At 50.7% G+C, this 68352-nt stretch overlaps 4 protein-coding genes and 1 long non-coding RNA gene across 22 annotated transcripts; 1 reads left to right on the top strand and 4 right to left on the bottom strand.

Moving 5' to 3' along the window:
• Positions 1–4881: 4881 nt before the first annotated feature.
• Positions 4882–5747, bottom strand: Mif (macrophage migration inhibitory factor). Its single transcript, NM_031051.2, has 3 exons — positions 5556–5747; positions 5191–5363; positions 4882–5068 (listed from the first exon to the last, which is right to left on the bottom strand). Exons 1-3 carry the CDS (start codon positions 5661–5663, stop codon positions 5002–5004), a joined length of 348 nt encoding a protein of 115 aa, NP_112313.1. The 5' UTR covers positions 5664–5747; the 3' UTR covers positions 4882–5001.
• Positions 5748–14853: 9106 nt separating this feature from the next.
• LOC147998580 (uncharacterized) lies at positions 14854–21032 on the bottom strand. The gene is made up of 2 exons (XR_015645698.1): positions 20881–21032; positions 14854–15890 (listed from the first exon to the last, which is right to left on the bottom strand). It is a non-coding gene; the product is annotated as an uncharacterized LOC147998580 (long non-coding RNA).
• An 8224-nt stretch (positions 21033–29256) lies between these two features.
• Positions 29257–34537, top strand: Derl3 (derlin 3). Of its 14 annotated transcripts, none has more exons than XM_087598355.1 (8): positions 29269–29376; positions 29490–29552; positions 29635–29708; positions 29828–29921; positions 30277–30472; positions 30884–30974; positions 31103–31192; positions 32313–34537. In XM_087598355.1, the coding sequence occupies exons 1-7, from the start codon at positions 29284–29286 to the stop codon at positions 31173–31175; spliced, it is 684 nt and encodes a 227-aa protein (XP_087454481.1). In that variant the 5' UTR covers positions 29269–29283; the 3' UTR covers positions 31176–31192; positions 32313–34537. The 14 variants fall into 14 exon arrangements, with proteins under 14 accessions (NP_001103047.2, XP_087454481.1, XP_087454477.1 ...); XM_087598351.1 differs by having other exon boundaries at positions 29487–29552; XM_087598356.1 differs by lacking the exon at positions 32313–34537 and adding an exon at positions 31358–31814.
• Smarcb1 (SWI/SNF related BAF chromatin remodeling complex subunit B1) lies at positions 32668–54759 on the bottom strand. Of its 2 annotated transcripts, none has more exon segments than NM_001434638.1 (9): positions 32668–32984; positions 33338–33469; positions 39727–39917; positions 41371–41537; positions 44539–44666; positions 45761–45898; positions 48803–48932; positions 50496–50634; positions 54484–54759. In NM_001434638.1, coding segments are annotated over 9 exon segments (1158 nt in total). In that variant the 5' UTR covers positions 54577–54759; the 3' UTR covers positions 32668–32944.
• A 1892-nt stretch (positions 54760–56651) lies between these two features.
• Mmp11 (matrix metallopeptidase 11) lies at positions 56652–65440 on the bottom strand. 4 transcript variants are annotated; one of them, XM_087596947.1, is made up of 8 exons: positions 65299–65440; positions 61750–61979; positions 60653–60816; positions 60432–60562; positions 60060–60301; positions 59736–59952; positions 58738–58995; positions 56652–57530 (listed from the first exon to the last, which is right to left on the bottom strand). In XM_087596947.1, exons 3-8 carry the CDS (start codon positions 60667–60669, stop codon positions 57397–57399), a joined length of 999 nt encoding a protein of 332 aa, XP_087453073.1. In that variant the 5' UTR covers positions 60670–60816; positions 61750–61979; positions 65299–65440; the 3' UTR covers positions 56652–57396. The 4 variants fall into 4 exon arrangements, with proteins under 4 accessions (XP_087453073.1, NP_037112.2, XP_087453072.1 ...); NM_012980.2 differs by having other exon boundaries at positions 60653–60796; positions 65299–65433; XM_087596946.1 differs by lacking the exon at positions 65299–65440 and adding an exon at positions 63377–63893 and having other exon boundaries at positions 60653–60796.
• Positions 65441–68352: the final 2912 nt, after the last annotated feature.

Genomic DNA, 68352 nt, shown 5'->3' with positions numbered 1-68352 from the left:
TTTCCCTTCAGAGCTGGAACATAGCATGTATATGTATGTATGTACTACAGACGTACATATACAATAATAACTAAAGGACTATGGAATCTGCGGGGTTAATATGGGAGGAGTTGAAATGCATGACGAAAATAGTCCTCGTAGAGCTCTCAAAAGGATAATAAAAATTTTTAAGGGGGAGGGTAAATATATATAAGAAAAGATACAGGAACCCAAGGATGGAGTCTCCCAGTTTTTCTGCCTGGAGCCTTATTGGAATCTGTCTGTAAGTGAGCTTAGGAATATTACAATGATGGTGAGTTCTGACTCCATGCTCACCCGGTGGAGGGCGCTGGGGACCAGGGCAACTCCTGTCTTCTTGTACATGAACACTGGACACCCTGCCCCGGTGGGGTGAGGACTAAGGGGTGCTGTGAGGCCCAGTGGTGGATCTGTTTGCATCATGTCCCTATCCTGGTCCTGGAACCTCTCACCCAGTCCATTCTACAGGTCTGGGACCTAGTTTTGCGCTGCTTCTTGAGAATGGAAGGGTGGGTGTGAGGGATAGCATTTAGCTGCCCACGGTAGTGAGGACTCAAGTAGCGTGGTGGCCTAGAACTGTAACTCTGGCACAAGAGACACAAGGAGAGACACCAAGGATCGGGGATTTTCTACAGATGGCTCCCATGTTGAGAGCCTGAGCTAGTGCCAGGAGAGGACCCTACTCTTGGAAAGTGAGGCAGTTCCAGTAACGTGCCTTCCAGCTGCTCCTGCTTCCAAAGCCATTTTAGGCCATGACTCATCTTCACCACAGAAGATGCAGCCTAATTCAAGAAAACCAAGGAAACGCCCAAAATAACTTCTTCCTCTTACTAATTTGGCCAGAACTGTAAATAAATCCATTTTTTCTTCACCAATTGGGTTCCTAGACTTCTTTTAGAATGCAGAGAAGAAACTAAGGTGGTAGGTTGTGAACCCAAGTGTTCAGTTCAAATCAAAACAAAGGAAAAACCTCTGGAACATTCCTAAACCCCCTCAACAAGGGAAACGCTGCTTTGGAAGAGCCACTCACTCCATTTTTAGCGACTGCTCTGAAGCAGTGACACAAATTGATCACACCACCTGCCAGCTTCAGAAAGTGGTGGACCCCTTCAGCATGGGGCCAGCAGGGGGACACTGACTCCTGGCAGATTCATTTCTGACCTGTGTTCCAGGCCTCTGTCCACTGCATCAGCCTAACGCCTGATTGTGTGAGGCTCTCTGAGATGTCCTGCCACACCCCTCGTGTCCGCCTGCACATCGAGGCTGGCGCAGTGCACAAATGGAGGGGTTTTACAATTTATCAAGACCTGAGTACAGGCAGCAGGTGGTCCCCTGTGGTGTAAAATGTACGGATCCATCTTCATAATTGGGTGAATATGGAGGAAAGACATATATAGTGAACCCCTTCATTTCACAGATGGGGGAAACTGAGGCCCAAGATGGTGCAGAACCAGGGAAATCTTAATCTCACTGAGATCTGGCTCCCAGGGGGAACTGGCTGGTGAGGTTGGGGGTGGGATAGGGGTGGTTGGCCCCAAGGCAAGGATTCCGGAGAAGGGATGGTGGGGATCTCTGAGATGCAGTTGTGCCTGATAGGAGGGCAGGGTTGGAGGGAGTTCCTGGGGGGCGGGGTGGTCTGCATGGCTGGAGAAACCCTGAATCGTACCAGGGCAGCAGCCCAGAAGTCCAAAGTAGGGAGGAGCTCTGGAAATCCACTTGGGCACAACCCATTTAAGAGGCTTGGGCCAAGACAGAGGCATTTGTGAGTGTCTTCTGCACCAGAAGGGCACACATGAAGTGGACCTGAGCATGAGGAACCTGAAAAGGTACAAGGCTTGCCAGAGCTGGCCAACTATGCCAAACAGTGACCATGGGCACGGGTGGGACCGTTCTCATTATTAGGTTGATCACCTCATGGGATGGCATGGCTCTATGGGACAATGGTGGGAGAACAGGTGGCATTCTGTGGCCAGCTTCAATGACCCAACCTAGAGACCCAACTGGACATGGCGCTTAGCTGACACTTGGAAAGCTGACTGGGCCATGGGCCTTGGTTTTGAGAAGGAACCGGCCTCATTCAGTGGGTAGTGAAGGATCAAGCTTTGGAGAGAGTAGGGCTGGCCAGGAGTGACTGGGGTCAGTTGGGGCTGGGGGTGTTGGGGGACAATGACACAGCAGCTTCCTCCTGCAACATGTAAGGCTGGCCAAGAAATATGGTGATGGTAGAGGGTTGAAGTCACAGGCCCCTGTTCCATTTTTTTCTTGCGTACCAAGGTGCGACCACTTTGTAGATGCTCCCACTGGTTACAGAGCCGTAAACATTGAGGCTTTTTTTTTTTTTTGGAGGGGGGTGGCTCTTCTGATTCATGTGATCCCCTCCAAGCCCCCCACACTCACACAGCAGGTGTTCAGTTTGCCTCCTCTGCTACAGAGACCTCAATTTTAGGCTCATGTGTGGCCTTCGGGGCCAGAAGCTTGCCTCAGAGACCTTAACTTTAGGCTTACTTAACGGCCTGTTGGCCAGAGCCCTCGCTGGGGAAATGGAGCAAGTCCATGACTCTGCCCTGGGAGACAGTAGTGACACTGCCAGGTCTACCTCAGGGTCAGTGTCCTCATCTGTGAAATGAGGGAGTTTGACTAGAGCCAATGAACGCCTGAGCCCTCCCTGTCCCTGTGTAGAGCAGGGAGGGGTGGGGCGTCCTGCCTGAGCATAGGGGTGAGTCAGTGGGGCCAGGTACAGCAAGAGTTCAGCAGAAGTAAGAGGTTCTGAGTTGGGACTCAGGGACTTGGGTAAGGCTCAACCTCAAGTGCGACCCTGTAGTGATGGCGCTAAGGGGATGTGGTGAAGGCCCAGGCTGAGGAGGGAAGGTTCCCTGTAAGAGGTACCCAGATTCAAGAGAGCAGGCCCAGACTGCTCCTTTGACTGCAGCAAAAGCATGCCTTCCAGTATGCAGGCAGTCACGAGGTGCCTTCACGAATGCAGAATGAGATGGAGGGAAGCAGGAGGTGCCCTCGTGGGTACCAGTAAGCTAGGAAGAGTCTTGCTTTGGGAACCTCCACGGACATCCATCTGGCCTGAAGCAGTAAGGAGAGGCTCCATGCTGAGAAGGGGCTTTTATTTCGTAATCTTGAGCTAACACCACCCTTCCTGTTGCTACCTGTCTAGAGCTGGGGCTGTGTGCTGGTGTCTGGGAGGGAGCTTCCCTTCTCAAGGTCAGCAGGACTCCAAAACAAACCCAAGAAGCACAACAGATTAGCAAACTGCAGGGTGGGGTGCATAGCCCAGGGAGCTTCTGCCAAGGCTTGCAGAGGATCCAGTAGGCAAGGGCGTGATCTACTGTGGTAGGTGCCTCTAGGGCCTGGGTGGTTGGAGATGCCCCTGACTGACTTGGTTTCAAGTCTGGGCTAATGGGCCATGAATGGTGGGGTACGAGGGACAGGGATCCTGGAGACAATCATGTCCAGGAAGGACTTTGTACCCACATGAGCCAATCAGGTCTCTCTGCACACACAGAGAGGCCTGTCATGAGTCAAGGGGCTCCTGTCCTCAGGCAGCCCCCCTACTTCCAAAAGCAAATGTGAATTTCTTGGGAGTCTTAGAAATTTTTTTATTTCATCTACAATGTTCTTACCTTGACAAGAGGCTAAAGAGCGAGGGGTCCTAACAGATTTGGGACCAGCAGAAGTCCTCTGAAGCAAGATGCTACCTTTCCTAACGCTGAGGGATGAGGCGCACACAGCCAGTCCCTCTCTGTGGAAGCTTTTCTCATGCACTTTTATCTGTGGAAGGGCAGCGTGGTACAGGATACATTTTTGTTTTGTTTCCAAGACAAGGCTTCTCTCTGTAGTCCTGGCTGCTCTGGAACTCAACTCTGTAGACCAGGCAGGCCTGGAACTCAAAGAGATCCACCTGCCTTTGCCTCCTGAGTGTTGGGATTAAGGGCATGGGCGACCACAGCCTGGCCAGGCCGCCTTCTTTGGCTGTGTCAAGCCAGCCCTGACACAGACTATAACCTCAGCTGGAGCACGGTGATTTTCCAGCTAGTGGGTTGGCCTCCCTAGCTGGCAGGCCTCCCCTCCCCACACCAAGGAGTGAGAAATTCTTTAGGGAGCACAAGTAGGTCCCACGGTCCATCCAGCGAGTGCCTGGGCTTAGTAGGAATGACCCCCAGGACAAGAGATCTAAATCACAGAGTCCTTTGCCAAAGAACTTGCCCTGAGGGCCAGCACCTTTTATGTCCGACAGTAGACGGCAGGTACTCCCACCTTCACGATTTCTGAGAACTGCTGTGGTGGTGGGGGCAGGGACGCCACACCGCTCGGTTGAGCACAACACTGGCAGAGTTGGGTAAGTGGGCTGAGTGGCCTAGGGAGAACTTTGTATCCTGGCTACCTCTCCCACCAAGTTAATTGTCCAGATCAAGGAAGTGGAACCCGTGGCTTAGCACAATGATTCTTGGGGAGGAAAATGGGGCTGAGAAAGATACAGGCCCAGCTGCCGCACTATTAATTTAATCCCTATACTTTTGCCCACTCAACTCCCCTTCCATTTGCCACAGAGGTAAGGAAGGGCACAATTCAGGATTCCCGCCCAGGCGGAAGAACCTAGCTCAGGATGCAACAACTGCCCGGGAAGTTCTGATACAACTCCTGACCAGTTTACTAAGTCGGCTTCTTTTGGACGTAAGGCCAGCACAGTTTAGAGAAAGCCCAAGCAAAGACTATGTAAACCACCAAACTGGCCAATTTCAAGTCTGCCATCACGCCCCATCGCACGTTCCCAGCCTGGATTTCCATTCAAGGTCCCCGCCCTGCACCCAACCCCTCGCAAGCAAGCCAAGGAAGCAGAAGCGGAGGCAACCATGGTCTCAAACCATTTATTTCTCCCGACCGGAAGGTGGCCATCATTACGGGTGGATAAACACAGAACGGGGCGTGCAGCAAGACTCGAAGAACAGCGGTGCAGGTAAGTGAGGCCCGGGCTCAAGCGAAGGTGGAACCGTTCCAGCCCACGTTGGCTGCGTTCATGTCGTAATAGTTGATGTAGACCCTGAGAGAATGAAAGGGTCTACTGAGCTAAAGCACGTGGTCTCGGAGGGCGTGCTGCGTGCCGGTGCCCACCGAACGCCCCCAAGCCAGCCGACCTCCCAGTGCCCCTCAACCCCCACGCACCGGTCCGGGCTGATGTGCAGGCGATCGGACAGCAGGCCGCACAGCAGCTTGCTGTAGTTGCGGTTCTGGGCGCCACCGATCTTGCCGATGCTGTGCAGGCTGCAGAGGGCGCAGGGGTCGCTCGTGCCACTAAAAGTCATGAGCTGGTCCGGGACCACGTGCACTGCGATGTACTGTGTGGGGGGAGGGGCGGAGAGCGGGAGGGACAGACACGCGGTTAGCCCGCCCGTGGTTACAGGGCCGCAGGTCTTGCAGAAAGCTCCAGCCGCCACCCGCCGGCCCGCCTTGGCTTCCAGCCCCATTCCTCCTCACACGTCCGGCCGGCCCACCCCACCCTACTCTCTTCCTGTGCCCTCCCTGCAAACCTGTGCCGGCTTGCCGGTGGCCTGCGCCAGCTGCTGGGTGAGCTCGGAGAGAAACCCCTCTGGCACGGAGGCGCGGGGAACATTGGTGTTCACGATGAACATAGGCATGGTGGCGGAGAGACTGCGAGCGACGGCCGGAGGACGGTGTAAAGCGCGGTGTGACCCAAGTCTGGGACCTGAGCTACGTGACCCAGCTCAGGACCGCCCCAAGCCGGCTGCTGCTCCTCCCCTCGCTACGCCTCCGCTGACGTCAGGCCACGTCCCAAAGGGGGCGGTGACTACGCTCCAGCGCGCTGTTTCTGCCGAGGTCTTGCTGTGCCTCTAGAAAATATTACATTGGCTCTCTGTTTCCTAAGATAGAAACGGAGGATGCCTCATTTAATAAGCTAGGTAGTGAGGACTTGACTCTAGCGATTAGGTTCGTCGAGACATTGCAAGTAGATGCTGTACAGATTAACCGTATTAGTAGGAGCAAGTTCAGGTCTGAGAGATTTGTACCAAGTAGAGGAAACTTAAGCCATTGATGGGACCGGTAGGTTGGCCTTATCTCTCCTGCCAGTGGGTAGGATCGACGGACTTTAGCGAATACGATTTAACCTCAAACAATGAGCCAAAAACGTGATGGCTTGTACTTGGAGAACAATCCTTCCTTGCCTTGGGAACTTTCTCTAAGCTCAAGAAATTAGCCAAGCCCCCATCACTTACTGGCTTTTGCTCTCCTGTTGTACCAACAGTCAGCCCTCGGTCCCCTGACACAGTACCACCCTCGTCCCAGCCACTTTCAACTGAGACTTTTTGTGTGTCCTGAGCCTCCTGGGACATGTGTCCACAAGGCCTACAATCCCCCACATGTAGGCTTTGTGCATGTGAAATGAGGAAAGAGGCAGGATGGGGTCACCATCCAGTCACTTCCCTGCATCTCTGTTGTTCCTCGCAGGTGAGGATGCTTGGAGAACTCTGGGGGAGGAATGGGCGTAGGTTGTGAGCCAGAGGTACTAGTTCTGCTCTGTCCTTAAGAGAGATTCCTAAACTGGCCATTTTGCCAGCCCTCAGGGAAGCCCTGCTCACATTAGATCCTGCAGAGTCACCCTCACCTAGAGCCCTTGGTAGACTTTAATTCCTCATTAACAAGTCAGACATCCAGCAGGTGCCCGCAGGAAACGTCACTGGATTTTGGGAACTCCCTTTGTTTTCCCTGGCCCATTTTTATTTCTGTTAAACGTTTTCCAGCCAGTCAAAAGGATGTAGTGGGGAATACCAGTTCTGTCTGCGACTTCAAGGTTTCTATGAGGTTTCTGACGGAAATGAACATAAAGAGACCTCCCTCCCTTTGGCTAACAGACTATTGAAACAATGGTTCCCAAGGAAATGGAATTCCCGCTGGAGCCTCATGCTGGGGAAAGAGAAAGACTGGAAGGCAGAGATTTTGCGAAGCTCTGGACACTTGTCAGACAGAGCACCTTGCCAAAGAGTCTGGAGCTCAGACAGCGCTGCTGGGAGGACCACATCTTGAGCAGGGTCTCTAGATTATGCGTACCTCTTGCTCTCTATTTAAATCTAAACTTCCTATCACAGGACCCTGAAGATGAACTTGGGGTGAGGGTCACTGGACTTCCTTTATGTGTCCCTCTTCCCAGTGTGACCACATTGAAATAAATCTCCTCTCTCTGCTTTGTGTTGTCATCTCTTCAGTTAGACTGGTGGTCAGAACGGCCAGGACCCAGGCTCTGAGTCTCACAGTTACAGGCACGTTGATGGTAAAATCACCAAGTCTGATGCCAACTAGAGCCAAAGGTCTCATTCCAGGGTTACTAGCTGGGCTCTGGCTCAGGGGTCCTTGATTTTGGGCAAGGGCTCCCCAGTATTGTTGGGGGGACACTTGGGTAACTTTGACTTGTTTACGGTTACCCTCTGGTCTTGGTAAGGATGTTAGAAGCTCCCTAGGCATGCCGTGCCTTTCATTTGCGCCCAGGTAGCTTCAGCCTCTTGTTCCCCATTGGCCTTTTAGATATCAGTTACAAAAAGCAATTCGCTATACTTAACAAGTTACCTTGTTAGGTTGCGCACTACAGACTAATGGCAAACAAAAGGCCCCAGTGGCCTTTCTCTCACAGCCTCCCACATCAGAATTGACAAGTGCTGGGTGGTGATTCTGTAATCCCCTAACTCCCAGGACTCCCCAGGTACCTGAAGTCCAGAGGAATAGCTGGTACCATAATTCCCATTTCCCCAAGGAAGTTTACAGGCCCAGGGTACCAACTCCAAGATATCAAAGGGCAGGTTACCAGGGACAGCTCAGCACTCACCCATATAACCAAGGCATCTTAACTAAATGTACCTTTCCTTTCCCCATCGTCTCAGGGCCGTATTGCCCTTGCCCCTTCGGATTAGGCAAAACATCAATGCACACAAAACTAATTTTTAAGAAGAGTGACTTGATGCCATGCATGGTGGCACGTACCCTTAATCTTGGGAGGCTGAGGCACATGGGTCTCAGTGCACCTGTACATTCAAGGGCAGCCTGCTCTGCCTAGTCCGTTCTGGGACGGCCAGGGCTATGTAAAACAAGTGACTTGAAATGGATAGTCATGAAACTAGGGAGGAAAGAGTTCAAACCCTTGTGCACAGGGAACTTCATGATCTCGGCCCAAGAAGGGCAATCGATACTTTACCATGATGAACATGAAGAAAACCCAACCACATCCAGGTGGATACACCTAAAGCTATCGCTGGCATTCTGCTCTGGACCCCTTGTGTCTTCTTGGTCCTTGTCATCTGTTGAAAGAATTCAGAGGAAGCAGACTGTAGTGTCAGGGTTTATTCCAGAGCAAACCTGAAGGCATTCACTCTTAAGGGGTGAGAGCAGGCAGCCACCCCTTCGACCTGCCTTCTGGGCAGACTGGCCATTCCCTAAAGCTCACAGAAGAAACCGCTTTTCCTGAGAGACTGTATGCTGCCCAGGCGACACAGGGCCTACTTGAATTGTCTTTTACTGGAGGGGGCAGCGGTGTACCTCTGTTCTTTATCAGAAAGCCACCTGCTGGCTATCTCACACTTACGACTCAGGAGCCAGGTTTGGAAGGGTGGCTCTTTGGGCACTCCAGGATGTTACATGCCCTTCTAGGACCAGAGAAATGACACTGACCGTGGTGTGTAATTTCAGTCCTTGGTTTCACAGGCTGGTGGCAGTTGGTGGTCGGGGAACATGTGTCCAGGCCTAATGTCCTCCAAGTCTGTTAAATTCGAATTAGCTAGTTAGTTAAGTGGAACCACCAACTCAAAATGTGGGCTGGATGAATGGGTCAGAGTCTTATTAGGGTGTCTATTGCTGCGATGAGACACTGACCAAAAGCAACTTGGGGAAGAAAGGGTTTATTTCACTCACTGTTCCAATTAACACTTCAAAGGTATCGAGGACAGAAACTGACAGGAGTTGATGCAGAAACCATACTTTCTGTTAACCAGCAAATCTCATGACGATCTCGGTACCTGAGGAACATCCCTGAGCGTTCTGGCTCTGATAGGTTCTACACGTGCCTTCTGTCTGCCTGTCCTGGGAATTAGTCTGTGAGAGAGTTAATTTTTCCTGTTTAAACGGAAAGTACGGTGAAGGCAGTGGTAGAAAGACAATCTCTTTCTGGCCACTGCTGTGTGTCTCCTGCCTTGATCCTGTAACATCATTGATGCCTTAACCCTAGAACCTGTGCACACTCAAAGTGTTCCATGGCAAGAGGCTCTTTGCCTACATAGGGGTGTGGATCCTCAAAAGGGGCGTGGCCATGGAGTGGCTAGGTGGGCCCAGTTTAGTTACATGGCCCCTTAAAACCAGAGGATTTCTGGGCTAGAGAGATGGCTCAGCGGTTAAGAGCACTGACTGCTCTTCTAAAGGTCCTGAGTTCTATTTCTGAAAATCACATGGTGGCTCGCAACCATCTGTAATGGGATCTGATGCCCTCTTCTGGTGGGTCTGAAGACAGTGTACTCATATACCTAAAATCTTATAATTAAAAACAGGATTTCTTTTAGCTAGTCAGACTGTCAGATCCGAAAGAGGATACCCAGAATTGTTATTGGCTTTGCAGATGAAGGGGGCCATACCATCTTCAAGATGGAAAAGTGAGTTCCTGTTTAGATGACCATGATCCAACCATTATGAGGCCTTACTCTGAAGACTCACCCATGTACTAGACCCCCCCAACCCACGGCAACTGTGCACTAATATATGGACGTGGTTTAAGTTGCTAACTCTAGGGCGAATTTCATAAATAACTGGTCTGCCTGCTGTCCTTAGAGCTCTAGTATGCTGAGAATGGGCAGGCCCAGGAGGACGTGGCAGATGGAGGAACTGACTTGCCCTTCGTGCTCATTGACAGCAACGTCCGGGACCTGTTCGCTTACACCATTGTCTGTGCCATAGTACCTGGATGCCAGGTATTGTACCGTGCAAGTGGCGTCTTGCCAACGGAGGTGCCATCCCTCCACCCCGATCTCTTACCTACCTCTCTGCCTGGAATTGAACATGACCTCGGAATGTATATAACGGGTATCAAGGAGCCATGAGCTGGTGAATCAGGGCAAGGACGGGGAAGCAAACATTCAAAGGAACCTAGAGAGGTGTGGCACCTTCGGTTGGCCTTCAAGACCCTTCAAGAGGAAGCCAGACCCTCCATTAACTCTAGTAGGTAGAGGGCCTGGCCAACTCCTCCCTGAGGAGGCAGAGGGAGCATGCACCTGCTATTTCCCTTGGTCTTTTTCCATAAAGGAACCGTTCTCCAGAGACCAGGTGGATTCTCTGAAGTGCTTCCACCACAGCCCCTCCCCCCTACTCCACCCCCAGCCCCAGCATGCACTTTCTGCTTGTCCCTTGGCAACCCTCCACAGTGAGGACCAAGTGGCCCCAGAGCTCCCAGCTGCTTCCGTCACTGTGCCCACTGAATGTAGGAAACATCACAGCCAGCATAACCTACCAAAGGCTAGCCCATTCCTATCTAGTCATATTTGAAGACTGAGGAGAAGTATCACCCCCAACCAGCCCCACCTGAAGGGTCAGTAATTTTCAAAAATGTCTGCCAGGAGACCACCCAAGAAAGCTTTCCAGCATGGGGGAAACCCACACCACGAAGGGCTCAGTGTGGGTGAGGGCACTGCTTGTCGGCTTTTGACCTCTATACCTTCTCATTTGCATTGGCACCTATCCCCAGCTTGGCCCAGCGCAGTAGGGCCTTTCACAGACTTTGTGCGAAGAACTGTTGTCTTGTCCACTGCCTTCATTGGGTAGTCCCATTGTTTTGAATCGCAGCATTTACATATTTGGATGGTATTAATTTATCAAACTTTAAATGTATGCGTTGCAAATATTTTCTTCTGGTCATGGCTTGCCTTTCCCCTCCCCCACCCCCCAGATAGGGTCTCATGGGTGGCTTCAAGTTCACTGTAGTAAAGACTGACCTTAAATATCTGATCCTCCTGCCTCCACCTCCCAACTAAACATCTTATGGTGTGCCAGGGATTGAACCGAGGTTTGTTTTCTTTTGTTGTTGTTCACATGAGTACTTTTATTATTTGTACCACAAAAGCGCTTGGTGGTTTCCCTCAGTCAATGTCCATTGCCTGACAGGATTCCTGTGGAGCAGGGAGGTCTTGATGTTGCTGAGCTTGGAGCTCGCCGGGTCAGTGGGAAACCCTGGCACTTTCCCGAGCCTGCCCCTCTGGCTCTGGATCTTTGCTACTGAGCTCAGTGTTGATCAGATGTTCTCAGTGCATCGGAGCCTTTCCTCAGATTCTCAGGTGATTTTTCAGAGTCTTTCTGGAGGAGACCTTTCTTTTGGACCCCCTGTGCCGGTGGGAGGCATGGCAGAACCTCTTGTCTTTTTAACCATTCCATGATTTGGACATTGTTTCCCACAACTAGGAATTGAGGCTTTGTTACTTCCTCGGTGGTCTTCGGAGGTACTGGGCTCAACTGCTCCTCCCCATCCTCCATAACTGAAGCCTAGCAGAGGTCTCTGAACCTAGGTTTTGTGTATGTTAGGTAAATACTCTACCAACTGAGTCACATCTGCAGCCCCTTCTTCATTTTCTTTAAATTATTTGTGGGGCTGGAGAGACGGCTCAGCGGTTAAGAGCACTGACTGCTCTTCCAGAGGTCCTGAGTTCAATTCCCAGGAACCACATGGTGGCTCACAACCATATGTAATGGGATCTGTTGCCCTCTTCTGGTGTGTCTGAAGACAGCTACAGTGTACTCGTGCATGAAATTTATAAATAAGTCTTTAAAAGAATTATTTGTCTGTGCCTATGTCTCTTTGTATGGTGTGATGTGTGTGTGCATGCGGGCGAGCATGCGTGTGTGTGTGTGTGTGTGTGTGTGTGTGTGTGTGTGTGTGTGTGTGTGTGTGCATGCGTGGGAGCATGCGCGCAGGTACTGTGAAGGCCAGAACAGAGTCAGATCCCTGGAGCTGGAGGCGTTTGTGAGAAACTAACTTGGATGTTGGTATCTTAACTCTGGTTCCTCACAACAGAGCAGCAAGCACTCCTAGCTGCCAAGTGGCCTCTCCAGCTCCCACACCACCCCTTTTATTCTCCCCACAGTCTTCCTAAGAACAGGGATTTTTTTATTTTGATGAAGTCCAATTTATAAACTCAAGTTTTATTATTCATGTATTCTTGTGTCTAGGAGTATCTTTGTTATCCCAATGTTGTTCCAGAGATGATTTTCTTCTAAATTTTTGGTGGTTTTAGCCTCTAAATGTGTGTGTGTGTGTGTGTGTGTGTGTGTGTGTGTGTGTGTGTGTGCTCTGTGTCTGTCAGCATATTGTGCACATGTGTGGGGCTCATAGGACAACTGTGACAATGATCCCCTGCTTCTACCTGGACATGGGCGCTGAAGACTTGCACAGCAAACGGCCTTACCATGTTTCTGGCTTAGCGTTCATGTTTCTGTTGATCAATTTTAAGTTAACTTTTAAAATACACATGCCTGAGTATATGCCGGTGCCCATAGAGGATGGAGGAGGATGTCAGACCCCTGAAGTCCTCTACAAGAGCAGCCATTAAACAGAGCCATCTGTCCAGCCCTGGCTAACTTTTTTTTTTCCCCCGGAGCTGGGGACCGAACCCAGGGCCTTGCTCTTGCTAGGCAAACGCTCTACCACTGAGCTAAATCCCCAACCCCCCTGGCTAACTTTTATGTGTGGTGCAAGGCAAAAGTTAAGTTTTCTGGTTTTTTTTTTTTTTTTTAATGGATGCCAGATACACCACTAAAGACATTACCTCTTCCACCATTAAATTATTTTGGCATCTAATCAAGAAAAGAATCATTTGGCAATTGTATGTACATAATTGGCTGACACTTAGCAGAAATCACAAGTAAATTACGGCGGTGAGTTGTCTGGAGAGAAAAGCCTCTGCACTGAGGGGACATAGAGATTGTCTTAGGGAGAGGGGGACTCCATAGGACTTCCTGAGGATAAGAATAGCAGTCGCAGGCAGTAATTTAAGGGTGATAATCTTTATCTGTTCCTGCCCTAGCCCCCAAATAGTTGACACAAAGACCTATTAAGTTTATTAACAAGCTATAAGCACTGTGACTGGGCTTAAATTCATCCATTCTGGGGTTGGGGATTTAGCTCAGTGGTAGAGCGCTTGCCTAGCAAGCGCAAGGCCCTGGGTTCGGTCCCCAGCTCCAAAAAAAAGAATAAAAAAAAAAATTCATCCATTCTAACCCTGTAAGCTGTCTACTTCCCAGCCATGGGCTCTGTGTTAGTGGCAGTCAGACCCATGTGTGTCGTCATTGGGAATCCTTGATCTGCTCATCCTGACTCCTGCTGGACCCTCTCCTCAAGGCTGCCACTCCTCCTCCCCCACCCGTTGGGACCCTCCCCTGAGATCGGAAGTCCAGTGCATGGTCATAGGCGAGCAACTTGCTATTAACCAATCAGATAATTGGGGAGCATTCCTTACACAACGTTGATATGAGATGACTCAATAAAGACAATGCAGGTGGCATTAGGATGCGACCAGATCTCTGGGCACATAAATCAGCATCTGAATACACAATGCCCAAAGCCATCCCACTCCACACACACATACACACACACACACACACACACACACACACACACACACACACACACAGTATTCTAGGCTAGAGCCTTTTGTTAGCAGAGTTGAGGAATAGAAAGCCATTGTGTCTAATTGTGGAGTCTTTCAGAAGGCAAGCAACAGCCTCCCAAGAGATCCCTGTGTGGCCATCCTGCTTCTCTCTGCCCGGTTCTCTTATCCCACCTTTAGAAAAGCTTTTTACTTTGAGCACAAGAGTGCTTGTGTGCCAGAAGAGTTAGATCCTGGATCCTACAGAGCCTCCATCCGCAGCCCAGATGTTTACCCATACTGGCATCAGGAAACACCACAAAGCACCGCAGGCTGGGATACGTCGCCAAACCCTGTCTCAAACGAAGCAGCCGACAAATGCCAAGTGATGTAATATGGTGGCACAAGGCGACAGGAGGGGGTGCCTTAGCCGGCCAGCGCTGAGGCATTCCCCCTCCCACTTTCCCAGGTACCAGCAATATGGGGGGTCTAGTATAAAATGAAGTTTATCTGGGGACACAGAAGGGATGAGAAGGGAGTGGAGGCAGAGAAACAGGACAGAGAGCCGTCGTAGCCATTTCCCAGAACCCTTAGAGTAAGGATGAATGACGTATCACCAGTGGACCCTAGAGCCGCCTCCTCTATCGTCACTCGGGACATCGTTGTCCTTTCAGCAAAACTCAAAGGCCAAAGGCCTGCTCCCCACAGACCACGCCAGAGCTGAGGATAAAGGCAAAGACGCAGGACATGGCTAGGCAAGGCATCCTGGAAGAGAAACTCTACAGCAGACTGAGTGTGAGTGAGGCAGCGTCCAACCACTCCTTCCTCACTGTTAGTCTAGGCTCCGCCCCACACCTGAAAAGGGCTGCTTGCCCCTCCTCTCTCTCTTCTCTTGCTCCTGCTCTCCCTTTCTCCCCCACCCCCCCCCAGAGCTCATGACTGATCTCTACCCTTCTCTCCCTCCCTCCCTCCATCCCTCCCTCTCTTCCCCCCCTCTCTCTCCCCCTTCGTCTGACACCAGCCTTTCAACGCCTCTCCCCATACCCTGTATAAACTCTATTCTATACCATCCGGTAGCTGGTATCTGGGGGCTTGGGGGATGGGGACGGGATGCCTCAGCATGGGCCCATGGGAAGCACTTCCTTCCCCCACACCATACCACACCACCACCAAACGTACCTCCGTCCTCTCTTTTTATAAAACAATGCATCTAGGTACCCGTAGGCCCAGGGCCAGCCGGTCATCCAAGAGTAGCCACCATCAGCAGCACCTGACAGTCCACTCTGTCAATGCCCACATTACTAAAAAGGGAAGAAGCTCTGAGTTACAACCCCACACCCAGCCCCTGGTCCCTTTTTGCGGAGAGGTAACGGGGAGCCGGGAAACCTTCTGGAACAGGGTGGGAGTATAGTCTATTGTTTCAGGTGAATTTGACTTGACAGATTCCCTGGGCAGCCTTGGACAATCAACTACCCAAGTGACTTCTTATCCCAAAACAGTGGCACGGACACCTGGCAAACATAAGATGCTCAATAAGTGCATCGTGCAAACGTCAGGTGCTCAATAAGTGCATCGTGCAAACATCAGGTGCTCAATAAGTGCACCATGCAGACATCAGGTGCTCAATAAGTGCACCATGCAAACGTCAGGTGCTCAATAAGTGCACCGTAGCTACGTCCTATCAGAGGAAGTGGAATGCAGACAACTGTACAGGCTGATTTTGCTGTTGCTCTTTTTGAGACCGGGTCTTATGTAGTCCTGGATGTCCTGGAACTCTCAATGTAGACCAGACTGGCCTCAAAACTCACAGAGATCTGCCTCCCCAGTGTCAGGGTTAAAGACAGATGCCACTCTCTGACATTTTACTGGCAATCAGGTCGCTTAAAAGAAACACCTAGGGCTTGGGATGAAGCTGTCGTACTTCAGCGAGTTCTCTTAGTGGGAAATTGTTCCTGGCTTTGTTGCTAGGCCCTACCAGGTTGTAGGGGAACCAGATGAGTCTGCACCTCTCAAGACCTGTGTGGCATATGACCCTTCCCTGTTAAGGCTTGGCATGTCCGCTTGTCCTCTGTCTTGTTAGGGTTTTACTGCAGTGAACAGACACCATGACCAAGGCAACTCTTATAAGGACAACATTTCATTGGGGCCGGTTTACAGGTTCAGAGGTTCAGTCCATTATCACCAAGGCAGGAGCATGGCAGCATCCAGGCAGGCATGGTGCAGGAGGAGCTGAGAGTTCTACATCTGTTCCAAAGACAAACGAGAAGACTCAGAATCCTCAGACAGCTAGGAGGAAGGTCTCAAAGTCCTTGCCCACAGTGACACACTTCCTCCAACAGGACCACACCTACTCCAACAAGGCCACACCTTTTTTTTTTTTTTTTTTTTTGGTTCTTTTTTTCGGAGCTGGGGACCGAACCCAGGGCCTTGCGCTTCCTAGGCAAGCGCTCTACCACTGAGCTAAATACCCAACCCCGCCATACCTTTTTTTAAAAAAAGTATTTAATGGACATGAGATAAGACTACACTGTACTACTGTGTCTTCAGACACCAGAAGAGGGCATCGGATCCCACTACAGACGGTTGTGAGCCACCATGTGGTTGCTGGGATTTGAACTCAGGACCTCTGGAAGAGCAGCCAGTGCTCTTAACCGCTGAGCCATCTCTCTAGCCCAAGGCCTCACCTAATAGTGACACTCCCTGGGCTGAACATATCACATACTCTTATTACTGACTAGAAATGGATGTAGCAAGCTGGCCCCCAAGCTGACCCTGAGTTTTGCACAAGAAGATCCTTCTCATCAGCACAACTCGACTCGATCTGAAGGACTTACAGCTTTCTTAGATAGTGAAAGAATTTTGAGCATGGAATTTGTTTCTTTTTCAAAGGGCTTGGTCCGACCGGGTCTTAGACAATGTAGCATCTGAAGTCAGGTTTCAGGCTGTGTAAGGAAAGCCTGAAAGGACTGATCTCTCAGAGCCTGACTCAGCGCCTCTGTGTTTGTGCTCACCAGAGCCTCTGGCCAGGGCAGAAGAGGTTACATAATTGCACAGTCAGGCCAACTCCCTCTCTGTGCATGGCGTTCCCTAGGAACCTGACTCAGTGCCTCTCTGTTTGTGCTCACCAGAGCCTCTGGCCATCACAGAAGAGGTTACATAATCACACACACACAGAGAAGCCAGCTCTCTCTCCAAGAATGGCATTCAGCCGCCTTTCTCAGAGTTTTCTCCGTCTGTTCATCAACAAAGCAGGAAGGGTAGCAAGAACAGAAGGTGCAGGCGGACTGTGTAGGGGGGGGCGGGGTTGGGGGTGGGGGGGCTGCCTAAAGAATCTGTTCTCTCACACAACCGTGTCAGGCAACTTTGTTAGGCAGCAAAGTACCCAGAAGAATGGAGTTGGAAGCAGGCTAAGCTAACTACTGGGTAGAATAAGAGCTATGAGGTAGCAATTTGCCGTAACTGAAACAGGTGCTTGGGCTACGTTAGAAATTTCCATTTCTTTCTTTCATCCAGGGAAGACTGCCAGGTCTCATTAAATGTTAAGACAAACAAACAAACAAACAAACAAAATGGGCTGGAGAGATGGCTCAGTGGTTAAGAACACTGACTGCTCTTCCAGAGGTCCTGAGTTCAATTCCCAGCAACCTCATGGTGGCTCACAACCATCTGTAATGAGATCTGATGCCCTCTGTGTGTCTGAAGACAGCGACAGTGAACTCATATGCATAAAATAAATAAAATCTTTAATAAAAAATAATAAAGAATAGATATTCAGACAACAGCTATTGCCTCGTTCCCTTGTGCAGGGAGAGCCCCAGTTTTGTGTGCCACTGTCCCCCTACTCCCACATGTCTTCCTTAAGGATGACTTATTTTGTCATTCTTTCTCTCAATTTTTTTAAAGATTTATGTTATTTATATAAGTACACTGTTATTGTCTTCAGATACACCAGAAGAGAGCATCAGATCCCATTACAGATGTTTGTGAGGCACCATGTGGTTGCTGGGAATTAAACTCAGGACCTCTGGAAGAGCAGCCAGTGCTCTTAACCTCCGAGCCATCTCTCCAGCCCCCCTCTTTTTTTCTTTAATAGAATGTTCCCTTTAGTGGCATCCAAAAGATGAGGGTAGGGGTTGGGGATTTAGCTCAGTGGTAGAGCCCTGGGTTCGGTCCTTGGCTCCGGAGAAGAAAAAAGAAAAAAAAAAATTTCCAAAAGATGAGGGTAAGCCTTGGCTCTCAAGAGAGTCTCGATTCTGACAGCCGGCGAAGATTCCTTAGAGGCAAGCCTAGAACCTGACTGGAGTCTGCTGTGGAGAGAGTCCCTCTTCAGTCTTCTGAGTCCACAGTGAAGCTGGCCTCCAAGTCAATGCTCGTGGAAAGAGCGAATACACAGAGAATGTGGTATCCTGTGATCCTAGCACTGGAAAACTGTGGAGGCAGTGTGTGGCCAAGAGAGGCCATGGAGTTCAAGGACAGATCAGGATGTACAGCAGGGCCCTGTCTCAAAAACAAAGCAGGCTGGATGTGGTAGCGCACACATGGGGTGGAGACGGAGGGCAGCTGAAGGATCACAAGTTCCGGGTCCTCCCTTGCTACATAAGGATCAAAGTCAGCCTGGGCTACAGGACATGCTGCCTCACACAGCATCTTGTTAGCAAGTTGAAAGGGTGACTGAGAGTTTATTCTCTATCTAGGCCTTTCTCTAATGCTGACTCAGTATAGCCTGAGGGGGCGTGGTATGAGGGGCGTGGCATGAGGGGAGCTGCACCACACCTCTAGGCCCCTCCTTATATCAAACCGGGACCTGCAAGTTAAATTCACAACAGCACAGCCTCTATTAAAGCCCCCACAGTTTCTGCCTCTTCCAACGAAGTTTCATTCTGACTGTGCCAAGTGGTGGTGAGAGGAACTGGAGATCCCAGAAGAAGGGGGCGGGTGCACTTGGGCTAAAGATTCTTTGAGGCCAAGTGACTGACTAACTTGGAGACTGTGGAGTTAAAACCTTGCAAATCAGGGCCAACTTACCTTGGGCTCTTTCAATCTGTCTGAAAGCCTTCATTGTTTACCGCCTGTCTGACCTAACATCTTAAAATGTATTCTTGGCAGACCACCAGCTTTCAACAGTCCAAAACCTCAGACTGTTCTCAGCTAATATCTGGAACCTATAGTAGAATTTTCCCTACTTTGCTATAGCCCACGACCTGTAGCCCACATCAAAGTTAGTACTTTTGATTTATTATTTTCTGTGTTCTGTAACTAATAAAGTCTCCCGGAACCATGTCCACAGGGGAACATGGTATTTGTGCAAACCTGAACTTGTCGGCGTTCCCAGAACAGACTATCCCTAATCCCCTCTGCGATGAGAACTGTGGTTTTGTGCCAACAGTGGGTGGTTAGCTAGAACTGCTGCTGCTTTACTGACCAGGGAAGCATAAGTTGGTCCAGCAACACAGGAGAGACATTTGGGTGTTGGCAAATTCAGTTTGTGAATAGCTCTGAACCAGCGACCCCCAGGAGATCTTTGGTTTGCCTTGGAGAAACTGTTACTCCTGTGTTCAAGAACTCTTCACAAATGCAGCACTGTTTGTAGCCCAGGAAAATCAGAAACAACTCAGAGGTCAATCATCAAGCAAACGGAGAAGAAATAAACTTTGGTGTATAATAGAATAGCCCCCACTGGACCAGAGGGAGAGTATGTGTGTGGGTAAAATCATCAATGTAGGGGCATTAAAGTTGGAAGGAAGCCAGGCAAGGTGGCGTACACATGTAAGGCGAACAGTGGCAAGCCAGAGACAAGAGCTCAAAGTCAGCTAGGTTCACAAGATTAGAGAAAAAAACAAGAGGAGGTTGGGGAGGAGGAAGGGAAATGAGCTCCCGCATCAGTAGCTTGCAAACAAACGCTCTTACTTTATTTAAGAATGTGGGGTTGGGGATTTAGCTCAGCGGTAGAGCGCTTGCCTAGCAAGGCCCTGGGTTCGGTCCCCAGCTCCGAAAAAAAGAAAAAAAGAAAAAAGAAAAAAAAAGAATGTACGAATGTGAAGGGAAAGAAACCTCGGGTGGTGCACGTTAAAAATTGGTTCACATTCTCTTGTTCCCATCACCCATCACTGGTTTCTTTCGTTCTCTCCCCAGATGTTTCTTTTTCTTTTTTCTTTTTTCTTTTTTAAATATAAGCGGCGCCCCTCCCCTCCCTCCCGCCGAAACTCTCCCCAGATATTTCTTGGGTGCCCTGAAACCAGCCCCACAGTGTCACAGCTCTGATGCGTGCAAGCCCTCTTCCCTCAACCTTTCACCAGCATGTGCAAGGTTCGGCCTTGGCAAACATTAACTGACAGTGTAGGGACGGTTTGCAGTCACAGCTGTCTCTCTAGCCCCCTGGCACTGACTACTGCTCTTCGGTTTCTAGTCCTCAGCGACCCAGATCCACGGTGGGTGGCTCTGCCTGATCCAGAGATCAAACACACATGCCTATGCCGCCCACAACTGGCTGGAAAATTGGAACTGGTCTTATCCAAATGCTAACGCCAGTCTGAAACCCAGGCAGCCTTTGTTTAAAGTTGAGGTCAAACCCACTAGTTAGGAACAGGGCTGTCCAAAGAACACTCTCCTGCCCCCCCCCCCTCCTAGCCCTTGACTTCCAGAATTGGACCCTCACCTAATATTTTTACCCAGGGAGAAGACTGAGAGTGGGGGCAAGATGCCCATGGACAACAACTGCTCCTGACCCCTCCTACCAGCGGGGATCACTTATTCTGCAGATGGAGAACGATAGGATAGAATCCCCCAGCTATAGAAATCCAGAAATCGCTGTGCTGAGACCACCTGGTCAGCCATGTCTATATCTCAGTGAGAACTGTTTATTGAGTCTTTGGCTGAGCAAAAAATTAGTAAATAAATAAATAAATAAATAAATAAGAGATTACAAATTCCTCAAACCTGTCTTGACCTGCACGTACCCTCTACAGCTGTATCTATTTTCCCCATACTTAAACCCAGGGCCCTTGACCGGCTAGCTCCTTCCCTTTCATACGACTTCATCGTAGTGGGGAAAGGTGCTGTTCCTTGCTTATAAACGCAGGCGCATCTATTGAGTCAGATTGTGGTCTCTTTTCTGCCTTCTGCTTCTTTATTCTGGGCTCTTAAATCAAACAGGAGAATTGAGTGGGAACAGTAGAGGGCAGCTCGTAATAAAGACCAGCCCATAAGCCGAATCGGTGCCCGCCCCTCCTCTTACCGATCGCTCTCGGACCCATTTGGCTCTAAGGCTTCTCCTCCAGGGGACTTAGACTAAGAGCTCACCCCCGGCCGGCTGCAGGAGCTTCGCCAGGATTGGCCACAGATTCTGCCGGGAACCGTCTCATCCCCAGCTCTGCTCCACCCCGATCTGACTCAATTCTAGAGATTTCCCACACTGCGCGTACACTCTTGTCGCCAGGAGGCGACAGAGTACATACTCTGCAGAAGCCAGTCTTTATGGTGTGTGTGTGTCTGTCTGAGGTCATCAGAATTGGCAACAAGCACCTTTAACTTCTGAATCATCCCCAGTGCTCACACTTAATTTTTTTAAGGGTATATGCTGTGATAGAATCCCGCGTGTGATAGAATCGGTACGTGTCCTGACAGACCACACCAGGCCAAAGCAGTTGTTCCACGTGGGAGAAGCTTATTGGGGGGCTACGGAGATAAAGGGGGAAAAGAGAGAGGAGAAGTGGCAAAGGTCAGGAAGGGTCTGCTTTTTATTTAAACTGTGATGTAACCGCTCGCAGGTAAAGGTGGGAGCTAAACCAAATAGACGCTGAGAAATGTATGGCCATCGCCATGGCAACAGTCTATTGCCATGCGGGTCCATGTCGCCTATGGATGACGTCACCGCTGGGTTCGGAGGCGAAAGCGGGGTCCTGACACGAACGTGTATTTTTTTGTTTTTTTTTTTTTTTTTGGGGGTTCTTTTTTTCGGAGCTGGGGACCGAACCCAGGGCCTTGCGCTTCCTAGGTAAGCGCTCTACCAGCTCTACCACTGAGCTAAATCCCCAGCCCCCCCCTTTTTTTTTAAAGATTTATTCATTTATTATATATAAGTACACTGTAGCTGTCTTCAGACACACCAGAAGAGGGCATCGGATCTCTTTACAGATGGTTGTGAGCCACCATGTGGTTGCTGGGAATTGAACTCATGACCTCTGGAAGAGAAGTCAGATGCTCTTAACCGCTGAGCCATCTCTCCAGCCCCACGAACGTGTGTTTTTTGTTCTTTTTTAGTAAATTTATCTCGTCTTAAAATTCCTAGTCCAGGAAGGGGGAGGGGGCTGGAGAGATGATGGTTCAGTGGTTAAGAGCACCCCACTGCTCTTCCAGAGGTCCTGAGTTCAACTCCCAGCAACCACATGGTGGTTCAGAACCATCTGCAATGGGATCTGATGTCCATCTGTAATGGGATCCAGTGCCCTCTTCTGGTGTGTCTGAAGACAGGGACAGTGTATATGTATATATACCTGAAATGAAATAAATAAATCTTAAAAAAAAAAAATGAAGAGTGAAAAATTCTAAAGACAGACACTTAGTTTTTGTTATAGAAATGGACAAAGGTTTGGAGGGTATCCAGTGCAATTCCCATGTCTTCGGGTCGCAGAACAAACAATTAGGTCAGGAACACATGGGTATTCATGTAGAGACAGCTTATTAAGAGAGTTATCTCGCTTGGTATAGTGGTGCACACCTTTAGTCCCAGCATCCAAGAGGCAGAGACAGGCGGATAGTGGGAGTGCCAGGCCAGCCTGGGCTACATACTGAGATGTTGTCTCCATAAGCCAATAACTGAAACTTAAAAATTATAAGCATATCCAAGACTCAGCTGGCCAGATTGATGGCTGGAAGGCCCTAGTTTGGAAGATCCTTTTTGGCTAATTTCCTGACTCGTAACAGCGGAATTGTCCTACAGAGAAAAGAGCACACAGATAGAAAGACCCACCTGGGAAGCCAAAGGAGTGGTTAAGCCATGAAGACTTTCCTCCCCTCTCTCAGTGTTAGTCCTTTTTTTTTTTTTTTCCGGAACTGGGGACCGAAACCAGGGCCTTGCGCTTCCTAGGCAAGCGCTCTACCACTAAGCTAAATCCCCAACCCCTCAGTGTTAGTCAATGTGTCATGTCCCGGTCAAGCTTTGGACTTGTTGGGCTGGCTCATCAGCAGGGGCCTATTGGTGGGAGTCAAAAGCCTACGGGGGCCTTTGTTTTAAGCCGCTAGACTTTTGTCTCAAGTCAGGAGGTTGAGGAAGAAACCAGCCATCTTGGAGAATCGCCACCTTTATTACCACGGTCCCCCAAGTCACTCTGTCTGCCTAGGAGCCTGGCTAACTGCTAGTCTGTCATTTTCCTCTGAGTCCACTGCTTGCATGTTTCCTCACTTCTTTTTTTTTTTTTTTTTTTTTCGGAGCTGGGGACCGAACCCAGGGCCTTGCGCTTGCTAGGCAAGCGCTCTACCACTGAGCTAAATCCCCAACCCTCTTCACTTCTAATAAATACCTTTGTCCGATTGCTGATTCTGTTAGCTTCCAGGAGGTTCCATTAGGCTCCTCCCAGGGACCTAGGAAGGGCTTACGTCATCACCTGCCGCCATTACGGCATTACGCCATTACCGCCAGGTGTAGGTAGCATATACATGTACTACTCACCACCCATCTCTCTCTTCCTCTCTGCCCCCCCCCCCACGTGTTCCTGGCGGTCTCTCTTCCCCTTTCTGACTTACTCTGTCCCCCTTCTCTGCCCTCATGGGTCTGCTCAAGTCCGTCTGCCTCTGAGATTTCTCTGCCACCACCCACTGCACTCCATGCTCTTCCTGCCTCTTCATTCGTTAGCTGGCGGCGAAAACAAATCTAAATAAGACCCGTAGAACTGCATCCCCAGGACCATATGATATGCCCAGGGGTCCTAATGGAGGCACCTTTTCAATCAAGATCCCGTCTTCCCAGATGTGTCTCCAGCTTGCGTCAAGTTGACATAAAACTAGTGGGCATAGGGCATTTGCACCGGCTATTCCTCCTCATGGCCATCCTACCCAGAGGCCCAGACATTTCTGGAAAGTCTGGATCCCGCAAGCAATCAGGCCCAGAGGGGCCAGGTCAGGTAGCTGGCTGAGGTCCAGCCCTTACACAGCTTACTTGGACTAGGCTTCACTCGTGTCTTGAGAGCGCAGCTGTTGTGCAGTTTCAGAATTCGATGCTAAAAATACTCCGTGGCCCAGAAGGAAGGGCCCCGACAAGGGGTCTAGCCACTTGTGGATGGGGCTTCTTAGAGCTGTGATGGAGTCTCATTAACCACGATGGAAGGGGTGGGTCCTGTATACTCAAACCCCAAGGAGGCCCTCTGATGACCAGGGGAGACCTCTAGGAGAGGGTGCCACCTCCTTGTCTCTTCACAGGACCTCTAGGATGAGTGGCCGTGTGTTTACATATCTATTTGGAAGGCAGGTGAGGCGGGGATTAGTTTGAACCCAGGCGGTTGAGGGTAGCCCAGGCAAACAGAGCCCAGCACTGCTTGTCTCTAGGCCCCTAGAACTCGGGTTTCCAGAGCTTACTCCGACTACAATAGCTTTCTAAGTAGAGAGGTGTCCCCTTTGACCAGTCCAAGGGAGGACGACTGGACAGGGATTTATATCAGGCCCCGCCATACTTCCTACCCAATTTCGGTTTCTCCAACTGCAGACTCTGAGCAGGGAGCGCCTTCTGTGGCTTTCCTGTTGCTGTTTGCCTGGCAAACTCGTCCTTCCCTCCAGACAGACTGCTTGCCTTATCAGCCCTTAATCTCAGAGGAGACAGACAAATACCCTCTGCCTCCTCGGTGACAACAGTCCCTCCCATTGCCCCTCCCCTGACCTCTGAGACTGGAGTGGCCAGTTACCGCAGAGGGAATTCCTCATCTTTCTGCATGGGCAGGAAACCTGACCTCCTTCCAGACCTCCCTCCGCGGATCCCTTACTAGATGGCGCTGGCCCTGGCCCTGGCGTGGGATGTGTGCAGCGGTCGGGTATCCAGCCACACATCACTACCTCTGCCTGGCCTGTGTAACGTAAGTGCATGCTGCGAAACGGGGTTTCACAGCCCGCCGCAGCCACTTCTCAGAGCTTTGGTTCAACTCCTGCTGTATATGCTGTAAGGTCATCTTAAACACCACGCCCCCAGGAAGGCGTGTCCAGCTCAGTACCTCCTGTTCTCCACAGTCAGGTGCTCAGTCCTGCTGATGGCTCTTGTCCCTGTGGAACCCTCTTGTTCTTGGCATCTACCTGAGACAACCTGAACTAGTTTCCCTGGTTCAGATCATATCCTCAGGGGACCTCAGGACTCTGTTCCGAACTTACCTCATCTTCCACACTGGTGTCCAAAGCTGGGCTCTTCATGCTAACAAGGGCATATCTGTTTGGGCATCCTTTTCCTCCTTCCTGATCATCATGGGGTTTGTCTAGCTGCATCCCACAGTCCTCTCCCAGGCCACCCTCCCTGGGCTGCTCACAGCCTTTCTTTGTCTTGAAATCCTTTTCTTTGCTTAGCTCCTGGACCTCTCTCCTCTTGGCCTCCTCTTTCTGACTGCCATCCAGGCCTGGCTTCTTCTCTGTCTTAGGCTGGAAACATCTTGGAGAGGAGGAAGCTGTAGTTGCTAGTTTTTACAAACATTGGTCGACTGATCATAAACACTCACATTCTTAGTTTCTGGGAGAAGGCTTCGCCTAATGGACTTGCCAAATTGTTCCGTGGTTGGAGGCCTTCAAGTCCTCAATATGGCTGTGCCCTTGCCAACAATACACATTAACTCTGGACTTCACTCATCCAGGGCTGCTCCACTCTCTATAACCTCTCAGAGGCCCAGACTGCAAAAGCCATCATCAATTTACTGATGACTGACATTTGGTCATACCTCTCGCCCAATACCACACTCCAGATTTGTCCAAGCAGCTGTCATGTAGATGCCCCAAAATCAATTAAGGACAGAGCAAGACTCTGCCTCCTGCCTTCTCTCCAGCATTCTCCATCTCCACCACAGGTAACGAACACCATCTCCATGCTCAGATTGACCCCTCTCTCACAGCCCTGTACAGTTTATGGGGAAAAAGCACTCCACCCCCTGGACCTCCAGGCTCCCCCCACTCAAGCCAATGATTACTCTGCCAATCTTTTGCCCTTAGACACATTTTAATTTTTATTTTGAGAATTTCTTTAAAAAAAAATTTATTTTATTATATACATGTGAGTATACTATAGCTGTCCTCAGCCACACCAGAAGAGGACATCAGATCCCACTACAAATGGTTGTGAGCCACCATGTGGTTGCTGGGAATTGAACTCAGGACCTCTGGAAGAGCAGTCAGTGCTCTTAACCTCTGAGCCATCTCTCCAGCCCCTATTTTGAGAATTTTATACCCACATATGTGTTTTTATCAACTCTACCCCCTATTCCCTCCCCTCCCCCTCCAATTCCCTTCAACACTTTTCCTCCTTTATGTAAGCGCTCTCTCTCCCTCTCAACCCACTGAGGGAGGGAATAGGGATTCCATTTAGTGTCTCCTGAATGTACATGAGTGTAGGACCATCTACTGTAGTGTGGGCAGGTTTTCAGGAGCCACATCTCTCTCCCCAGCAGTCACCAGTTGTTACTAACATCTCAGACTTGGGGGTGGGACATCATCAGCCCTTCCCCCATCCACACATCCATGAGTCCATGTGGGCAAGGCCTGGTCACGTCCAGCAAATGCTGCTTCACCATGGTAGACAGCACTGCCCTGGGACATTTCTTTTAAAGAAGTGGCATGGCCAAGGGCGCAGCAGTGTGACAGGCTGTCCGGCCTAGGCTGTGCAAGGTTCTATTGCCAGCATCACAAGGCACATATCAAAGTGACTGAGGCTTGGCAGCACACGCCGTAATCCCAGCAGTGTATCAGGCAGGTTTGTGAGTTCAAGGCCATCCGTGTGAACCAAGCCTCCCTCTCAATAAACAAACAATAAAATACAGCAGAAAAATACGCACATCATGGGGTTGGGGATTTAGCTCAGCGGTAGAGCACTTGCCTAGGAAGCGCAAGGCCCTGGGTTCGGTCCCCAGCTCCGAAAAAAAGAACACAAAAAAAAAAAAAACAAAAAAACCACCAAACCACGCACATCATAAAAGCCTCCCGAGCCATTTACAAGCACATAGTTTATGTGCTGCTCACACCTGTGCAGTCACCAGCATCCTTCTATCTGTAGAACTTTCCATTTTTCAAACAAAAGTTCTGTGCCTATTAAATAGTAACTCCATTTCTCTTTCTTAGTAGATGGGAGGCAGTACTTGTCTTTGTTTTTAACATTTATTTATTTAATTTATATAAGTACACTGTAGCTGACTTCAGACACACCAGAAGAGGGCATTGGATCTCATTACAGATGGTTGTGAACCACCATGTGGTTGCTGGGAATTGAACTCAGGACCTCTGGAAGAGCAGTCAGTGCTCTTAACCACTGAGCCATCTCTCTAGCCCTGTACTTGTCTTTGTAATGGTCTCATTTCACCTAACAAGATGTCTTTATGAACCATCAGTGTTGGAGGCTGCGGCAGCATTTTCTTCCTTAAGGGCTATATAATATTCCCCTGCATTTTGCCTTTCCTTTAATCTGTCAAAGGGTACTTACTGCTTTACCTTTTCCACCATTGTAAATAATTCTATGAGTGTATAAATGAGTGTGTGTATCAATGAGAAAAAACATAGTGACATATATGCATGGAATGCCACAATAAAATTCATTATTTTGTATGGTAATTTAATTCATGCACTTTCCCCCTCAAGACAGAGTTTCTCTTTGTAGCCCTGGCTGTCCTGGAACTTGCTCCATAGGCCAGGCTGGCCTCCAGTGCAGAAGTGCTCATGAGTATTTTTTTTTTTCAGCTTCTATTGGCCTGGCACCTGCTTTTGCCTGAGTGCTGGGTTTAAGGGTATACAACACCATGCCTGGCAAAAGTTTCTCTTTAAGTTCTGAGTTGACTTGCTAAGGGGTATATGGTAATTCTAAGCTTTAAGGTTTTCTTTCTTTTTTTTTCTTTTTAAAGATTTATTAATTTTACTTATATGAGTCCACCATCACTGTCTTCAGCCACACCAGAAGAGGGCATCAGATCCCATTACAGATGGTTGTGAGCCACCATGTGGTTGCTGGGAATTGAACTCAGGACCTCTGGAAGAGCAGACAGTGCTCTTAACTGCTGAGCCATCTTTCCAGCCCAAGTGTTAAGTTTTATTTGAATAAAATGAAATCACTAGTTTAGTTTTGTGAGACAGCGTTTTGTTATGTGGCTCAGGTGTCATGAGGAGAACTCACTATCCTGCCTCCGATTTCCTCCTGCTAGGGTTCTAGATACATCTGATAATTGTATATTTATTTGTGTATTTATTTAGATACATCTGATAACTGATATTTATTTGTTTGGGGCTAGGGTTTCACTATGTAACCCTAGCTGGCCTAGAACTCTCTCTGTTGACAAGACAAGTCTCGGACTTTCAGAGATCTGCCTGCCTCTGCCTTTGGAGTGTTGCGAATGAAGACAGGCAGTACCACACCCAGTGGTTGTCTTACTTTACACATTTGCTTACCACCTTTACTGTTCTCCCCAGTGGCTGAGCCATTTTAAATCTCCACAAAAACCGCATGAAAAAAATGTACGTTTCCATATCCTAGACAGCACACGTTACTGTTTTGTTTGTATAACCTTTTAGTGAGCACAGGGACCTTTTAGAAGTGACCATTAAATGTCATCTCCTCATCTTGGCTTCCCAGGTTAACTTACTTACCTTGGAGGTTCGTCTCAGGCATTATTTTCCATCAAGGAGCTGTTCTAGGTCGCGTGGTATTGAACTGTCTGGACCATGATGGACAGTGTCTTTGGTTGGCTACAGGATCCCCAGCATTTATCAGATTGTTCGGCACACAGTAGGTCCTCAATAAATGGTTAACTAATAGCATTTTTCTTTTCTACCAAATTTCTTTTTTTTTTTTTTTCCGGAGCTGGGGACCGAACCCAGGGCCTTGAGCTTCCTAGGTAAGCGCTCTACCACTGAGCTAAATCCCCAGCCCTTTCTACCAAATTTCAAGTTCCTCTCCAGTCTGCTCGCTTGCTCCAGCATGGCTCTGAACCTTCTTCGGTCGGATCCTCACTAAAGCGCACACTCAGGAGGATCACGACTGGAACTTGCACAAGATAGCTGGACTCCAGAGTTTTACAGGGTGTTGCCAGTAAAGCAGAGGCCGGCCGGAGGCCAGCCCAGCAAATCGGCCCGCCCCTTGCTCGCCTCTTTGTGCTTCTTTTCATGGTCCGCCCCCGTGGCAAGCTCGTGGGTTTTTGCTATTGGTTCTTCTCTAGATGATGTCAAACGACCAATTCTGATTGGCTACAAAACCTCCCACGCCTCCATAGCAGCCACAACAACCGCCACGTGCTCTACCGTGGGACTTCCTTATTGGCTAGCCGCCTCAACACACCTGGCCGGCCCGCTTTCTCTTCCCATTGGCTTTCCAGTCCCCAGGCTCGGCTCCTCCGACGCTGATTGGTCCTCAGAGAGCGAGGCGGGGCTTGGGGCGGGTAAAGAGCGCGGGTTTGCCGGCGCGCGCGCTGAAGATTTTTCGATGGCTGGGCAGAGGCTGGCGGCGGATTTCCTGCAGGTGCCGGCGGTGACACGAGCCTACACCGCGGCCTGCGTCCTCACCACGGCCGCAGTGGTGAGCGGGCCGGGCGGGCGTGGCGGCGCCATGGTTACAATCCCTGGCCGGTCAGAGGGGGTTAGGGATGTCGCCTGCTTCCGGGGTCTTACACGCTCCCCGTCCCACAGCAGCTGGAGCTCCTCAGCCCCTTCCAGCTCTACTTCAACCCGCATCTGGTGTTCCGGAAGTTCCAGGTGAGACGGCCTTGACCCTGGCGCTGTCAGCCAGGCCCCTGCCCCCATCCCCACGCCTCACCACCACCCCACCTCTTTGCAGGTCTGGAGGCTCATCACTACCTTCCTCTTCTTCGGGCCCCTGGGATTCGGCTTCTTTTTCAACATGCTCTTCGTGTATCCTGGGCCACCTTGGCGGGTTGGAGGTGGGGTGAGCCCGGGTGGGGGTTATGCTGGGCTAGTAACGGGGAAACTGAGGCCCAGTCGACGTGGCACTTCCTATGCCAGTGTTGCAGGTTCCGCTACTGCCGCATGCTGGAGGAGGGTTCTTTCCGTGGCCGCAAGGCCGACTTCGTTTTCATGTTTCTCTTCGGTGGTGTTCTTATGACTGTATCCTTCTGAACGCTTAGTATTACTGGACCAAAGAGACACCTTCTTATCTCTCGTGACCCAGACCAGAAGGGACAGGCAGGCATTCAGAGCTCGGCAACCGTGTGCCTTAGGTGCCCCAGCTAGATCTTCAGTGTCCCTGAATAGCACGACAGGGAGATACAGGGTGGTCTGGTAGACTACAGTGCTCTGAAGTTTGGATGCTAGAGCCAGGAGCAGGCATGGGAACTGATGGGGTGGGTACCTGAAAGCCACAGAAAGGGAGGCTCCTCTTGGGATATGAGGGGACCCGTGGCAAGGGTCAGTGGCACTGTGGGCAGCAGACTGCTCCAAGGATCCTTGACTCTCTGCCCAGCTGCTGGGATTCCTGGGCAGCATGTTTTTCCTGGGACAGGCCCTCATGGCCATGCTGGTCTATGTGTGGAGCCGTCGCAGCCCGCATGTGAGGGTCAACTTCTTTGGCTTACTCAACTTCCAGGCGCCATTCCTGCCCTGGGCCCTCATGGGCTTCTCGCTGCTTCTGGGCAACTCGGTTATCACAGACCTGCTAGGTGAGCCTGCCAGGTCCGGTGCCACTCATCCAAGCCAGCTGCTCCCATCAGGGAGTGCACTTCCTTTCCCCCACTCCTCCCAACCCCTCATCTTATCCCAACTTCTGTTCTGGTTAATGCCCCTCAAGCAGTCCAGCTGGCCCACAGGATTTGCATCTGCAGTTGACCTTCTGAACCGAGCTGGTCCTGCCTGGGGGTGGTTAGTTTCTGCTTCCTGGCTCCTACTCCTCCAGCATTCTCAAGCTCCTAGTTCCTGCCCTTCCCGGTACTGGCCACTTTTGGGCCCCTTCAAGCCACCTTTCAAGGCCAGTTCTGTCTTATTCAGGCAGATAGCAGGGTCCTCGTGTTCTGGAACCTGGGTTCTGCTGGGCTGTGAAAGATGGCCTCTGCTAGCCTTTGGCTCTCTCACAGGGATCATTGTGGGCCACATCTACTACTTCCTAGAAGATGTCTTTCCCAACCAGCCTGGAGGCAAGAGACTGCTGCTGACCCCTAGCTTCTTGTGAGTGTTGGACAACAGTTCCCCCACTCCGCCTTAGGTGGCAGTCTACCAACTCCATGGGGGCGTGGGGGGTGGACGGTGAATTTGTGTTTACTGAAGTGCTCAGTATAACTGTCCCCTCCCCACAGGAAGCTACTACTAGATGACCCTCAGGAGGACCCCAATTACCTGCCCCTCCCTGAGGAGCATCCAGAGGCCTAACTGCAGCTCCTGGAACAGTAAGCGCACTCTGGTCAGCCCCAGGCTTTAGACAGCACTCTATCCTTCCCCTCCACCTCAGCTCGAGCTGAGCAGCACTCGGAAGGCTGGGCCTCCCTGCAGCCTTGGTGCCTCAGCCAGCAACACCATGCACTTCTCTGTATCGTCTCTCCGCTCAACCACAGTGACAGGACACGGAGCCCAGAGAGGCCTAAGACTGCCTAGAGATGCCCGGCAGAGTTCTGAACTACAGACCCAAGGACTCATCTTCACGCTGTCTGTCTGTCAGGGTCTTGATGGGGACCTCAGTCCCAGTCATTAGAGCTGGTGCCATCCGCCTAGCCTGTCTTTGTCCTCACCTTCTCTAGCTGGTCCCATGGACAAGTTTGGCTCTCTGCCATGCTAGTGAGCCCAGGGCCTTGAGCTCTATTTAAGCAGCAGCCCGGGTACAGCAGAGGTAGTTCTGGGACATCCCATCTGTCTTGCAGCTGAAGGCCTGTGTGGGCAGGTGTCCCTACCTGGTTTTCCTTGTTGGTATACATCTGCCCCACGGGGCTTACTCCTGAATGCCCACCCAACAGCATGGGAATTCCCCGTACCATTGCCTGTCATTTCTATGGTAACAAAAATGTTTTCTACTGAGTCTGACTCAATTTTGTAGTGAAACCTGGTGTGGCTGCTGCTGCGTGGAGAGGGAGGGTTTTAAAACTAGCAGGCTCTGAGGGGTGGATGGGGTGGAGTAGAGTACTCCCTAGGCTGACCCACTGAGTGAGGGTAGCTATAGTGTCACCATCTTCAGTGACCACCTGTATGACCAATTTGCCAAGCAAAGCTCGCCTTAGTGCAGTTCCATGTCACCTTAATGGATCCCATGTCCACTCTATACCACAAACCACGGACAAGGAATGAGCCTACCTAAGCACAGCTTGGGGGATGGAGGAAGAGGCTCTACCTCCTCTCTATACTCTGCTAACCAAAAAGGCGGGCACATGGCTGGCATGCTATTTCCCTGTTCCCCACAACAGGCTGGGGAAGGAGAATCTGGCCCAAGCCAGATGAGATGGACTTAGTTAACCTTTTGGGGAGCTGCTAGAACTTTGACAGAGACTTCTGTTTGCACATTAATTATGTCTTGTCCAGGTGTTGCCCACCCATGACCGAGTCCTCTAGGAGGGATTCATTCTAGAGCAGCACGGTCCCCCCATCTGGCAGCAGCTTGTCTGGATGTATCAGGACCAAGGCCAGCAGGAGCTGACATTCCTGTCAACCTCTACAAGGACTTACTGAGCAGAGAGAGCCCCTGGGAAGCTGGAAAGCACCAGAAACAACAATGACTGAACTCTGCTCTGGGGGCCTTGTGGCTGGCTATGCAGACCAGAGGGCGGGACAGGCAATGACTGACGCATCTTCCTGGCCACATACCCTCCAATCCACACGGGTTCTAGCTCAGGCTGGACTCCTGCCTCTCCTTTTTATGCTAGTGTACCAAAGAAACTGAACATGTTACCTTTTATTTAAAAGTGTTACTAGCCCTGCCTGGGGCTCCTATACAAAAACAACACACAACCCAAATGAGGCTGCTTCCCGTCTCTAGACTCGGGGACAGTGTTGGGGTTTAGCGAGTGGAATGTGTGCTGAAGGAGGGCACCCAGGAGGCTCCTACCCCAGTCCTCAGGATGGCACCAGCTGTCCCGTTGCCTTTCTATTTACCACAGAGGAAGGAAAGGCAGTCTTTTGAGATGCTCAGTAGAAGTCGAGCATGGATGGCTTCATCACCAGGCTGGGGCAGTGTTGGCAAGACGCCTCATTCGCCTGAAGTGGGGAATAAATGGTCAGCTGGTATCGGTCACAGTTCGGGGTGGCTGTCTTACTTCTGGGGAGTACTTCCGTTCTACTTTCCTAGAGGAGCTAGGTGCGGTCCCCAATCTAGCAGGAATAGTCTCCAGCCTTCTGACCTTGCCAGTTGGCTGCACGGACCCTACTCCTCTCTACAGAAACCCTGAAACTTACTAGGAACTATGGCAGACATGATCTGAGGACTTGCCTTTGCTCTCTTTGAGGAAATGTACCCTGGGGCCTGATCTCCAGAAACTGCCTCTTGAAACTAAGTTCCTGGGGAGAAGATGCCCCCGCCTCTCCTAGGGAAGAGAGGTGCCTGTGTATACCTTGTGTTCCTGTCTTGATCCCGGATCTTCTTCTCCATCTCAGCATCCGTCAGTGTCTCCAGCAGGGGGCACCACTGGTCAGCATCTCCAGTATTTCGGATGGCAATCTCCACTGTGGGAAGTGGGTTCTCACTGAGGGAACGAGAAAGGGAGAGGAACAAGGGCTACTTAACAGAATAGCAGCTAGGAAGTCCCCCAGAAACCACTGCTTTGCACCCTGCTAACCCTTAGCAGATGGCCAGGGCATGGTGGGAAGGCCCTCTTCCTTGTCCTGGCTGCTTTTAGCAGCAGTGCTGACTGGCAATTGGGGGATGGCTTCTGTCACTGCCTCAAGCATGATGTCAGGATCTGCACCATCTGCAAGGAACAGTACCACCACCTATGGCCTAGAGAGCCTTCCTTTAAGCCAATTCTTGATAAGAATTGAGGGAGCTCCTGGCTATGGAGGTAGTTTCTTTGGACAGAATAGTGTCACAAATACAGGTAACAGAATGAGCAGGCCTATTTACCCTCTTCTGTCCACAGCCGGTCCCTGGTACCCACACAAGACCCACTGATCAGGAAAACACCATGAACACTACAAGGATGAGGATAGAGGTGCAAAACGTCTCTTCCTCAGAGGCCTCAACCTCCTCATAGAGGGCCACTGGGCTGGCCTGCTTGCAAGTGTACACAGTTATCCCTTGGCTCATTTCACGGAGTCCATACTAAGCCCTGGAGAAGCCAGCCTTTCTACTTTGAGACAGACAGCTGGTTGGCAGAGAACTGAGCCTAGAAATGCTATCTCCAGACTTAGAGCCCTTCAGAGACCACCCAACTCCACCTCATCTCTTCAAGCCTCTTGCCAAATGGACACAATGAATAAAGTGGGACAAAGGCTAGGAGAGACAAGTACTGGGGGGTGGGTAGGAGGACGATAAGGAGGTACCAATGTGATCCAGCAAAGTCTAGCCTGGTAGGAAGCCTCAAGCAAGTTAGAACTAGGTCTTTTCTCCCTCCACAGCCTTTACCCTCCCTTCAGCCTCCCTGTCTCCTGTCCTTCGAGACGGCCATCCTAAAGCCCCTGCCTGCCTTGCAGTACTCATCACGTGGCAGATGAAAATGAGATAAACACAGCTGATTGGGTTGTGTGGGTTTTGTCTAAAATATGGGAGCAAGGTTAACTGCTGGGAGGGTTAACAATAAAGCAGCCAACATTCATTGCAGATGTTTCTTCAGAGCCAGGACAGGCTCCTTTGAGCTTCAGGAATGGTGGATTTCACAGAAGCAAAGCCCTATCCTAGGTTGGACAGCAGAGTCACGATTCCTCATCACTCAACCAAACCTGGCAGCTGAGAGCCTGCCTGCCCTACTCAGAAAGCCCGGCTAGGGACAGTCCTTGACATAAAGTGTCAAAGACCTCGAGCCTGGATCAAGGTTGGAGCAGGGCTGAAGCTGGTTCCACAGATCAGGAGGCTCCTAGGCACACAGCTCAGTGTAAAACACCCATACCCACAGGCTACAGAATCTGGAAGCTTAAGCTCCTGCCAGTGACTCAGAAGCCAGATCAGTCAGCCCCTTCCTTCCCTTGTGGTCAGTCCCTGGAGCCAGCCCCTTTCAGCAGCTTCATTTAGAAATTCAAACAGCCCAGCCAGACTTATCCCTCATCTCCAGGTCATCCCCCTCAGGAGGAAAGAATTCAAAGGCGCCAAGCCTAGGCAGTCAGAAGCAAAACATGTTTTCCTCTGAATTTAAACAAGCGCTGACAAACAGTCCCACAGGCCCTTTTGTTTACCTCCCCTTGACTCTGGGAAGCTTTCACACCAGTGGGTTTGTTCAAAAATAGAACTGCTAGAGCTGATCATGGAGGGACGGGCTTAGAGCCAATACAGGCTGCCTCAGGTTTGTGGGGACATGCACATGCAAGCAGAGACGCTGCCCTGAGTCCCCAAGTCTGTGGGCCACTGGAGTCAGCCAGCCAGGATCCACTGCTCCACGGGAATTCCTACTTGTGAACTCTGAAGCCAGTGAGAACCAGGACATTCTCCTGGGTCTGTTGGAAGATGACGTGAGAGGAAAGACGGATGCTAGTGGAGTATATTTGAGTTTATGTGTGATGTAGGGGTTTTGCTGTTGTTTAAGACAGGGTTTCTGTGTAGCTCTGGCTGTCTTGGTACTCAGTATGTAGATTAGGCAGACCTCCAACTCACAGAGATCTACTTGCCCCACCTCCCAAATACTGGAATTAAAGGTGTATGCCACCATGCCAGACCTTAGTGTGGGATTTTGTTTTTGTGACCTGTGACAGACAGGCAAGCTGAAAAGCAATCACTGTCACTATAAAGAGAGAATGGACTTAAGAGCGTGTCCTGCCTAAGGACACTCAACGGGGGAAAGGAGACCAAATTCCAGTCCTCGTGTTTGCTAGCCTCAGCTGCCATGGCTCTCAGAGGCAAGTTCTACACTACTCCCGGGGAAAGGGATCTTACGGGCAAGCTGCTGGTACACTATGTCTCTGCTTTAGGCGGGGCTGAGATGTGACACGCACACATAGACTGCATATATTTCATACATGACAAATGAAGCTATTATCCAGACTTATAAATGTCAGCAAACTATCAGCATCTGTGCTGCAAAGAACACCATCGAGAAAGTGGAAAGGCCAGCTGGAGAGATGGCTCAGCAGTTAAGAGCACCAACTGCTCTTTCAGAGATCCTGAGTTCAATTCCCAGCAACCACATGGTGGCTCACAACCATCTGTAATGGGATCTGATGCCCTCTTCTGGTGTGTCTGAAGACAGTGACAGTGTACTCACATACATAAAATAAATCTTAAAACAAAAAAGTGGGGGTTGGGGATTTAGCTCAGTGGTAGAGCGCTTGCTAGGCAAGCCCTGGGTTCGGTCCCCAGCTCCAGGAAAAAAAAAAAAGTGGGAAGGCGACCCAGAGGATGGAGAATGGAGAATATATTTATAGATCCTACCTCCTAGGAATGTATACCAGAATATAGGAACAACTTCTACAGATCAACAATAAAAAGAGAAAGCAGTTAAAAACACAGGCCAGTAAGAAGGATGGGTGTGAGGTCCTGAGTTCAAGCCAGGATACCTACATGGTAGAAGGGAAGAACTGACTTCCACCATGGGGTCAGGTAAATGACCTGAAAAGGCCACTTCCAAACACACACACACACACACGGCCAATAATCAATGAAAAGATGCTCACTAGGAAACCCAGCCCCAGCCTCCCTCACTTCCCCTCACTAGGAAAGCTACAGTTAGACAGTCAAGAGCGAGCACTGGCCAGCATGCAGCCCTGAGGCCCACAGCACTGGTGGGTTCTCCACGATGATGCGGCTACTGTAAAAAAGCCAGCTGTGCAGTTCCCCAAATGCCTGGCATGACAGCAAGACATTATCCAGACTCTTAGGAGGCCCGGCCAGGAGGACTGCATGAATTATTAGAGGCTAGCCTAGGCTACAAAGTGAGATCCTGTCTCAATAAAACAAAGTAAAAGTTAATCAGTTACATAATCCAGACCTAATACTACTGGGTGGACAGCTAAGAGAACTGATAGGCACGTTTAACCAAAACCCAAATGTCCATAGCATTATTTACTGCAGCCAAAAAGAGAAACAACCCATAGCCGAATTGACACCTATAGTGCATTAATTAACCACTGGACGTGATCAGCTGATAACATTACATAGATGACCCCTGAAAACATACTAGGAAGCTAGACACCACAAGGTCATATAGTACCAGCCTAGGCTATGTGGCAGGACCCTGGCTCGACAGAAGGAAAACCACCTAGACCAAACCAAACATGCATGTAACAGGCCAGGCATGACAGCTCACACCTCTAGTTCTGTCATTTGGAAGGTAAAGCAAGCATAAAGATCACAAGTTCAAGACCTGCCTGGACTACAGAATGAATTCAAGTAAGTTAGTGTGACCCTATCTTGAAACCAAACAGTAATAATTTAAATATATTTTAAAACAAAACAAATGGCTACATAGTGTGGGATGTGAATGGGTGGCTACCAGGATGGCTTAGCTAGTGGAGTTCTAGGACAGCTCTCCTCTAACCAGCCCATCCCCTAACTGCTGCTGCCGCCCAAGGAGAGGGCCATGTTTCTCAGTCCCTCATTCAGGCTCTGCTGCCAGGCCTGACTGAGGACATCCATACCTCTGCCCAGCACGCGATCCTGGCAGTGCTTGGCCCGAGCAGTGTCACCTCCTTTCCTTTTCTCTCTGCTCTTCCTGCCTCAGCCAGCCCTCACCAGATGGCTTCCCCTTAGGCTCCGTGCCCACTCCCAGCCACCTTTCCTCTGGCACACGTAGAGTCAAACCATATTCACGACCACAAGTAACATGCCTGTTTTCTCCTGTGCCAGGCAGGAAGTTGTTCTCTGCTCCCTGGCTTGAGCACAGGGTTGGCTCAGGAGGAATTATTAGGCAATTCTAAGAGCAACAGCTCCTGCTGCCTTAATCGGCTCCTCCTCATCAGATCCAATCTGCTTCCCTGCATTTGTTAAGGCCCTGCTTTTTTTGAATAATTTATTTTATTTTTTAATGTTCATTAGTGTTTGACTGCACATATGTCTGTTGGATCCCCTGGAATTGGAGATACAGACAGATGTGATCTGCCCTGCATGTGCTGGGAATTGAACCTGGTTCTCTGGAAGAGCAGCCAGTGCTCTTAACTACTGAGCCATCTCTTCGGCCCCATTGCAGCCCTTCTTTTAAAAATGAATTTAATTGAGAAAGATTATCTGCTCTATTATTCTATGAGTGCTTTGCTCCATATATATGCATGTATACAATGTGCACATATTTGGAGTGCACATGGGAGGCCAGAAGAGGGTGCCAGATACCCTAAAACGAGACTGGTAGGCTGGGTACGGAAGGAGATGGGACAGAGACATGCAGAGATTGGCAGCCTGGCTCAAAGAAGTTTAGTGTGCTTCCAACATGGTAGAGCCTTACAACTAAGACCAGGCTGGGACTCCTCCTACCAGGGAGGAGCTGTAAGCATGGGAGGGACAATTATTTGCCTGTGACGAGTGGTTCTACGTTGTCTGTGGGGTGAAGTGATGCAGAGCTGAGAGTGCAGGGAGAATCAGGAGTGCTGGCTGTTCCCCTCTGATTCTCCTATGTCCTGTCTGTCACTGCTAGGTCTCATGCAGTGTGTGAAGCATCCCAGCTGCCCAAATGGTCCAACACACAGGACAGGTACTAAGAGCTCACCAGGCCCGACTGGCTGGGAAGATAAAATAGCCCTTTCTGATTCTGAAACCAAGTACTTGAGACATTCCAGGAATCTAGGCAAGTCACAATGGAAAGGACATTTATTTGCTCAGATTTCAACCAGAGTAGGCCTACACCCAAGGATTTGAAATCTGAACCCAGAACTAAGGATCGATCACAGCAGAGCCAGGGCCTTCCTGTCCACATTTGGGACTCAGGCAATAGAGTCCCTGAGTCCTAATGTGACACTACTGGGTGCCTTCCAGAGGGCATGTTCTAGAGCATGGAAAAACTGCAGGTGACCAGGAGACCGGAAGCCACCTGGGCCATGACAGCATAAATGCTGCTAAGGGTTGGCAATAGAAGAAAAGGACGCCAGCAGGACCCATCATGAGCCTCGAGAAGCTTCGAGCCCTGACCATAGCACTTAAAGCTGCCGCATAGCAGGGTGAAGGCAGACACTTGGTACCTTGCTGCTAGGAGCATATGCACAATCTCAAAGTGGGTTCCCACTCAACTCCTGGCTGTGGATGCATCCTCTGTATCAGTGACACTCCCAGGACCTAAACAATGTTACCTCGGCTTGACTCCGGGGAGGAAAGCCCTTTTACATTGGCTGAGGCTTGCTGGCCTTGGCTCCATACAAGGACAGACATCAAGGCTAGAAAACAGAACTGCTTGGCCGAGGGGCTGCTAGAGGAGTCTGAGCAAGCAACTCACCCGGGCCTGCTTAGCTTCTCAAGCGCTTGGGTGGAGGGGCTCGTACCCTTTAGGACACACCTCATTTCTTGTTACCCCCCCACTCCAAAACATTCTTACTATTTTATGTGTTTGGGTGACTGCCTGCTACATGGCTACATACCCCTTACATTCCTGGTGCCCACAGAGAGCACTGGATCCCCGAGACTGCCTCTCTCCAGACCCCCTTTTCTCTTGCTCCTATTACAGAAATCCCTAAGAAAGCTGATTCTTGGGATGTCTGGTAATCTGATCTGAGTTCACACCTACTAACAAACTTCCTGAACTACTGCGTCTGCAGAAAGCCCTCTGCTTTCGCTTTTCCTAAGCATTCCAGTTCTCAATGAGGTCCTTTCCCAGTGGGGGCAAGGAGTGACAAGAATGCAAGACCAGGGGAAAGGTGAGTGTGCTAGTTGTCCTACCTGAAGGCATAGGTCTTCTGGTGCCAGCTCAGCTGTCCTCGGATGCTGTACGCAATGGTGGTGACAAACTCCCCGCCCAAGCCCAGCTCTGAGCACAGCTTCAGGGCAAACTTCTCTGGGGAGTTCTCTTTCTCTGACATGTCCCATTCAAACTGGTCCACCAGGGAGATGTTCCCCACATGGATGTTCAGCTGCGGCAGGAACCAAGAAGCACAAGTGAAAGCCGGAAAGTTAGTCACCCAGGAAAGCCGGGAGGAGGTGGGGACAAGCCATTCTGAACAGCCAGGTCTGAAGCATTTATGCCCGTCACTCAGAAGCTGAGGACCAAGGCTAGCCCTTGTCTGTCTAGCTCCTTATAGAACAGAACCAACTTCCCAGGTTGCCACTAGACACTGAGGTTCTGGGCACCTGATCCCTTCTTAACCTGTCTTCTCATCCCCTTGTGTCCCACACTGACCAGTGTCTTCCTTGTCCTTCCCACCTCGGGCAATCAACCTTTATGTAGCTATGCTGGCCATGCAGAGCTCTGCTTACAGAGATTGTCCTGGAGCCTACTTTAAGCCATTATCCATACCCTAATGTCCCCACTTTACAAGCATCCTACCAAGCAGCTCACGAGTACACTGACCCTATGTTCCTTCACCCCTTAGAAAGATAAGCTAGCCCCAAACTTCATGGAAGGAAAACAGTAACTCCACAAACATGCGCTCTGCCCTCCACATGCTCATGGTGACACACGCCGATAATAAAGAAAAAAAATCAATACAGTAAGACACATGTATAAGAGCACACACACTGATACGGAAGCTAAAAAAGATTCAACATGATCTGATACTCAACACCCATTAGGATGGCTACATTCAAACAAGAAAGGGAGAAAGAAACGGGGAGTGAAGGAAGAGGGAAGGAGGAAACGAGGGAGGGAGGCAGGCTGGTTATGATAACTTTTACTGACCGACCCCGGGGAGAAACTGGCACTGTAGTGCATGGTGAGTGGGGGCATAAGACGGTGTAACTCCTGTACAAGTCTGGTAGGTCCTCAGCATAATAAAGGGTAGCCAAGTGACCTAGAACTTTCTTTCCTAAGATTTATTTATTTTTATTTAATGTGTATTGGTGTTTTGCTTATATGTATGTCTGTGTGAGGTTGTGAGATCCTGGAGTTACAGACAGTTGTGAACTGCCATGTGGATGCTGGGTATTAAACCCAGGTCCTTCGGAAGAGCAACCAGTGCTCTCAACCACCGTGACCTACCAGTGCTCTCAACTACCGTGACCTACCAATTTTAACTTGCTTAATTTTAACTAACTTAACTTTAATTTGGAGTATAAATCCAAAGAACTGAAAGCAGGAATACAAACAGGTATTTGAATCATGAAGTATTTCTAGCCCAGCCCATAGGAACATCACACTGACGCTGCACACATCACTGTGGGGTCTCCTAACTCTGGGGCTGGCTCAGCCCCTGATGGATACAGCAGCACTGGCTGTCCTACCCACAATGTGACACTTTGAAAAGTCAGCCCACCCATTGCTGAGCACTTAGTCAGGTTGTCCCTGAAAGATGTCATCCCAGAAACTATCCCACAGCAAGGAACTCTGACAGGCTTCCATCAAGGGCTGAGTGTACTCGTAGCACCTACCTTGATGATGACACGCTGGTCAGATTGGTCCTCCAGGATGCTGTCTGTGGGGTAGGACTCGATCTGCTGTCGAATGGCAGAGGCAATAGCTGGCACAAAAGTCAGTGGATTCAAGTCCAGGTCATCACAAAGTATTTCTGAAAACATCTCTGGGGTCATTAGCTTCTCTGAAACCAGAAAAATGCAAACATTCCAATCTATTTGTAGTGCCTCATTTCATGGTACTCACACTGCCCTGGTTTCTCTCTCATCCCTTCCTCCTTTGACAAACCTCTTCTCTCTCACACAGATGTGGACAACTGGAGACCTGAACCTGGCCTTCCCAGACACTCACAGCAGCAGAGGAAGAAACATCCTTTCCTTTCTGGCCCATACCCTGCAAATATCTCCTCCTGCCCACGGGCATCTTCCCATGGTTCATATCCATGAACCAGAGTGAGACTTGGGCTGTCAGGATGCAGGACATTTCCATCAGTACCAGGACCCCTCTATTGTCCCTTTGAGGCTACACCTACGTGACACCGTTCACCCTTCATCTGTGATATCTGTTTCTGTAATCTGAGCATCTGAAGAGCTGGAACCATACCTAACAAAAGTTCCTGAACAATGCATGAGGTCATTCCTCCCTACCTACTGATGATCAGCATTCGGCAGAACACACCTTCTATTCACTTGTCCGCCCGCGCAGGGCATCCGGGCCTTTTCTAACTTCTGCCTCTTATGCCCAGAGCTGCTCTCCATACCCACACGTGAGCTTTGGTGTACACAGCTGCTCTGGGACTCACGCCCACACTGCGGCTGCTCTCCCGTAAGGCAGTCGTGTTTAGTGTTGGACTGTTCTTCAGAGCAGCTTAGACACTGGTCCTCCCAGCATCGTGTTCAGGACTCTCACCAGCAGCAGGTGACGTCACTGGTTTCACTCTGCACTTCTCCTGCAGCTAACAAAGCAGAGCACCTCCCAGTGTTTCCCTCCATCTAAGCATCTTCAGTGAGATACATGTTCACGTCTCCAGTCCTTACTCTAAAACACTTTGTTACACTGATTTATGTGTGGTTGCTGGGTTTGTACACACATCTGTGTACCACTTGCGTGTCTTATATCTTTAGAGGCAGAAGGCATTAGATTCCCCTGAAGTGGAATTACACACCACTGTGAGCTCCTATGTGGGTGTTAGAGATTGAATCTGGCTCCTCCTGAAGAGCAGTCAGTGTTCTACAGCCTGCGCCCTCTCTGCGCCCTCTCTGCAGACCATGATCATTCTGGTTAAGTTGTTGCTTTCTAGGGTTTGGACAATTTGATCTTTCACTTCACACAAATATGTGAAATCCTGTCATCATATTCCACTTCCTGCTATCTTTTTCTTTTTGAGACAGGGTCTCACTATTTAGCCCTGCCTGGCTGGCCTGTAACTCACTATGCAGCCCTTGAGTCTGCCCACGTGCTGGGATCAGACATGTGCACCTCTACCCGAGTCCTCTGACCCTTCTGACAGGGTCTTCTACAGGGCAAAGTGTTAATGAAGTCTTTTCCATTCTGGACCATGTACTGGTGTCCAGAGGGTCTTCTGTCTGTCCTAAACACCCAAGATTTTCTCTTATACTTTCCCCCAACAAGTTCTATGGTTTTGTGTTTTATGCACATTAAGTCTGTGATCTTTCTAGAGTTCAACATCTGGTGTGAGATTAGGTTGAGGTTCGCTTGGCTGTCCGACTGCTCTAGCATCATTCCGTGCAAAGGACTATCTTTCCTCCAATCAGCTGCATTTGCACCGTTTTGTCAAAAACCAGCAGGACTAGGAGAGGGTGAGGGTGGGGAGGCACGAGAGCACAGTGGCCTTGTGATGTTCGAGGCTAAGCTGTGGGTGAGCAGTGAGGACGCAGCGGGACGGACCTGAGCGATGCCTTGGGAATCACTAGAACTACAGATTTTGTCATGCCAGGTCCCTACAGCAGTGGTTCTCAACCTTCCTAATGCTGGGACCCTTTAACACAGTTCCTCGTGTTGTGCTGACCCCCACTACAAAATGATGTCCTTGCTACTTCCTAACTGTAAGTTTGCTACTATTATGAATTGAAATGTAAGTATCTGATACGTAACCTCACAGAGGTCATGCCCCACAGGATGAGAACCACTGACCTAGAGCTAACCTACTCACAGGACAGCAGCACCTCAAACTCACCTGTGGCTATCAATGGTTTGTGTGTGTTTTATTGTATGTTTGTTCTTTAGAGCCTTACAAATTAGCGTAAGCTGACCATGACTATGCCATCCCCTGGCCCGCTTCCAAAGTGCTGGGTTATAGGCAGGCACACGACAGATCAGAGTGCCTGATTTGAGAAGTGCCCTTTTTTGTTTATGTTTTGGAACAGGGTCTCACTCTGTAGCTCTGGCTGTCTTGAAACTCACTGCATAGACCAGGTTGGCCTTGAACTTATAGAAATCTGCCTGCTTCTGCCTCCCAGTACTGGGATTAAGGACATACACCACCACCACCTAGCTCTAGCTAATTAATTTCTGAATTACTTATATTTATACGTGTATTTATTTATTGAGAGGTGGAAGTATAAGGTAGACAGGCAGGGCCTTCTCTAATGAGTGTGCTTATTCTTGTTAAGTTGGTTTTGTCTACAAGGCAGACTACATTAACCATGTCCTCATTTTGTCTCTTAATCACACCTCACTTCCGCTTTCTGCCAGGAGCTGAAGCAGTGTGAGACCTCAACAGATGCAAACCTTCTTTAGCAGCTGAACCTTGAACCTCCCAGCCTTCAGAGACACACCAGAGTGAGTCTCTTATGTTTATTTATAAATTGCCCAGGTTTGGGTATCCTGCTACAGCAAAAAGAAAACCAACCAACCAAGCAGACAAAACCTAAGACACATGCCCAGCCCATAAGGAATAGGGCACATGGCAGAAGCAAAATGAACCAGAGTTTGCAGCCTTAAGAATTATGGGGCTGGGGATTTAGCTCAGTGGTAGAGCGCTTACCTAGGAAGCGCAAGGCCCTGGGTTCGGTCCCCAGCTCCGAAAAAAAGAACCAAAAAAAAAAAAAAAAAAAAGAATTAAATCACAGTGCTTCAAATGTCAAGTCTAGAATCTGCCGGATGGGCAGCTAGAGGAAAGTGGGCATTTCAATAAGGCTCGGGCAAAACCAGCTATCACATACCATTCATGTTCCAGGTAAAAGCGTCTCGCAGCTTCTGCCCGTCGATCTCCATGTCCAGCCGAATGGGGACCAGTACCTCGGGCTGAGATGCATTCTCATGGATCACAGCTGGGTCGTGGTCATCAAAGCTGAAAGTGAAAGGGCAGCAGCTGTCACCCAGGGCTCCAGGCAGCACAGAAGAGGTCATCAGGAGGTCAGTCAGGGAATGCAGGGGGCAGTACAGGCTCAAGCTCGTCTATGGTTTTGTTCTCCAACAGGGCGGGGCAGTGTGCTCATGACTGGATCAGGAAGAGCCAGGAAGATGCTGCCCGAAGAGAAGACCTAGATGCGCTATCAGAGTCTGGAGCTCATGCCGACACCCCAGCCTTGGAAGGCTGAGACAATCTGCCAAGTGTGTGGGGTCATGTTGGGACACAGGGTGAGATCCTGTCTCGAAAAAAACAAAAATCACCTCTTCCCCTTAAAGCTCAGAGACTATCTCGGGCGGCGGCGGCGGCGGCAGGGGTGGGGTGGGGTGGGGCGGGGCGGGGGTGGTGGTGGTACTAAGAGCCACAGGTCAGAGCTTAAGGAGGGACCACGAAAGGCAAGTGTCTTCAGGAGACCCACTGTACTCACCAACTCAAAGCATGGCATGGACAGGGGAAGCCCTACATGTTAACTGTTCTTCTAAGAAACTGAGCGAGAGCTGTCACACATGGGGGAATCCACATGACCACGCTGGAGGCAGAGACTGGAGTGGTATGGTTGTGGCTGTAAACTGAGGAAGGGGTGAGCAGCAGCTTCCACAGCCACACCCAGAGCCTCTGAAGGGAGCAATGGCCTGCCCACACCCTCACTGTGGTCTGTGACCGTATCTCAGACCAGGAGAGACTAAATCCACAGTTTTAAGTCACTACAGTGGTTTGTTTCAGCAGCCACAGAGACTGACACGTCACCTGGGTATTGCCTGACACCCTCCAGACAGGCGTTTGGATCAAATGGAACATGTGCAGGGACAGGGACAGCCTTGCGACTGTGCCCCCAAGAGTTACACTGAGGTGTGAGGGAAGGGGAAGACTGTGAGAGAACAGAGCAGGGAGCCAGGGAAGATAGGGAAAGCCACGGATGATGTCCTGGAAGGAAGAGGACAGCGTCTGAGGCAGTGGCAGGGCAGCATCTGAGAAGGAGACTAAAGCGCGCTGGAGGATGACGGGGACCTGTGCAGAGGCCAACGCTAACTCACCACAAGGGGAAGGTTCTCTTCTTGTCCCGACCCATGCGATTCCTATTGATGGTGGTGGAGCACGGCACAGCGTCCAGATGGTGGGAGCTGTTGGGCAGGGTGGGGACCCACTGGCTGTTTCTCTTGGCCTTCTGTTCCCTGGAGAGACAGGAGGAAGTAACCCCATCAGAGCAGGGCTTAGATTCTGTTCACTGCGACGCCCTGCTCATGTTCAGTGGGCACTGCTGTGCCCGACAGCCTCCATGCTCCTGTGAGGGCATCTGGGCATTTCTTACACCGTGGGACTCCTCCTGGCGCCTGGAGGTACCTGTGTGCAAAGGCCACAGAAGTTCAGATACAGGACAGGGAATGGTGGGGAAGCCTTTAATCCCAGCACTCAGGAGGAACAGAGAGGCAGGTGGTCTCTGAGTTCCAGGCCAGCTAGGGCTACAGAGTGAAATCCTGCCAAAAAAGAAGAGAAAAAGAAAGAAATAGAAAAAAGAGAGAATAAAAACCAAGTTAGCTGATACAAGCAGGCAGGACACGTATGCTGCTCTCTGCTCTTGGCAGGGATGTAAAGCCTTTGAGCCTTGCCTGCCCTCAACACTGAACTGTAACGGAGAACTGTGAGCCAAGTAAACCCCTTTTCCTCCTAAGGTGCTTTTCTTTGGTCAGAGTATTTTACACAGCAGCAGAAATGAGGCTGAAGCCCTCAGTTATATCCCCACGCTGCGCTCACAGCCCCTGAAGACGCCGTCACTAGTGTTCCAAGGGTGCCATCTGTCCTTCCTAAGAGAGGGTGGGACTCGGTCCTCCGTGGCAGAGCCTTTAACTCTAACTTTTATTTTTGAAGGAAATTTCTAAAAAGCCAGGGCCACTAATACCCTTAATGCAAGGTCTGGGACCACCCTCTGGGGAAGGGTGGGGCAGGGGCACAGGACCGAGTTTGGTCTCAAGCACGGCAGGCCTGGCTTTGTCCTTATGATGTGCTCCCTCCTTTGAGGCCTGGGGACTCATTTGCCAGCGGACCAGTGTCTACCTCAGCCCACGTGGACATATGGCTCTAGAAGAGCGTGAAATTTTAAGTGGCAGATTCCTAAGCCCCACCCAGCAAGTGAGTGGGGTCGAACTCTGGAGAGGGCTGGCAGTTTTTGCACCCTGCAGACAACCCCAGGGCAGCTGGGCTGGTATTTAGAAACTACCGATATTCACCGTTCACCTCTTCTGTGCTGACCCTCAATTCCTGCCCTACCTCCAAGCTTCCCAAGAATCCCAATAGGGGACAGGATAGGCAGGCTTCGGGCCCTTTGTCAGGCTGACAGAGCACTATAGCTCTCCCTGTTGCTTTGGCTTCCAGGACAACAGGCCTGTACTCCCTCAGCTGGCCCTCAGCTGACACAACCGAGAAACTGTTTACCACTGTATAAGGGTTCCCAGCTGACATGTGCAAACATAAAAGTGTCACCCACGTGCACATAATTTCCGTCAGTGACTTCCTGGCGAGGTCCAGCTATCCTTATGTTCTTACCACATCCCTGAGGGGCCTTGGGGGGACGGCAAGAATCTGCTGAGCACACGTCTGCATGGCTCACCAGGCTGGATGAGTGCCACCCCTTTGGGGGCCGAGGGGGACCAGAAAGCAATCTAACAAGGAGATGAGGGAAAGCCTGGTTGGAAACGCTCCCCATAACCGCATGGCCCTGAACAATACCTCCCCTCAGCACCTTGGGGTCTGGACTTAAAACTTTCTTTTGTCTCTTGACACTCTTTTGTCACTGTTAGTCCACGCAGGCCTTTAGACCCACACCCTCGTGCATTCACTTTAGAGGTCGGTCTGCGATTAGAGGTGGGGGTCACAGTGACTGCAATGCAGCTCAATGGGAGAGTGTACACACAATTAGCAATGGGGCCCCGAGCTCCATCCTCAGCCTCACCCAGGAGAATAAGATCACGTAGATGACAATCATTCCTGCCATGTTTGTTTCCCTCCCGTATCACTAGATATGCACTGCACTCTAGTTTCTTGTACACTGTGGTCTGGGGTGCAGCTCAGAGATGGAACACAAACTCACGGGGTCCTGGGTTCAGTCACTAGCATCGCTCCAGCTCACCAAACCTACGGGCTTCTCAGTTCACGTCTGAGTCGAGGTGTGGAGACACAGATACAACACAGTACATTTACAGTGATTTGCCATCCATAACAAAAGTTCTGTTCTAGGCTGGAAAGATGGCTAACGGGGTAAATGCACCTGCTTTCCAAGTATGGTGATCGGAGTTTGAGGTCAGCCTGTTTTACAGAGTGAGTTCCAGGATAGTCAGAGCTACACACAGAGACCCTGTCTCGAAAACAAAACCAAAGTTTGGGTGGACCTGAGGATACAGGTCAGTCAGCAGAGCGCTCGCCGAGCAGGTACCAAGTCCTGGGCATAAGCAGGCATGGCGGCATGCACCTGTAATGCAAGCATTCGGGAGGTGGAGGCAGGAGGATTGGAAGTTTAACACCATGCTTAACTACATGGCCAGTTTAAGGCCAGCCTGGGCTACATGAGATGCTTCTCAAAAAAGTTCTTTTAAAGTTCCACATATACACATATCCATACATACATACACATTCATACACTATACACTACATACATACATACATACACATTCATATACTATACACTACATACATACACATTCATACACTATACACTACATACATACATACATACATACACATTCATACACTATACACTATATACATACATACCTACATACATACATTTAAATCTATTGTTTCTTTTGGGAATTTATCTAAGTCACCATTGGTTTTTTTTGATAAATGAATCCCAATTTTGGAATATTACATTTCAGAACCCAAGTCTTGGCCCGTTTCTTCAGAATTCCAAAGATACAGAAGAAACTTAGAAGCCCAGGTCAGGCAATTATGAACTCAGCGAGGAAAGGGTTGAAGGGCAGTTCAGCTCAGCTCAGTTCAGCTCACTTTAGCCTGCTCTTGAGGGTGGGAACGCCCGCCTGCCCGCGCATGTCCCCGGAGCACACTAGGATTAGAAGACGTACCTGAGGTAGGTTGGGGGCTCTGTGCTGATGGACACAGCCTTGTACTTCTCGTCATTGCCATCCAGAATCTCTTCCACCTCTGAGGCTTTCAGTAGCGTCACGCTGGTGGCCAGGGTGGTGTATCCATGGTCTGTAAGCAGAGAAGCCCCAGTGCGGTCACACTGCTGCAGTGTGATGGCTGCCAACCATCGATACAGCACATGAGGTCCTCACATGCAGGAGGCGGGAAGCGAGGTGTCAAACTCTACTGCTGAGTGCCAGCCTCTTCCAAAAGGGCGAGCAGCCTGAGGCTTGGCCTAGACATTAGAGAGGAGGAAGCCTCGGCAGGATGGATTTGAGGAATTCACCTCCTAAGAGCATTGGCTCGGAGGCAGAGATGTCCGGGGCAGCTGCAGCTCAGGGGCTGCCAGGAAGCTGCCGGACAACACCCCAGTGGGAAGAGGTCTGACACTGCCACAATCTAAACACAAAGCAAGGACGAGACAGATGAAAGATGACGACTTTTCTTTTAAAACAAGAGCCCAGAGAGTTGGAAAGAAGTGTTCGCCTCAAGCAGGAGTTACCATGCCTGAGCCAGTGCAGATGTGCTGTCTGGAAACCAAGACAGACTTCATCCAACGTGAGTCCAGCTCTTCTAGGGGCCTTTGTCAAGAGCTGCCAGTTATCTGCAGGACCTGCTCAGCTTCACAGGAGGAATCTCTCAACCACAGGGAGGGAAGGAAGGAAGGAGCACAGCAGAAAGACCAGTGCGACTTCATAGGAACTCAAGGAAGGGCAGGCAGAGCTAGGCAGGCACCATGCTAGTGACCGTCCTCCACTTGTGGCCCAAGGGATACAAACGAAACTGTTTTAGGCAACAGTGGGTCTGTTTTAGTAGTGAACAAAAGCAGCTCTGGCTCCTGCAGTAAAAGAACCCCAATTTACCACAACAGACAAAACTACATCAGCACCTACAGACGAGACAGACGACAGAGTGCTGGGGAGCACGCATGCTTGCATGCACGCACACATGCACCCAGGCCCAGGGCAGCTCTCTACAGGGTGCCTCTGCTGAGTGGAGAGCAGTTTTGCCACCTGCCAGATGGCATGCTGCAGCCACACCCAAGCCCATAATCTAGAGGCGCCAAGACTACGAAGAGCATGTGTCATGCTGAAGAGCTGCCACAGCCCAGAGCTTGCCCTAGGTTTGCTGGCATCAGATGGCTCACCTGGCAAGCCCCAGGCACAGGGCGGGCCACGGAATGGGTACATGCACGTGAGCTCAGCACGCCGGTTGTCAACATGAAGTAGTACAGACAGATGTGCTGTGGGAGGGAAGCGGTGACAGCCCCAGAGGAGAGAGGGCTGGGGCCACCGTCTACGGCCGCAAGGATGACTACAGCGACACACTCAGCAAATGGTAGCAAATCTCAGCATTCCTAAAACGTTTTGAGACCAACATGTCTTCACAGCACCTGCTACTGCCCTGGCCCAGCCCCTCACAGACCCGCTGGCCCAGCCAGGAACACACAACAGGGGAGTATGAGCCACTCTCTCCTGAGGCCCGTGTGCACTGGCAGGGTGGCCCGCCCCGGGATGCTCCCTACCGAACTGAGGTCAGGCTGCAATGAAGACACTGGAGTGAAAACGTTTTATCTCCGTGACATAAGCGAGTGGTTTTGAAACAGGTTTACAAACCCTCGTGAAGACGCACCCTTAGTGTTAGGTTTTGTTTTTTTACCATGTGACGATGCCACTATTTTCTTCCTTTCTTCCACAGTGGCTAGTCGCCGCCAGAGTGAGGGGTATCTCTTGTACAGAGAACCTCGGAACATACGCAGGTAGTTTCCCACCTATGGGTAAAGCAAGAAGGCTCATTATGAGGGTCGGGCTACCTACCACCATGCCGAGACAATGCCTCCAGACGCCGGGCTTTCAGGAGTCAGCAAACACATTCTGCTGACATCAAGGGTTCAACAGCAGTGCACATCTGGCTGGCATCTGTGTCTCCTGATCCCAGAGCTTAGTAAGAAGCTTATGATTTTGACCTGACTAGAGATGTTGGCACTTTTCTGAAATCTAAGACTCCTGTGACCTTCTTTCATCTTAAGAAGCGACTTTGATATTTTTACAAGGCAATAAACACCAAAAAGTTTTTAATTTTAGACAGATGTGAGATAATTTGTCCTGTTGCCTATGTTGCTTTGTTTAGTAATAAAACTCAAAACAGAGATGCCAAAGAATTTTCTAGAGTCTAAAAAAAGTACTGTATTAGTAATCCCTAGCCTAGCCTATAAATCACTACTTCCCCAGTAACAGCCTCAGTCTGTTTGTAGCAATACAGTAAGCACGGCCCCTGATTAGACGGAGGCCTATGACTGTTTTTAAGATGCTCTACGGTCTCACTGACTTCAGAAATGCTATCTTCAGAGTCACACTGTGGGGACAACCAATAGACGGGTGTGAGGTGTTCACTCTGGCAGTGAGTCTAGGCCTCTCTGTTCACCCATCGAGTGCTTAACGACCCTGACTTTTCCCCTAAGAGATTCTCACTATGCAGCCCTGGCTGGCCTGGAACTCACTATGTAGACAAGGCTGGCCTTGAACTCAGGATGGGCTGGCCTGCCTCTGCCCACTGAGTCCTGGGATTAAAGGTGTGCACGGCCACACCAGGCCCTCAAGTCTGGATTCTGCTTCAGAAAGGAACAGTTCTATTATTCTTTTCATCGTATCTACCTAGCATAGTGTACATTTATGAAGTGAAGGTAGTTTCTGCACTTTTCTTCCAGAAGAGATTTATGTAACCCACAGCTAGAGTGCTGAGACCAAGAGTCTATACGCAGAACAGCAAAGACTCCTGGCTGCTGTTTGGTTTGTGGGTCACTATCACCCAAAGGTAAAAGGATGGTTTCCATTCACTTTTAGAAAAAAGTTAGCGATATTGTCGATCTTTTTCCCTAGAGTCTCACTGCATAGCCCTGGCTGGCCTGGAGCTCATTATGTGGACCAGGCTGTCCTTGAATTCAGAGATTGGGCCTGCCTCTGCCTACTGGGTGGTGGGATTAAAGGCATGCACTACAAAGTAGTCTCCCATGGCTACTCTGAGGGTCGTGTACCACAAACTCTAGAACACTAGGCTGGACCACTTGGCTTTTCCTAAATCAGTCTTTGTTCTTTCTGAAATACAAAATAAAGATTCTGGACTTGGGCATTCATTTCTTCAAAGTCCTGTGACTCCTGTGGCAAATGACAGGATGACAGGGACATAGTCATATCCGCTGCAGACGTCCTCCCAAAGCAGCTCCACAGAGGTCAGAGACACTGCTAGTGTGCTGCATCTGTCCCATCTGTCTAAAACTGAATCCATCATCCAGACAATACTGCAGACAGAAAATACTATATGACCCTGTGCTCTTCCCAAAATCAAAGCCAGGCTCCAAGGAGTGAGAAACCACCCATTTTGGTCTTGGGGATAACTATTCTCATTCAACTGGGAAGGCAAAGAGTCAAGAGCCCAAAAGGAGGCTGTGGTTGGACTTCTAAAACCGAAAACATTCGATGACAATTACCTCAAGAGACATGTATTTCCAGTTTAAACATCTCGGATGCATGAGAAAAATAAAACCGGTCAAGAGTACTCAGTGCAAGAACACGTGTTCAGTGCGCAAAGGCTCAGGGCTCCCCAGCATGAGAACTGAGGAAGGCAGGAGAAGAGAGTGGCGAGAGGGTAAGGAGGCACAGCAAGCTGTCCCGAGGTTCTTCCCACATGACCAGGAGCTGTCTCTCAATTGCTCCACCAGATACGTATTTTCTTTTCAAAACTACCCCCAGCCTCTTAGAGCTCAGGCCAGATTTACTCTTTCACTGGTCAGTTCAGGGAAGCGTCTTTCAACAAATTCTCCTGCATAGATTGTTCCTTATGTACTGACCTTGCATTTGCACAAATGCCTACTGGCCAACCAGCACCCTTCCGAGCCACAGGAGATGGCCGGGCCCTGACTGCACGTCCCCAGCACTGCCACCTTGGAACAGTAGCAGAGGTGATGGTGGGAACAGTCATGGCAGCCTGCACTTTTTGTTTAATGGAAAAAAGTGAAAGCAGAAATGCTAAGTCTAGATGTTTCTGACAATACTGGTCCCACTACCTGATTCAACCAACACCCTAATGGAGTATAAGACACTCAACAGCTGCCAGGAGGTAACTGCTGGCAGTTTGAAATGGCATTAGTTAGCTCTCTAGGGTGGGCCCTACCTCCTTACACATGCTATATGTCTACTGGTTAATATTCACATATTGAGGGGTTGGGGATTTAGCTCAGTGGTAGAGCGCTTGTCTAGCAAGCGCAAGGCCCCCAGCTCCGAAAAAAAGAAAAGAAAAAAAATTTCACATATTGGAATTTTATGGTTTTTTTTTTTTCTTTTGAGACTACGTAGACCAGGCTGGACTCAAACTCACCCTCTATTCTACCTCTGGAGTGTTCAGGTTAAAGGTGCAGCCTAGTGCTTGGCCACCCACAGCTTAAAATACAAAAACAAAACAAAAACAAAAACAAAAAAAAACAATAAAGAAAAAGAAAGAAAGAAAAGGAAACATAAACGGGATGTGGTGGCACCAAGTGCTTTGATCCCAGCATTTGAGAGGCAGAGGCAGGTGGATTTCTGTGAGTTCAAGGTTAGCCAGGTCTCAAAGGGGAGTTGCAAACCAGCCAGGGTCACACAATGAGATCTTGTCTCAAAGAGAAGGGGGGAGTGGAGACATAAACTGGTTGGCGGTTGCCCTTAGATGGAAGAAAGCTAGTTTGAGACAATCTGTTTTAAAAAAGAAAGAAAAGAAACTTCATACATTTGGCTGGTCTGTAGGTCTAATTGTAGGGTTTTTCTAAGACAGTGGTTCTCAGCCTTCCTAATGCTGTGACCCTTTAATACAGTTTCTCATGTTGTGATGACCCCTCACCATAAAATTCTCCCGTTGCTACTTCATAACTATAATTCTGCTAGAGTTACAAATCATAATGTCACTATCTTATATGCGGGATATCTGATGTGGGAGCCCTATGAAAGGGGTAGCAACACACAAGAGCGAACCTAAGGAACTATGTCCACTTAACTGAACAGGGGCTGTCTCTTCTAGTTATGAGTTATGGGTTAGCGATCCTTAGATTTATCCCCTATAAAGACTCAAAATCAGTTCACAGATCTCCAAAATGTTAGTGCTTCTGGCCTTGGGGCCTCAACCACTCAAAAGCAAACATCCTCCTCCAATCACTTTCTACACATCATAAAACTTATGCTACTGCACTCCACCACAGAAACAAGGACACAAAGGGGAGGAGGTTTTCCTAAGCCTCAGGCTTACAACTAGAGGTTTCAAGACCATGGCAGTGGGGTGCACGAGAGCTGCCGAAGGGCTCAAGGGCAGTACTGCACCTCCAAGCACCCAGGGGCTTCCCAAACATCCTTTTTCCATTTGCCTAGAGTGAACCGGCTCGATGCTCTAAGCTCTAAGCTAGGGCAGATGCTTAGGGTCGGATGTTAAGTGGGTAAGGAAACCTAGAGGCCACGCCCACCAGGCCACGCCCCAGCTGCGAGCACGAGCCCGCCTCCGCGATGAATGGAGGCGCGCACTCGGGGAGCACTGGCCCGCCCCGGGATTCGAGCCGGCCAGCCGCTGCTCGGGAAGCCGAGAACGCGCCGCGGGCTACCTCGGAGCCGATCATGTAGAACTCCCCGTCGTCCTCCAGCTGAAACTTGACGGGCTTCTGCCCGAAGGTCTTGCTCAACGCCATCATCATCATGGCGGCGGGGGAAACTGGCAGCCGGGGTCGAGCTGGAAAGAATCCGGTGGGCTGGGGCGGGGCCGAGGCGCGTCGGACCGAAAGGAACGGAGGCCGGGAGGTGAAGGACGGACAGGGCGAGCCGGGCAAACCGGGAAGGCGCTCGCGTCACTACTAGGTTCTTAAGCCGTCTCTGCGAAGAGCAGGCCTCCCTCCGTGCGCATGCGCGTGGGGGTGCTGACGCTAACGTGCGCGCCGCCGCCTGCGCGAGCGCGTTCCCGCAGGCCCTTAAAGGGACCCGAGCTTCTTTTGCTTCCAGGCGGGTATGGAGGGAAACTTCTCAGCGACAGAAATAGCCACTGAGGTCCTGACTCAGGCGGTGGCTTTTCTAGTGGCACAGCCTGAGATGGCACTCCGCCCTGGGATGAAGGGAATAAATGAGATGTTAAGCGGGGAGAAGAACCGCTCCATCTGGAGCGGGGTGGGCATGGCGACCCCAGGCCGGCCAGGTTCTCCACCCGAAGGTGCGCTAGGAATAGCTAGCTATCCGCTGCAGGCCCACAGCTATTCCCGAGGCAGTAGGGATGGGAAGAATAACAGTACTGGATGGAGGTTGGTACTATTCAAAGATCTATATAATGTGCCAGGTGACCGGGAAGAGACACTTGCCTTCCTTCCTTACCTCTGCAAGCTTGGTGCCCACAAGCCCAGTCCTGTTCTGTGCCTCTGCCGGCCTTGGGCCTTAACAGCCCCGAGGCAAGACAGAGCTTCTGGAAAGTGTCCAAGCAGTCCACCCTCTGTTGAACAGAGCCTTGACTCCAAAATGTTTAAGTAATGTTTATTGTAGCGCTATTACAATAGCTTAAGTTATAGCCCAGCCTAGGTAGAAGAATGGTTGAAGAAAATGTAATCTAGGCAGGGTGTCGTGGCTAGCCCCAGCACTCGGGAGGCAGAGACAGGAGGATTTCTGTGAGTTATAGGCAAGTCTACACAGTGAGTTTCAGGACAGCCAGGGGTAGGTAGAGAAACTGTCTCAGAAAAAAATAAAATAAAATAAAGCAAAAAGAGTGAAATGTGTGTACACGACGGAATTATTTTTTCAGCCCCCAAAACGAAATCGTTTTCAGGAAAATGGATGCAACTGGAGATAATCGTATTAAATCAAGCCAGTCTGAGAAAGACAAATAGGTTTTCTCTCCTTTGTGCTTTCTAGATTTCACATAGATTCATAAAATATGTACTACACAGAACATGAAAGAAAAGTGACATTGTGTATGGGAGCAAAGGGACTAACAGGAGAGGGAGGGGGGATAGGGGAAGTGGGGTATGGGAGGGGGAGGATGTACAAAATATAAATACCTTTAAGAAAGTGGAAATCAAACTGGCCAGTTTCATAAGGGTCAGCCTAATGAGACCATAGTTGTGACTAGGGTCCTTAGGAAGGAGATGTTAACTAGGAAGGGCCGTGGTAACCAGGAGTTTGCCCAACTGTCCTCACAGCCACGGGAACCAGAGTGTTAAGGGCCAGGCATGGTGGTTCACACTTTTAATCCCAGAACTCCAGAATCCTAGGCAGGCAGACCTCCGTGAGTTCCAGGACATGATGTGTGAGACCATCCCTTCCCCCAGGTAATTAGGCACGATCGGATAAAATGACTACTGCTTTGGAGGATGACTTCAAGGGACAAATGAGACAAGAAGCCAGTTAAAAAGTCACTGTGGGTGTGCCTCTATTGGTTCAGGGACTAAACGTTGGCCCTAGCCCCAGGGAAACAGTCTTAGGGGGACGAAGGCTTTAGCCTAACTCCCAAATCTTTTTTTTTTTAAGCATTCTTTTTTTTTTAATGAAAGGATTTTTTTGTTGTTGTTGTTTAAGATTTATTTATTATATGTAAGTACACTGTAGCTGTCCTCAGACTCACCAGAAAAGGACATTGGATCTCATTACGGATGGCTGTGAACCACCATGTGGTTGCTGGGATTTGAATTCAGGACCTCTGGAAGAGCAGACAGTGCTCTTAACCGCTGATCCATCTCTCCAGCCCCTAACTCCCAAATCTTGACTGCAAGTTGCACAAGAGAAACTCCAAGGCAGGTACTTAGAAAACACTCATGTTTAATGACAGTCTCGGCTTTCTTAAAAAAGGCTTTATACACTGTATACACATTTACATGGCTTTGGGAGGCACTGGTGCTGGGAAGAGGGAAGGCGCCAGGGAGAAATGGCCCAGGGCAAGGCTGTGAGGTATGTGAGGCCTCTGAGGCTCTGGGAGGAAGCAGCTGCCTCCCTGGCTGGCTGTGTCGCTTTTGGCCTATGTTCCAGGAAAAACTCGTCTGAATATAATCAGTCCAGTATCTCTCCAGAGCCAACTTAACCAGGAGAGATACTGGCCCAGGTCCTTAGCTGTGGCAGCATGGAACCCTGGGCATCTCCTTACCATGGTACCCTTGGCATCTCATTACCAACACCACTACCAACAGGGACCTCGTTACAGAAACAGAATGAAGACACTGTGGTTCCTGAATTCCTGTGGGGGTTCTTTGTGGGACAGAGATGGAGGCTTGGCAGTCAAGTTGACTGTGGATTACTGGTAGCTGACATATTGTCAGCCCAAGACCTCCCTTATTTTTAAGTAATGTCAAAGCCTTTGCCTTCTCTGAGACAGTTGTTGGCAGGTGACCATGGCCAGCATGGTCCTCCCTGCAAACAGTGGCTGCACCCCAACCCACTCCCCTGAGGAGACCTAGGCCCCGTCTGTCCCATGCCTGAAGCCCAGGTCCACAAATATGGCTGTGGCTCTCTTTAATGATATAAGTGCCCTGAATGCATCTGAGGTGTTGTCAGCGGAAAGTGTTGGCGGGCTCTGCACAGTCAAAGAAGTCGGGACCTATGGGTCGAGGGAAACTTTCCAGGACTTTCACCTTCACAGGGTCAAACTTCCAGTAGAGATGGCCACGAAGGAAGTAGGCATAGCCTGAAGAGAGAAGGAAGTCAGTTGGTGGATACTAAGCTCTGCGCAAACCCGTCAGGCTGGGTACAGGCAGACACCATGCAGGCTTGGGTCACTAGTGAATTTTGGGAATCTGCCAAGCTAGGCATGGTAGCTTCGTGTCCCCACTCCCTGCAATCAGAAGGGAGAGGCAGGGGCATCCTTGGCTACACACTAAGTTTGAAGCTAGCCTGGACTCTAAGAGACTCTGCCTTCAAGCTCTAGAGCTTGCTTTTCTACAACCTCCTTTCCTTCCTGGGGACCTTTCTGTCTGCCCCAGGTCCAGTAGGGACTGGGAAACTCAATTCTTATCTTTCAGAAAAGGAAATACTGCTCCTGTTACCAGGCTCCCCCTTACTCCCACACCACACAAGGCAATGCCAGAGATACAGAGCTTGAGGCTACTCCAAGTAGTTCTCCCAGTGAGACCCGGGGTTGGGAGCCACAGAAGCAGGGGAGAGTAGCAAGCAAGAGAGTTCTCTGCACTTAGGAGTAAGCCCAGTGGCTCAGTGGCTAGGAGCAGGGGGTAATAGGAGTCCTGGCTCTACCATTGTTCATCCGGTAAGTTTAGTGACCTTCTTGCCCCTCTGACACTATGCTAGTGAGAGCTGTTTTTTATTTTTCTTTTCTTTTTATTTTCAGAGCTGGGGACTGAACCCAGGGCCTTGCTCTTGCTAGACAAGCGCTCTACCACTGAGCTAAATCCCCAACCCCTAGTGAGAGCTGTTCTGGTCAGGCATGATGATGCACACCTTCCATCCCAGGCAGGTTGCTATGAGTTCAAGCCCAGCTTGGTCTACAAGGCAAGTCCCAGGTTAGCCCAAGATCTAGTAAGACCAAGCCTCAAACAAAGAGAGCGGTCGTGATGGCAGAAGGCTGTTCTGAGACCTACTTCAGACATGTAAGGAGTGTGGTGCCGTGCCTGAAGCACTGTCCACCCTTGGTAGGCACAGGCTGTGGCCAACAGCCCTGGGCAAGTCTGTGTACCACTTTGGCCTTCCGTTTCATTTTTAACCCCGGGTTGGGTGGGTGGGGTGGTGGGCATAACACTGATTGGCTGCCAAGAAGGGAGACAGCAGCACTAGACAGAGGATCTGTGAGGATCTTATGGGTCTTATGAAATCTGAGCCTGGAGGGTTGGGTTGGGAGTGGGGGGACTCACTTCCCTCCAGTTACCGTAGCCTCAACTCACCCTCAGCATCCTGGAAAGCAGCATCAATCTCAGAAGGTACCCCCCGCCAGTCAGTGGTACGTCGGGGCACCGGATTGTCCACTCGTTGGGTTCTGGGGTGGAAACGCCAATAGTCTCCACCTCGGAAGAAGTAGATCTTGTTCTTCTCAGGACCCCAGACCAAGGCAGCATGGACCGGGGACCCCTGCAGGCCCAGCTTGGAGAGTGGTGCGGGGCCTAGGACTGGCTTCTCACCGTCATATACCCAGTACTGAGCACCTGCAAGAGAAGGGACCCTGTCGGGAACTTCCAAACCACCACTGCCACACCCAGTCACTGTGGATCTGCCTGGCCACCATCAGGGACCCTCTCGGCCTGTTTCTTTTGTCTGCAGAACATTGCTGGCCAATAGTGCTGTCTCAACAACTCTAGCCCAGGGGGATGTCAGAACTAGCTGGGATGAGCTTGGCTGAGAAAGATAAGCTTGGGTTCAATAAGCTCAAATTAAGGTTATTCTGGTCAACAGAGGACTGGCCATTGCAGATGTCTGCTGACCACCCCGGAGTCCCAGCCCCTGTAACTCAGGTCCCCTGGCTGCCTTGGAATGAATATACAGGGTTCTCATGCCTCACTTGAGTTTGTGAAGTCCTGCCACCTGGAACAGTTCTAGGCTGTCACCGCTGCCAGATGAGAGTTGAAATCACGGGCTCCAGAGTCACTATGCCTAGATCAGTTTCCCGCCCTGCTCTTTCTAAGCTTCACTCCTTAAGTGAGTCATTCTGCCTCTGAGCCTAAGTCCTCATCGCTAAAGCCCCACCCCACGCAGTACCTTTAGGGGTTGACTATAACAGCGCGCAGCCGCAGTGTGCAAGTCCGCGCTACTGCTGAGACTCTCAGCTGTGCCCAAGGAGTGAGCCCCACTCTTTCTTGGCTCGAAAGTCTCAGGGCACCATGTCCCTACCCACTGTGTCCCCGAGTCCTCTGTCACTATTCCTGGCTGACTTCCAATCCCCACTCACCTTGGAAGAACCAAATCTGGCCCTGGGCATCCTCAAAAGCTGCATCCACAGGACTGGGTAGTCCCTGCCAGTGCCGAGAGGCCAGAGCAGGATACCCAGGCTGCAGTTGCCCACTGCGCAGCCTCCACACAAAGCCCGCCTTGAAGAAGAAGAGCTCGCCTCGGATGGTGGAAACTGCGTCAAAGGAGGTCTCACAGACTTCTGGAGGGACTTCCGGCTGCGGTGGGATAGAGGAGCCTGAATAGAGCATATACCGGAGCCAGCCGGGCTGAGGAGGGAACAGGTGGGGTCTCACCTCTGTCTTCCCCACCGCCTCCTTCTTACCTCCTGCAGTGCAATCTCATTGGTATCTGTCCCAGCCTGGGAGCTCAAGGTTGGGGTTGGGGAGGTGGGGGTCAGCTGGGGCCGGCCATAGAGGTGCTGGATGCCCCTCCGGTCATCTGGGCTAAGGCTCAGAGGGTAGCGGAAGGTGTAGAAAGGGGACATGAGGGCCTTAGCTGCTGTGGTGTGTTGCAGGCCCAGAACATGACCAAATTCATGAGCTGCCACTTGTAGCAGGTCTGTGCCTGGAAAGGGAGAGGGGGTGAGTGAGGTGGCGGACCCCACCGCCCGCCACCCGTGGCCTGATAGATCTCTAGACCCCAGTTTAAGTGCTCCTTAGTTGCCTCATCTGGAAGATGGGTCTACAGCACATACCCTTGTCCCCAATAGTCCAAGTCTCGTCATAGTCAAAGTGTACATCCCCTTCTCGGTGGGTCTTAGGGAAGAAGGCATGGGCCAGGATGCCCCCAGGCCCATCGAATGGCAAGTTGTCCCCATGCCAGTACCTGGGGGGCAGGGGTGGGGAAGAACACAGTGAGAGGCCTCGGACAATGGAATGTGCTCCCAGAAAGGTCCCAGGCCGAGGGGGGTCTCACCTGGTGAAGTCAATCATGATGTCAGCGCGTCCCTCGTGCACCTCGGTGAAAGTGAGCGGAGTCACCTCACTCCATACCCGGAGGGCCTCTGCCACCGTCTGCCGCACCTGCTCCCTTACAAGTTGCCATGGGAACCGGAGGATCCTGGGGGGAGGTGGAGGGGCCTGGGCATGGGGTAAGGAAGCCCCTGAGGACGGACTTGAGGAGTCAAGCCTCCCCCGGAGCTGAGTGTAGTGACTCAAACCTTTCTTCCCAGCACTGGGGAAGCTGAGGCAGGAGGATGTCTGTGAGTTTGAGGCCGTCTTGGCTATTATGGGAAAGCCTGACTCACCAACTCCCCCCCCAAGAAAGAAATGTCGGCCTCTGGATGATCAGTGGGTGTGTGTACTCAGGGCTGGGGCCAGGCTCGTCCTGGGTGTCGAGTTCAGGGAGCTGTTTCTGGACATGTGGGTTCACTTTTGTATGGGTTGGGTCTGTTTAGATAGATACACTGAGTGGGATGGATGCAGGGCCAGGGATCCCAAGACCTGACAACTCACCGTGAGGAACTTGTTCAGAAATTGTGCACCTCTAACTCACCTCCAGTGTCATGTGACCCTAGACCACTGCTCCTCAGCTTCCTCGCCACCTGCTGAGGGACCTCCTATGTCACCAGCAAGTAGCCCACCATTACTTGTGTCCACCCACAAAAGGCCCGAGTTGTTATGGTGGAGTTGAGCAAACTACCAGAGCCGTGGCTTTCTCTGTCGTATTCACTACAGGACCCAGGCTTGGACTCTCTACTAAAACCTGGGTGAGGGGTTGGGGATTTAGCTCAGCGGTAGAGCGCTTGCCTAGCAGGCGCAAGGCCCTGGGTTCGATCCCCAGCTCCGGAGGAAGAAAAAAAAAAAACCTGGGTGAAATCTTCCCCAGGCTCTTTTGGCTACCAGAGAACATAATCTCTGTGTGTGTCTAGACTAAGGTTCCAGGTTCATGGATGGCTCAGGGGAGGAGAGTCAGTGGGCATGCAGGTCTGCGCGTGATGTGAATGAGGTCTTGGGGCATCTCAGGATAAAGGCATAAAGATAACATACAGTCCCCTGCCTTCTGGTCCCTACCTATAAGTGAGGTCTGTCTTCTCCCAGCGCCCTCCCGACAGTACGAAGCGCTTCTGCCGGTTTCGGGCATTCAGTACATCCGGCGGGTCAGGCACACCACATCGTAGAGGTCTGGAGCTACTAGCAGGACCAGGGACCCAATGGGAGGCGGGGACAGACGGCAAGCTATTAGGCAGAGCTGCGGGCAGGAGCTGAGGCACTCTCTTCACAGGGCGGTGACGGTGATTCTCCTAGGCAAGAAAAGACAATGCAAGAATCGAGTCAGACTTCAGATCTCCAGGGCCTAGGGGTTGAGATGTAGTTCTTTAGCACAGCAAGCTTAACCCAGCCCCATTGGATTGCTGGGCAAATGGAGGCGCTGAAAAATGTGCTGGCACAAGGCTGTTGATCTGACCGAGGAGGTCTAGACGGGAGCCCATTGAAACTAGGGGAAGATGAGATTATGAAGCCCTAGCTGCATTCTCCACATATACCCAGAAAGCTTCTGAGCACGTTCCCCCAGCATAGAGAGGCTGCATGCAGCCTGCAGTACGGCCCTTGGCTTCCTTACCTCACAAATGGGGATGAGACTCCCCATAAGTGTTGCTATGAGAACCCAAGGTGATACTCGTTGAACGTTTAGCATGGGTTCCTTGGGCACCAAGTAACTGAGGTTTCTTGTGGCGTACGTGGGATGCTGGCCATTGAATTCAGGACACACTGCACTTGTGCCCTACCTCTGAGACGCACGCCACCCATCTGAGGCCCCAGTTCTAGTAGAGACATCCTGCCAGATCTGTGACTTCCGGCCCCTTTAACGCACGGAGGGACAACCAGTTCCCACCCTGACCCTCCTTCTGTTCTCCCTCCAGGGAAGTGGTTCCAATTCTCCATTTCTGGGAAAGTTACAACGCACCGGGTGCCTCCCAGGTAATTTGCACAGGTAATCCTGAACCCTTACCTGGGGACCCCCTTAGTGTCACAGTGAAGATGTGGACCAGGTTCTGTATGACCGGCCACAGATTCCTCTTCTCAACTCTACCAGGGGGAGTCAGTGACCCTCTCGAAGAACAGCAGGGTGCTGTCATCCCCCAAAGCCTCTTCTAGCTCAAAGGTCCCTCTTCTCTGACACCCACTAAAGCTGGTAGAGCAGCCACGAGGAAAGGAGGAAAGACAATGGACCTGAAAACCCTTGCCATCTCCACCATGGTCCCTTCCACATCCCTCCCCACTCCAGGAGGCAGCAAGGTCATGGCCAGGAGCTCTGAGCTTCTGAAAGCTGAATTCTAGTCAATGGAATTCAGACTTCACTGCTTAAGCCCTGCCCTCCCTCCCACACTTGGGAATCCCCTCTTCCCAATCTCAATCCTCCCAGGAGTCCCCTCTTCCCAACCCCAGTGCTCCCGGGACTACTAGGATTTAATGGGCTACACTGGTGAGCTCAGAGAACCGCTGGTCTCATCTATAGCCAGGGAACGGGAATGAGAGTTTGGGGAACGGTTATTAGTCTAATTTTATCCCAAATCCCCAACACCCCAGAACACGAATCAGAGTCCAGAGAAGTTAAAGACCTCACCCGGGATCACACAGCAAGCCAGACAAGAGCTGGGCTCAGCCCTGGGGCTTACCGCCTCTCCTCAGAACTTACCCCGACTTGGCTCCCCTCCAAGATTGCACATTCCTAAGCAGCATTTACGTTTCTAGTGCATTCTCTCTTTCTCAGCTAGCAGCCTTCCTCTGGCCTGTCCCCCTGAGAGAGACCTGACTCACTCTGCCCCACCCTCTCTGGCCTGGCAGCTGCCAATCCACAGCCTCAGACGCACTCAAGGGACTCTTGGCTGACCCAGTCTCCCGGCAGGACATATCTCAGACCCTCAAGGTCAGTCCTAGGAGTAACTCCCAGCCCAGACCGTGGGAGGAACCTAGTGAAAGGTAGTTAAGAAAGGGTCCCAGACTAGGAAACCACTGGGGAAGACCAGGCTGCTGGTCTCAATTCGCTTTCAGTCTAACGGGAATGAAAACTGGTCAGTAGGGAGTCACTCGGCTAGGCTGTGAGGAGACAGCAGATCAGCAGAGAAGTCAAGGAAATAGCCCGAACCTCACTGGTACACGGACCACCCTGTGCTTCTGCCTAACCTCTTCTCCCACCCATCCCTGCTGGCTCCAGAAGGGAGGGGAGCGCCTCTGGCCGCTAAGTTGTGGAGCTGGGGGATGGGCTGAATAAATATTTACCGAGCTCTTTTGGCCCGGCTGATGGCAGTCTAGGGATAAAAGCGTTAGAGGTGACCGACCCTCTCTTTGCATCCATAGAGTGACAAATCCTCCACTCAGACCCCATCCCAGGCTTGCCCCTGAGCCCTGTATAAGCAAGCAGAATGGCTTGCCTAGGTTTTTTCAATCCTAAATGCACAACAGGAGGTACCAATGCTCCTTCCTGCTTTGTTCCCTTATTAAGAAGTCAGGGGAAGTGCAATTCCCCAGTGCATGAGTTCAATCGATGGCTTATGTGTTGGGGGGGTGGGTGGGCAGGGGGACCGCGGATTAAGGACTCTGCTCCAAGCTCTAGGGCAGGTCACTCCATACTTTACTTGAGCAGGTCCTGATCCACGATACCCACTCCCTTTTCCAAACTCCTTTGCTTCCGAGCCCAGTGTGCAGCAAAACTGGCAGATGGACCAGTATGGCTGGACCGAGGGACCAGTCCTGGGACACCTGCCTGTCATAGCTTCCTCCCATCATTCCTTGAGCTGGCTGGCTGCCTCAGCTGGCCACCGAGGGCAGGGTAACCAGTGGGCATTGTAGATCCGTAGTGGTCCCAGCTGCAGCCTCAGTCCAGTCACTACTCAGACAGGTGCCTGAGAGACCAGGCTGGAAGAAGGATGAAGTCTTTGGGACACGCAGGCTGTGAGCCCCTCGATCCTCTTCTCCCCCTTTGCCTCTTTGCGCCCCCTTTCCTTCCCCCCTTTGTGCTTTTGTTCCCCGAAAGGCTACAGCACTCAGTTTCAGAGTCCCCTTTGATTCTGACTGTCACCTGATGCTCTCACACACAGTCTCCTCAGGTGCATTTTCTGTCGGCTCGCAAGTCTCCCAGACTTGCCTCCTGCAGGTTGAGGCACCTCTCACAACTTGGGCCCCATTTTCTCCTTCCTATATTCTCTATCCGTCGTACACACCTTGCAGGGGTGCTCACTGGAACCACACTCCCGGAGGCTGCCCCTTTTTACCCCCTCCCCCCGGACTTGCTTTGCTTCATTCCTGTGATGAACAAGGGGCCCTGGCATCCACTCCCTCTGCTACCTCTATCAACACACACTCCAGCATCCCTAGCTGGGGCTGGAGAAGCCGGTCCCCAAACTGAGTCCAGCGCAGAGTCGCGCCTCACCAGCCGCATACACGCGCCACTTGCACATCGCCAGAGACTGGGACGCTCATTAGCATGTTCAGAGAGACCCAGAAGGCATTTCGGGGATCGACTGCACTGAGGTGCAGGGCGCTCGGTGGGTCAAGCTCAGCCAGTGGGCCCAGCCCGCGTGCCCAGCCCTCCCTCGGGGAGAAGTGGCGGGCACTCACCGGTGGCCTGGCCCGGGCCATCAGCTGCGGCGGCAGGAGAAGCAGCAACAGGAGCAGCAGAGGAAGCGGGAGCAGGAGGGCGCGCGAGATCGCGCGGAGGAGACAGGCGGCCCGTGCCATCCGCCCCGGGGCTGCTGGGCCTGCTGGGCCAGGCTGGGCCACCGCCCCTTATAGCATTCGCCCCGCCCCCGCCGGCGCCCGGACCGCGCCCCCACCGCCCCGCCTTCCCCTGCCTTTTGTTCTAAACTCCACCGGCCAACAACAGCCGTCCGGGTTAGGGAGGAGTGCCCGGAGGGGCTGGATCCCTTAGAACTAGTGAGAGCCCGGGAGAGCACAATTCTGCTCTTCCAAGCCCACTTCAGAAGTCTCATCCTCCTCCAGGTCTCCGTGGTGACTTGACTTCTTTTAGCCTGTGGCAGGTGGTCGGATCCCCAATCCAAACAGCCCTAGCTAACAGGAAGGTGGTACAATAGCTCCCGCAAGGAGCGGGATATTGGAATATGACCTCGGGGGGAAACTGAGGCAGAAGTTGGCCAGCCTCACATCTTAAAACAAAACAGAGACGCGTCTAGGAAGACGCGTATAGAAAGATCGGTGGTTGGAAGCACTTGTTGCTCTTGCAGAGAAACCCCAGGTCCGGATCCTACCACCCACAGGGTGGCTATCCTAGGGTCTGATGCCTTCTTCTGACCTCCACTGACACTTGGCACACACTGGTGTGTATCAGACCAGAGACAGTCAGCGAGGATCTTGGAGGGAGGGGCCAGACTTTTCTGTACTAGCAGACAGATGACTGGGAGGAGAGGAGCAGGGATGTTTGAGTTGGACATTGGAATCTCAGGTTGTTCCCTGGCCAGGGGGCACACTGGCCAACAGGCTTTTCCTGACCAGTCAGGCTCAGTCATCTGAAACATGGACAGCATCAGAGCTGAGAGGGAGGTCCGAGTGCTGAAAACAGTTTAACTAATCTCTGCAGGGGGTGTCCAACTGGGCAGGGTACCCTCTTGGATGACAACATCTCTACTGGGCACTGCAGGGCTCTTCTGCCAGGCCTTCTTTTCTCTGCTAAATTCTGGTGGACCAGTACCGCCCTGAGCCGCTGAAAGGTGCAGGGCACAGAGTGGTGAGTTTTACTTGGCCATCTGTAATCTTTTAAAAAGCCTCTCCTTTAAAAAAAAAAAAAAGATTTATTTATTATAAAAACGAGTACAGTGTAGCTGTCCTCAGACACACCAGAAGAGCGCATCAGATCCCATTATAGATGGTTGTGAGTCACCATGTGGTTCCTGGGAATTGAACTCAGGACCTCTGGAAGAAGTCAGTGCTCTTAACCACTGAACCATCTCTCTAGCCCAAAGCTTCACACCCCCCCCCCCCCGGAGCTGGGGACCGAACCCAGGGCCTTGCGCTTGCTAGGCAAGCGCTCTACCACTGAGCTACTAAATCTCCAACCCCAAGCTTCACCTTTTAAAGGCTGCCATTTCTTCCCATCGTCATCCCTCCTCCCTTCCCGCCCCCCCCCCCCGCCTCTTTTCTTTCTTTCATGACAGTCTTCTATGCATACATGTAGCCCAGGCAGACCTCCAGTTCAAGACTCCTGTCTTAGCCTATCTGACTGGTAGGATTTCAAGCTTGTATCGTCATATCTAGAAATTCAAGGTCTGGTTCAGCCTCATCTCAGCAGCATTGGTCAAGGAATCATAAAATGGATGAGGTACTCATGTTTCCCCGCCCCCCAACACACACACACACATAAGAGAGGGTTTCTCTATGTAGTCCTGGTACTCACTCTGTAGAACAGGCTAGTCTCGAACTCAGAGATCTGTCTCTATTAAGGGAGTGCACCCCCATCACCCAGCTCTCATAAATTTTCTGATGTGTATAAAAGTATAGCATTTTAAAAACAAACTGTTTATTGGATGCAATGGCGAATGCCTTTCATCCTGACATTTGGGAGACAGAGACAGGTGGATCTCTGTGAGCCTGGTCTACAGAGTGAGTTCCAGGACAGCCAGACTAGATAAAGACTCTGTCTCAACAAAACAGCCCCCAAACACTAGAACATTTATTTGTGCAACCTAAAAAGCCTTCAGTGTTGCCAGGGATACGTGACCCTGTTTTGAAGAACTTATAGCTTACCAGACAGAGCGACCTCCCCAACCCCCCACATTGCCCCACATTAGCCCACCTAGTAGAGGATCTGAAAGGGCAGAAGGGTAAATTTATCCAGGTGGGCGAGCCACTGAGGCCCACAGAAGGAGTCGAAGCTGCAAAATGTTATCACTTGCCCACTGGATACCACATAAGCAGAGACCAAAAACACAAACGAGTGTGGGGGGTCTAGAGGGAGCCTAGCACCTTTTGAGGGAAGACTAGCTTGTCTTTTACCTACTCACCTCACCTGAAAGTCTACTCTGCAGGTAGGTGGTGATTCTAGTCAGGAAGAGAGTTGAGGTCTTAGTGAAAGAAGCCTGCTGCAGAGGCTGCTGAAAGAAACCAGGTTTGGGACACCAGAGTGGACGATGCGTGGTTTTAAATAGTTTGGACTCGCTGTTCCTGAGGCTTTTGAATTTTTCGTGCCAGGCGAGCTCTATTGTCACAGTAAAGGCTACAGAAGAGGAGAGAGAAGTCGAGGCACCTGTGCCCACTCTACTCTGGCCAAAGGTTATTATTCTTTGTTTTATTTTGTTTTGTTTTGTGGGAGTCAATTCTGTGTAGCCCTGGAACTCGGTCTGTAGACCAGGCCGGCCAGGAACACACCAGATCCACCTACCCATGCTCCCCCAAGTGCTGGGGTTACCGGTGTGTGCTACCACCAACCGGATCTTTTAACCTTTTTTTCTCTCTAGAGGTTTTGACTTGATCCCAGCCGAAGGTCTCTGAGAAAAAGACTGTAAAAATCGAGTTCCAGAGGACAGGGAAAGGAAAGGCCTTTGGTGGATCCTGGGACGGTTACTGTCAAATTCTGTCTTGTGATGGGACTCAGAAAGCACAGCCTGGCCTGGCATCTCCATTTCCTTCTCTGGTGGTCTCTGTGCCTCTTTTTTCTCTCCT

The sequence above is a fragment of the Rattus norvegicus genome, chromosome 20 (genome assembly GCF_021556685.1).
Source record: "Rattus norvegicus strain SHRSP/BbbUtx chromosome 20, alternate assembly SHRSP_T2T, whole genome shotgun sequence".
In the NCBI taxonomy this organism is placed as follows: domain Eukaryota; kingdom Metazoa; phylum Chordata; class Mammalia; order Rodentia; family Muridae; genus Rattus; species Rattus norvegicus.
The sequence above is the reverse complement of the archived record's forward strand: the minus strand, read 5'-3'. Positions and strand labels throughout refer to the sequence as shown.

What these genes read in the sequence shown, in the direction of transcription:
- Derl3 (XM_087598351.1), top strand. Translation starts at nt 29,284, where the DNA reads ATGGCTGGGCAGAGGCTGGCGGCGGATTTCCTGCAGGTGCCGGCGGTG. An exon ending in TGGTGTTCCGGAAGTTCCAG is followed by an intron (nt 29,553 to 29,634) that starts GTGAGACGGCCT and finishes ACCTCTTTGCAG; the next exon opens with GTCTGGAGGCTCATCACTAC. An exon ending in GGTTATCACAGACCTGCTAG is followed by an intron (nt 30,473 to 30,883) that starts GTGAGCCTGCCA and finishes GCTCTCTCACAG; the next exon opens with GGATCATTGTGGGCCACATC.
- Mif (NM_031051.2), bottom strand. Translation starts at nt 5,663, where the DNA reads ATGCCTATGTTCATCGTGAACACCAATGTTCCCCGCGCCTCCGTGCCA. An exon ending in CCACCGGCAAGCCGGCACAG is followed by an intron (nt 5,364 to 5,555) that starts GTTTGCAGGGAG and finishes CCCCCCACACAG; the next exon opens with TACATCGCAGTGCACGTGGT. An exon ending in CTGCACATCAGCCCGGACCG is followed by an intron (nt 5,069 to 5,190) that starts GTGCGTGGGGGT and finishes TCATTCTCTCAG; the next exon opens with GGTCTACATCAACTATTACG.
- Mmp11 (NM_012980.2), bottom strand. Translation starts at nt 65,418, where the DNA reads ATGGCACGGGCCGCCTGTCTCCTCCGCGCGATCTCGCGCGCCCTCCTG. An exon ending in AAGACAGACCTCACTTATAG is followed by an intron (nt 60,797 to 61,749) that starts GTAGGGACCAGA and finishes ACCTCCCCCCAG; the next exon opens with GATCCTCCGGTTCCCATGGC. An exon ending in TGCTTTCCAGGATGCTGAGG is followed by an intron (nt 57,531 to 58,737) that starts GTGAGTTGAGGC and finishes TTCTCTCTTCAG; the next exon opens with GCTATGCCTACTTCCTTCGT.